The following is a 67,814-nucleotide window of genomic DNA, read 5'->3' as shown; positions in this document are numbered from 1 at the left end:
CTGACAACTGCTCGAAGCCGACTTGTCCGTGACTCACTCACTAACTTCAGTCTCTGCATCAGCGGTGAGTGTCTCTCCTGCTTGTGAAGAGTCCGGTCATGCACGGTGAGTGCACAGGCAGGGTGCACGCAGCAAATCATTTGATACAGTCAGAGCCAGTCTTGCGAGGTCCCACAGACACTGGCTCTTTTTCTTTGTTTCTTTTCAGACGCCTTTAATCATTGATGGCTATCGGGACGTGAAGAGCATTTCAACAAATAAGACCAAAAACGTTTCAGAAACAACGTACTGACCCTACCTTTAATTTTCTGTTTGTGTGCAGATGGTGGAGGAGAGTGAAGAGCGTTTGTCAGAGGAGCAGATTGAGGAGCTCATCCAGACGGTCGCGGACATTCTACCCGGTGACCCTGAACAGGAGAACGCTGCACCAGCAGAAGCAGAGATGGATGAACAGTCATGACGCTGTGAAAGGCCAGAAATGACCCACAGGTGAAGAATTGGACTGGTTGCTTTATTTTGCATCACTGCTTGAACTGAACAACGTCCTGACAGAGTGGATGCAGAGTGGCTGCCTGGCCATGGCTCACAGTACATGGTTATCACTAAAATGCCTCATTGAATGATTCAAATGAAGGTGAAAATACGCACAGTGTCGTCATTTACTCAGTGTCGTGTACATACAGCTGGACTCAGAACCAACGTGTGCACACTTTCATGAGTACAGGTTTTTGAACAGTGACTTGTTTTGCTCCTGACTCGTCTGATTTGTATTCCACAGCAGATAATATTTTGGCAGAGACAGTCTGCTATTAAAGGGCCCATATTGTTTAAAATAAATTTTCTGGGCTTTTACTATCCGTAATGACTTGAAGGGGTCAGTAGGTGGCCTCACAGTATGAAAACAGTCCCTTTGCAGAGGGACCTATTTCACTCAATCCATTCGAAGAAATAGGTTATCTAAACGTCTCATTTCGTACTTCCTCCGCCGTATAATGATGTCATTCGGGATCGCACTCGTCTCTCAGACCCACCCAGCCGGTACCAGTCCAGCCTCCGACCCATCACCCCCGCTCCCCGTATGCACCACCCCCCCTCCACACCGAACGCCACACCAAGCAGACATGTTGCTGAGCTAGCAGCTTGTTAGCTACTACAGGCTAACCACAACAAACAACATTGAAGAAACACTGCAGCGTGGAGGGATGCAAGGAAGAGAATGTGTCCGTGCACGTTCCTCTTAAGAACGTTACTGTTCGAGACCAGCGGTTACGCTTTATTTCTTCTGACGTGCCGTGTCGCTGTGCTCACTATGGAGTAACGTCTATGTTACTCCGTATTGAAACTCCATTGTGAATCTCGGTACTATAACTCGGGATGTTACTCCTACATTGGCCAACTGTCCTGCTAAAACTTAGCAAAACTTGAACAAACCTGAGGACGGTGTAACTTACCGTTCAGAATCATCCTGTTGTAACCGACTGTAAATATGTGGCTGGTTTTCTAAAGCTGCAAACATAACAATGTGACTTTCAGCTGTGTTTACAGCCAGACATCGTAAATGCACCACAATGAGACCGGTGATAGGCCTGGTCACGTGTCACTCAAAGTGCAGTCAGCCAATCAGAGGAGGGGCTCAAGAGGCAGGCGAAAACCGCCTGTTCTGTCTGCAGCTCCAGAGAGAGGACATGGAAATACACATTGCAGTTTTTTCGACTTTAAACCACTGATATATCATCTTAGGGGAACCAATACCTAAAATTAAATCCCAGAAAGGTGTCAAATATGGGCCCTTTAAGTTGTTTTTATTCTTTGTTGCTTTATGATTTCCAAAGCTGTAATATATCCTAATATGTCAGTCATGCAATTAAACCTGCATTAGTCAGACAGTCTTATTACAGTGGCTATGTAATAACAAGTAAACAGTTGGGGCCGAGAGGTGATGGGTTGAAACGTTGTCCTCTTTTTAAAAAAACTTGCCGACCTTTTCCCTCTGTAACAAAATGAAACCTAACAGCTGTGAATGAAAGAAAGCGCATTTACACCAATTTCTGCAGACGTTTTGTGAATGTTGATGTGCTAAAGACAAAATGAAAAAGGTACTTCTGGTTCTCATGTGGTGCAGCTTAACAGACTGAAGAACTGCTGCTACTGGTGTCACCTTCAGCTACTGAAAACTTTGCAGTGTATCTTCTCTCTTTGCGATACAGTAAGTCAGTGACTGTGGCACTAAGGTAGAAAGCACCAGTGGGATACTATATAGACAACATGTTGGTCATTCTATTTGCTGTTTATGAGTGGTAGTCACACTATTGTAGTCATTTACTTCATACGCATTATTACTGTAGCCACTCAGAGATTACGCAGTATATAATATAGACTGATACACAAACCCACAATCTCTTCGTCAGCTGACTTTGAATCAGCTTGTGTTTTCTCTGCTGGGATATTGTGAAGTAGCAGAAGAAGGATGTGTTGGTTAGACTTGTGTACCTGCTTTGTGTTTCCTGTTAACGCATTACATTCATTTCCTATTCTTGCCTAACACCTTGTAGGGGCAAGATAGATGAGGCAAAGTGAGAGTTGTGGACAATTTTGCACCATCACATCTAATACCCCATAGGGACCCTCCCCAGCCATCAGTTGAGCTTACATGCATAAACAAAACCATGTACTCATGCATAACACTGCTGAATCTGACATAAACATTATATATGCCACAATTAGCTTCCTGATACAGTCCTCAATCTAACTGGAGGATTTCTGTAGCTCTGGGAGGGTGACCATCCCAGCCGTACCTGAGAGCTAAGCTAGACAGGAGCCATTTTGAGTAAAAGACGCATGCCTGCCTGCTTGGAGTTTCTCAAATGGTATTTAAAGGTGAGACTGGTCAGAATGGAGGGAAGGATGAGCGCAGCCATAATTCAGAGAGGTCTTTGAAGAAAGTCTGCTCCAGACTGCACGTGACCGCGGACTGGGATCATGTCGGTTCACCTACAATGACCTGCAGGCAACACTGGTTAGAGACAAGTCTCTGCCCGTCCTTGAGTGGTTCAGGCAAAGCCCAGGTTTAAGCCCCATAGGACGTTTGTGCAGAGAACTGAATGTGAAATGATCTGAAATGTTTCTAACAATATGACAGAGATAGAAATAAAAAGTAGTATAAACAAGAAATACAGTAGCACAAGTATAGGCCTATTAACATCCAGAATATAATCAGTACAATCATAGCAGACCTGTATTCAAGGTTTTACAAAAGCATCAATGACAAAATATTCTTAAAGTACCCAAACTACCAAAAGTACTTTGTGCAGAATAGCACATTTCAGAAGAATTGCTTTATATGCCAGTATAAACTTAGTTGAGCGATTGTCACTGATTATTTGTGTATCTGTTTACGTATGAGGTTTTATTTCCTGCATCGAAACAAACTAATTTGCATCAATAATCGAGTTGAATTTGAATCCTCTCGCTTGCGGACACTTGGATGACACCACAGCAGCAAGTATGGAGGCATGTTGTGTTTTTCCTGCTGTTTTTACACGTTTGAAGAATCGGTCACCATTTACTTTAGTTGTATTGGATTTAGCTGCAACACTGTTCACCCCTGAAACTTCCAAAAAGTGTTTTGTGGACTCAAACACTTCACTTCCCCTCCATCGGCACAGTGCACATTTTTTTTGGGGGGGGGGGTGAACTCTCCCTTTAAATCCCACACTGCGATTGCATTTCCCCTGTGGGCTTTTAACCGTGAGTAAACGAATCGATGGGGCGAAGGAGGAACACACGCTTTACCACAGCGGCGGGCCCTGCCCCTTTCACGCCTCCGCCAATGGGAGCCCTGGTGGCGGAGGCGGACCAATCGGCGCTCGGGATCGTCCGCCTGTGGCCGCGCTCGTGCTCAGCCTCGGAGTGTTGACGCCTCCGCTTCTTCACAAGTTCAGAGGCTGCGCTGTGTTTCTGTGTGTTTGAGGAACCGGAGAAATGGCGGAGAGGTTCCCTCGGTGACCCCCAGGTTCTCCACACGGGAGCCGGACGCGGTTGTGTGTGAGGGCGGCGGAGGAGCTCTTCGTTTCCACCCCCCCCCCCCCCCTTCTTTTTTTTTTTGGGTGAATTCTTCTGGGATCAATCTTCACGTGTGTTTTTCTCTCTTGGTCACATTTCGGTGAGTGAACTCCATTTGTTATTTACCCCGCGTGTTTGATACCTGCGACTGGAAACCAGTGCGGGGACGAGGCTGTTCGGTGGCCCGCGTATAGTCGCGCTGACAGCGGGTCACTCACCTGGTGGCTGCCCGCCCTCGGGTGCATTTTTGCAGACGAGACGCATCATGGAGCCCGGCCAGATGTTCGCGGCTGGCTGGGCCTCCGCCTCGCAGCTGTACAATAATCCCGTCTACACACACACACACACACAGCACTGACCTGAACATCTGGTTCACCTCACAATTTGTCCTGCAGCTGCAGCTGGACATTCACCTTTAGGACACTGAATGGTTTATTCTACTCTAGTCTTTACTGCTTTTATGCAGAAGAACGACCAACATCTGACAAGTCTGAGGTAGATCTAGTAAGTGTTGTACCTCCTCCCTGTGCACAACACATAAGCAATATAGATAGATGTTTGCTATATTGCCGTTGATGAAAACTATACTGTGGTCATTATTGATATTGTTTTATTGCCCAGCCCTAATGGGGACTATTATTTAACAATAAACTTTAAAAAATGAAAATTCACTCTATTCTACTCCACCACTATGCTGATGAAGGGGAAGTGAAGTGTTTGAGTCCGAAAAACACACTCAGGGGTAAACAGCGTCGCAGCCAAATCCATTACAATTGAAGTAACTGGGGATCAATTCTTCAAACGTAAAGAAAGACAACAGAAAGAATAACATAACATGTCTCCATACTGCTCCTGTGGTGTCGCAGATAGCGCAAGAATTGCTCACACACGGATGCACATCCAATGGAGAGCCTTCAAGGAAACGATAAGCTCTTGCAGTCATGATGTTGGAGTTGCACAGTCCCTCTCAGTATCACTCCTTCAACAGGAAATCCGTGTCGATGCTCCCTCCTGAGAGGAACAAGGAGGCTTTCTTTTCAACCTTCTGGTCAAAGGTGTCACCACTGTCAACGGTTCAAGGCAGAGTTCAGAGGCAGTTGAACTTCATATGCAATCAATTTCCCATTTTATTTTTGCCACTGAGGGGAAACTAGTTCTGCAGCACAAAAGAAAACTAATGCGCTCATTAGAAATACACAAAATAAATCCTGGGAGGCCTTTAAGGGAATGGCTAGGAGGATGGAGGACTGTATTACTGTATATTAACATGTTAACCTGAGTTTTGGGGAAACTGCAGACGGGGTTATCCTTGTTAGAATTGCCCCTGGGCAGGAAGTCAGTCCGCTCATGATCGGATCACTCTGGATGGATGTGAATCTCAGGTCTGAACGGGGTCAGAGCTTCCTCCCCTGTGAGGAGATGAATGTGACCCGGGCTGTGAGTTTCCTGACGACCTGCTGTTCAGAGGTGTCAGTTTGCTGCTTTTCGGCCTCAGCTATAGTCCGGTGACGGACTGTTATTGCTGGTCGCTGTTTGATTCTAATCCTAGACGTGTTTGTTGGTTTGTTCCTGATCAGAGAACACAGTGGTCTTTTCAAGGTCAGGGTTTTTTTTTAGTTGTCAATCTGATAATACTTGTTTGGTGTCTTGCCAAGTAGATAGTTTTTGTTTGACTTTTCCAGTTTTTCCCGATACACCATTGCTCAACCTAATTTCAGTGTTTTGAGCAACACAAATAAACAGTTCATTGATTGTATTGTGTTGGAGCCACTCTGTAGACATATATCTCAAAAACTATCTGCATGGCTGCACAACATTGATATTTGTATTGTGTTTGTTAATTTTATTTGAAGACATTCAGTATATTACCATATGTGATGAACTAAAGATCAAATCCTCACATTTGAGAAGCTGGGACGAGGAAATTGATATTTTTCGCTTTGAAATGACTGAAACCATTAATTGATTATCAAAGTAGTTGCATATTATTTTTCTGTCCGTCTTTGAACTGACTAATCCATGCAGCTCTGTGTCCATGACAAATTTCAGCTCTTCATTATCGACCAAATGTGTAATTGAGAACGAAAGCAACAAATTTATCAAATTAATGAGATTGAAAATAAGTTTTAGTTGCATTCCTAAAGTGAGAATCATTTTTTGTGATTTGGGTAAATCCTTTAAATGTGTTGAGGAAAAAAAGCAGCAAGGCTCAACTAAAACCACTGGCCTAATTCTCCAAGTGGCTTAATCTTTGCATGGAAATGCATTAGATTTACATGCAAAGCCAGTGGATACCGCTGGACTTAGCATGGATTAAAGCAGCATCTTAGTTTCCCTGCCAGGTCGGGATGTCCTCATTTCCAGCTGTCTTTCCTCTTACGCTTTGATGGTCAGGCTGAATTTCATGCCCAGGCTTCTCCAGCACAGTAAGCACAGGGTTTCCCACGTGGCATCCAGATGTGAGGCTCACTAAACATCCAGTCTGAGAAAGAAAGAAACGAAAGTACCCCTGAGAAAGGGAGGCTTGTTCAAAATGTGCTTCTGCAAAATGTGAAGCTGCTGTTAGTTGATAGAGTCATGGTTTGTATGATTTTTAGAGCGGTACTGTATCTTTAGTAATGAAACATTCATCATTAGTTAGTTGTTGAAATCAGTGTTGTGCTGATTCAGTTCTTTTGGCAAGCTTGTACATTTTGTGGGCTAATAAGAGGAATTGTACTCTAAACTGTTCATGTGCACATGAGAAATGGGGAAGTTGCAGGATGGCACGGTCAGTAGTAATCTGATCGTAAACAAAGCGCTCTGCCTTGCGGCGTGGCAGAAACTGTCAGTGACAATGAAAACACTAGGAAGTTGTAATTAGTGGCTTCAGATACACGGCCTTGGAGAGTGTCTGCATTTCATTTCCGCAGTGAAGTTTGATATGGCTGAAGAGTCTGCGACTCCCCAGAGGAAAGATGCAGAACAGCTTCTCCCAGGACAGAAACTGGATTAATTTCAGATCCCATGAAATTGTGTGCAAGTGTTGTTGGCAAAATACCACAGCAGCCACCATCACACTCTGCTTGCTGATGCTGTAATAGCTCACTCATGCAGGGCAGTTACTCATTTACTGGACATTTAGAATAAGATGATTTATGTTTTTTGTTAGTCAGCAAGTTGTGAAATTATCCTGCAGTAGGATTCACAATCTCAGAGAAACAGAGGCATTGACTGGTTTTAAGGCAAAAACTGATTCCGGTGCAGCTCTAACATGTTCTTCTCATGTGTTTGGTGCTGTAGGACTGATGGATAAGAGACATGCATGGCTGTGGAGTGCAGCAGGCCCGGATCCCACTCTCCAACACAAAGACTGCAGACCGACAGGGGAGTGAGGGGGCCCGGCCTCCAACAGGCCTTCCACTGCGTCTCTGTCAAGCTACATCCAACTGACCTTTACTGCAATTGAAGACGTAAGCACGTGCCCTTGAATATTATTTTATGTCTTCCTGACTCCCAAACACACCCGGATACCATGAGGAACACCAGGTCAAACCTGCTGCTCGGCTGCGTGCTCCTCTGCTCCGCCTCGCTGCTCTACCTGGGCATGAGCGGGATAGAGTGCCCTCAAAAAAGCCACCGCTACCGATGGATGGAGCTCAACCTGGCCTCAGCCAATCAGAGTCAAACCCTCACCGAGCAATTCCCTGAGGACACGCCGCTGATCTTCATCGGAGGTTTTCCCAGGAGCGGCACCACACTGATGCGCGTCATGCTGGACGCCCACAACGCCGTACGGTGCGGGGAAGAGACCCGAGTGATCCCTCGCCTCCTGGCCATGCGGGCCACCTGGAGCCGCTCGGTCAAGGAGAAGATACGACTGGACGAGGCGGGCGTCACTGACCAGGTGTTGGATTCAGCCGTGCGAGCGTTCCTGTTAGAGGTGAGCTGAGCCCGAAACACGCTTTACACAACCAAGTTTTCAGATGAACAGATGCAGAAGGGAAGTTTGTTATGTTACTAAAGGCAATTGTGAATATACAAATAAAGTTTTAAAGCATAATCATTTGAGTATCATTATTGATTCATCTGATAATTGTCAGAACATACCTGTCACTTAAGAGCCCAAGATGTTGACTTTAAATTTCTTCAACAGTTTAAAAACTAAAGAAAAGCAGCAGCTCCCCACATTTCACATGACTTGTGTTTTTATCTAATTAATGTGTCTATTGTGTTATATTTACTTTTACAGCACAGTTAGTCTTATTTTTTGGGATTGAAGTCTCTAAGCATCTAGAAACATGTAAAGGGTTGTTAAATACAGAAGTACAAAAAATGTATATGACACATAAACTATAGAGGTGATTATTAAAGGAACATTTTTGGGAAATACATGTATTTGCTTTCTTATTGGGACTAAGATGAGAAGATGCCACCCATGTAATCATGCCAGTTGAATATGAAGCTACTCCTGCCAGGTACTTGGATTCGCATTATGACAGGGAACAGAGTGCACAAGCTAACCTGGATCTGTCCAAAGGAAATGAAATCTGCCCCGGAGCACATATAAAGTTTATTTTTAACATGTCAAATCTTGTTTGATTTGTACAAAAGCCTGATTGAAATGACCAGTTGTGGTTTTATCAAGCACGTGAGGTGGTTTATCATTTTCACACAAACAATTTTGGGAATCATCTTCAGTGGTTTTCAGGTTATTCAGATGTGTAAAATGTGAGAGCAGTTACAATATAGTTTAACAAAATCCTATCCCACAGATATCCCTACCATGTGACACAATTTAAATGATCGATAATCAATAATTGATTACATACAACAAATTCAAATGAGGTAAGGAAGGAGTAAAAGAAAAATCCTGGGTAATAATTAGTGGGTCTTGGGTAAAATATTTCTATTTAATAGAATAAGTGTCCATCTATCTTACAAATAAGACGAAATATTTACATTTGATGTCTCAATATGAACAATAAAAATGTATGGATTAAAAATAATGGATTGAAGGTAACAACTCGGCTGTTTGTTGTTTATGTGTTTCAGGTGATAGTCGGCCATGGAGAGCCTGCACCTCGCCTCTGTAACAAGGACCCGTTTGCCCTGAAGTCTCTCTCATACCTGGCGCGCATCTTCCCTAAAGCAAAGTTTGTGCTCATGCTACGAGACGGACGGGCCACCGTCCACTCCATGATATCACGCAAGGTACGCTGGTTCCCTTCATCATCGGGGCTGCAGGCAGTAACATTTCATCACAGGCTTCCTCTTTCCAAACATTCAAGCTACCAAATTATTTTTGCATTTCTGCATTTAGACCCTGTCATGACAGGTCTGTTGTGTTTTTATCATCTCTCCTTTCACAGGTGACCATCTCTGGCTTTGATCTGACGAGCTACAGGGACTGTTTGACCAAGTGGAGCAGTGCAGTGGAGACCATGTTCAATCAGTGCCAGGCAGCCGGGAAGGGCAGATGTCTCCCTGTTAGCTACGAGCAGCTGGTCATCCAACCACAGGAGGAAATGAGGAAGTTGCTTCACTTCCTAGACCTGCAATGGGATCCATCAGTGCTGCACCACGAAGAGCTGATTGGCAAGGCCGGTGGTGTGTCTCTGTCCAAGTGAGTATTTGGCATGTGCGCAGACACCAAGCTTGATTCTAACCCTGCAGATGGTTTCAGTTTCACATGCTGAGGTTTGCAGATATCTACCTCTGAATATTATCTTCCGGAAAAGTAAGGTGCTTCTAATCTTTCCAAATATGTGCTGAAGTCAAAGTTCATTTCCCAGGCCGCTCCCACTTTCAGATATTTCGAAACCTCAGCACAATAAACTGAAGCTCCCTGCGTTTTAGATGAAGGTGGCCAAGACGTCTTACACAAGTGCATTTAACTACAAAAGCCCCGACACGAATCCGTATGTGACGACTACAAAAGCCACACAATGGAAACACAACACAACCACAATGGACGTGAGCGACACCAGATGTTGACAATGAAATGAGAAGCGTAACTTACTGTGGTCAAGTAATGCGTCAAGTGTGAAAAAAGCATTTTCTTCATGACATGACTATGTGTGAGTGACAGGCAGGCGACAGAGGTAATTTAAAACTCTATTGATTGATCGATCCGCAGGTCAGAGTTCAGGGTGAGGGGAGTCAAACCTCAGCCACAGGAAACCGGCGCTATCTATGTTTTCTACCAATGACATTTCACAAGGACACAGAGAAATGCAGATCAGCGGGAAAATGTTTGATGGATGAAGTCCAGACCAAAGACTCAAATTTCAATTGTGGCTGTGTTAAAGACGACAGATCCCTGGGTCTATCTCTTCTAGATTGGCCGATAACAATTATCTGTATCGGAGCTTTTCCTTGTGGCATCACGGTCGAACACACTTAAACTGAGCTCATGTTTGCCTCGGTGCAGGGTTGAGCGTTCGACGGACCAGGTGATGAAGCCCGTGAACACAGACGCCCTCGCCAAGTGGGTGGGACACATTCCTTCTGACGTGTTGATTGACATGGCAGAAATCGCCCCCATGCTGGCTCGCCTTGGCTACGACCCTCACGCCAACCCCCCCAACTACACACGACCAGAGCCCATGGCCTCTCCATTCAACTACTCACAGGTGAGCTTAAAGGACACATATTGTGCTCATTTATCTCCTTTACAAATGTTTAGCCTATTTTTTGTAAAAGGGGAAAGAATATTAAAAAAATAGTTTTTACGACTGTGCAATTATGGATATTTTTTATATCCTTTGATTTGTGTTGTTGTTAAGCTGTGTTAAATAGGCTTGTTTCGTCTACCAGTTCAAACTCCAGTCTACAGTGACTCCAGTCACTGGAAAACAGCAAATCCTCGCTTTTGAGAAGCTGGAAAGAGTGGTTTTAGTTTTTCTTGATGAACGAAGATCTACCAAAAAACACCTAAAATTAAGGCACTTTGCGTAAGTGCAGTTCCTCCTATGTTAACAAAAGCCTAATCAAAGTAAAATGGAGACATGGCACTTTAATATAGTATCTGTCTGGACTGTCTCTGTATTTTTACAATTGTCCAGTTGAAACAAAACATGGCAGTCGCCGCAGCGTGATGCACGATGGTCTAGATTTTATGTTTCCACTGATCAGTGAACGTTGTTTCTTTTCCTTCCTCAGAGTTTTAAAACAGCACAATCTCCACACCCCAGTTAAACAACAGAAGAGAAAGCTGTTCGCTGTTCCACGACATGGATGCACCTTAAACACAGACCAGCTAAGCAGCAATTACACCTCATGAACATTTCTATAGTGTCTCATATGTATTTTTGAATTGTTCGTAAGACTTGAATGCAGCGGTTCTGTCTGTTCACAGTCTGTTTTAAAATACAGATTCATGGGGTGGTTCGGAGTTTTATATCTCAGCCCTTGTGCTGTATGTGGATAACCTGAGGCTCACGGCAGTTCAGACGTCATCACGCTATCACACCTCGTACCTGCAAGTATTTCAACGCGTCTGTCGGTCGTTATGGCTTCACCACTAATGTGAATGTGTCTTTACACAAATCTCCTTCTCACTGAGATTTCAGTCAGTGTCCATGAAGCATAATGACTGTATATTTTTCAAGATGTATGTTTATTTTCTTAATAAATTATTTTGCCGTTGACCAATCATTCAGGAAATTGAAAGTTGTTTATTCCAAACTGAGAATTTGTAATTGTTGTGTATTGTTCAACACGAAATAAAAACATGCCTAAATGTCACCTTATAATGTAGTTTACGTGTTTTGTCATCCATCCAATGTGTGCAGCTCACAGCTGAAACACAGTGCCCTCCAATGATGACTAAACAAAACAACCGGACAGAAAAAATCATTCTTCCATGTAGTCAAACTTGTTTTTTCTTGACTTTAATTTACTTAACATTACCCTGAGTGTAAAGTGGAGTGCTGTTAAATTGAATTACAGTTTCAAGTGTGAATCAAATCCATGAGGTTATATTGGGAACAAAATGAGCTACATCTCATGCACTAACACTGGACTGAAGTAACACAGTGCATTTCTACTCAGGACAATGAGGTAAACATGTCTAACTATTAATAACCTTCCATATGGAGGGTGGGGTTGGGGCAGGTGGGTGTGAATGCTGCAGGTATGTGTTTTGGTGAATTTAGTTCCTCTGTTGTCAGGTTGCGGGGCTGAGGCCACGCCCCCTCGCTGCTGGGCAGAGTGAGGTGGCCCGGGGTGGGCGGGGCTTCGGAGCTGCACCTGATCATGTTCTGGAAACATCTGGAGAACTGAGCGACACAAACACAGGAAGTGAAGAGCAGTGAAACACGTGATGAAGAGACGAGCACTTTCAGAGCAGCACTGGCATGTTAAAGCAACACTATGTAACTTTTACTGAGCAACAGCGCCCTCTGCAGCCACACAGGGTCATTAATCCTGTTGGGCTCTGTCTGAGCGATGACGAGGTTTTCATGTAGAGAAAACAACAAATTCCATCAATCTGTTGACCCGAGCTCTGGCTGTGTCGTCCCACTCACTGAGCTGAAACACAGCTGAACGACGGATATTACCCATGATCCCCGGCTTCCTGAACCAGAAGAGCTGCTGCTCTAACAAATCCACCAAACTCTGTTTAGAATTCTTCATATTTTAAAAGTTTCCTGCTGAATATTCAAGATAAACTCTGGCTTTGAATAACCACTCAGCAAAGTTACACCGAGCAAGAACAGACATTCAGGGTGAGGAGTGAGAATGAAAGAGGAAACATTCTCCATATTCCAAGTCAGTGAACCATCAAACCCATTTTGAAGCTGCTAATTTCATGTAAAAATGTTGCAGGGTGTTGCTTTAACTCTATACAAGAACATTTCCGCTTTCAGGAAAGAAATCTCTTTGATCACAGCAGATGTTATATGTGAATTGTGTAGTCTAAAGCAAAGGTAAATGTGAAGAGTTAGACTATATAAACCAGTGCTGGATTACATCAGAACTCTTTGTCTGTGGCAACAGTCTGGTTTTAGACTTCTGAATCGCGACTGCATCTTTAGTGAGTCATATACAGGTTTAAGCGGATGTTTGTTTTTAGTGGGAGAGGAAACAGAGATGCAACAAAATAAGAAAACACTTGATTTAGAGGAAACCGGTGATTTGGTGACATAAAAACTGTATAAAACATCCTTGAATACACAAGTGGATGTTAAGACAACCTCTCTCTCCTCACTAGATGCTCCTCACTTTTTAGTGGATGTTTGAAAGTTAAAGTTTAACGGGTTTTTTTTCTGCTCCATTAATTTGCTGGGGCCTCTCGTGTTCAGCAGCTAAAGTGTTATGAGTTATATTTTAGTTTTTTTTATCACAGTAAAATAATATTTCCAGTGTATGAGCCCAACTATTAACTGGTGGGGCCTATAAGGTTTCCTAGAAGGACACATGGAGTATTTACACTGAGCTGCTGTTACCTGCTTGTTGAGCAGCACGTAAATAAAAGGGTTGAGGACGGTGCTGGCCTTTGCTAGGAGGACGGGGATTAAACTGGCAGTTGGCGGCAACATGCCCGGCCGTCCAAAGGAGGAGAGCATCGCCACAACACCATATGGCATCCAGCACAAGAGGTAGCCCGTCACCATGGAGACCACCATCAGAAGGATACGGCCCTCCCTCTGCTCAGCTGACGACCGGTTGATGTCGGTGACCTGGAGACAGCAACACACACACACGGCACAGTGAGCATGGGGAAGTAGAGCTGGACGTCACACTGGGGTCAAAGGTCAAGCTCACCTGCCTCGCCACCACTCGTACGGCCAGTAGGATCCTCCCGTAGCAGAACAACATGAGCATCAGAGGCAGGAGCAGGCAGAAGACGAACAGGCAGCTGACGTAGGAGCGAGATGTGGCCGAGCGCTGATGCCACTGGACCGAGCAGGTGGTGCCGTGACCCTCAGGCCCGTAGCTGCTCCACAACACAGGACATGTTCTCCGATGTCACATGGTTTAACATTAGTATGTTCCTGTTCTGTGTTATATGTTTAACATTTCTCTGTTTTTCTCTCCCTGGAGTCATAATGATCACTTAGGTCCAAATCTTATCCGATTTATAAAAACTGAGTTGTAGTTGTATATGTAATAAAAGAGTCCAGTTGAAGGGGGCCCAGGTATTTTCAATTTGGGATTTTATCTTCAAGAGGAAAATATGAAATCCTGTTTAAAGTAATAACATGTTTAATTACTGTGTGTCTGTGTGTTTGATTCAGTCATTCCTGGCATTTTTTTGGGGTTGTTTGTGTTTTTGTAGTTATTGCAGGGGCGTTGCCAGAGGGTATTGGCCCCAGCTGAAATCTGATTGGCTCCAGAAGCACCCTTCTCCTGTCAGTAGTGTCTAAAAAAACTTACTAACGACAAATTGTCATTATTATGTTTTATTTTTTAAAGATTTTTAAACAACACAATGTGCTTGAACATGGAACAATTTAAAAAATATATTCAGCGATGTGTGGCTTTCCTCAAACCTACAAAGCCAACAGCAAACAAGGAATAATTTATATGTGCACCTTATTGAATCAGACATTGTGTAGGATGCTGGACATGTAATTGGCCTGTCTGTGTAAATTGTGGCCCCGATAAAGAAAACCCCTCCACTTAGTAATTGATTTATTGACTAGAGAGGTATATGACACAATTAAACAAATCACTTCTTTAAGGTTCTTCTTGTAAACACTTCATACTCACCTCCGTGGTTTACCCTCGTCAGATAAAATAAATGAATGATCTATTGAGTGAACTGTGGGGTTAAGTACAGACCTGCTCCAGCCCAGCAGCGGCGGCAGAGTCCACACCAGCGAGTAGAGCCAGGAGGCTGCCACGGCGAGCCTGGCCCTGCGCTGCTGAGAGGAGTCTGACTGGGCGCTGTGGAGCAACGCTGAGTATCGCTCAAAGGACAGCAGAGAGAGAGACACCAGGGATACGATACCTGACAGAGAGAGAGAGAGAGACTGTTTTGTCTATTTTGTTGATTTAGTTGTATTCCTTTGAGTGTGTGTTGTCTTATTTTTGGGGGCCTCTCTAATAAAGGATGACAATACAAGAAAGTCACCACATATTTGTGTTGTGACACTGATTCCCCTTTTCTATATTGCAGTTTTCCTCCCAGATAGATGTGGACCACTTCAGGCATCTTGTGGCCCGAACAAAAGGGATGTGAACCTAAAGTGGGCCATGTGGTAAATGGTGACTGTGGCTTTTAAATATCACAAAACAAATTTGGGTTACCTTTGGCACCTTTGGTTGAAATGTGGTATTGCTATTACTATCAGATCTGCCCAGATCTGCCAAACAGGAGCAAACCACCCAAGTGCCAACATTCTACGCAGTATGTGGGCCGAATGTGGGCCAAAACTATTTTGTTATGTGGGATATCGACCCAAGATTGAGATAGGAAGCCTGATCGATAACTGGAAGAAGGAACATAACATATCTGCAACAGGAAGCTCTGATTTTCTTGGAGACAGATAGAGACGATACAACAATGATTTGGTGTGATGCCATAGTTTAGATATATTTGTCAAATAGCTCCACATGAAGACGAACAGCTCAGATTTAGTGATGACAATAATTTTTGAATCACTCTTTTTTTGTCTATATTTGTATTTAAATTTGAATTATAAAAAGTGACCCAGAGATGCCCTGGTTCTCATTTTATTTTTGCTGCTTACATCACATAGTGTGACTAGTTGGGATAATGTGCCACATGTGCACACTCGCTAGTTTCAAGTCATTCCAGCCATATCTGTAAAACATACAGTGTGCACAAACAAAACGTTAAAAGACAACACAAAAAAAGCTGCAGTTTTAAAAGACAAGTGCAATTAAATGTCTGAGATACATGATTTAAATCAATAAAAAACAACGGTTGACATAAATACAAGATAATAGACTATGACTCTGTACTGAAATGAGTTATGAAAATTAAATTTAAGCACTTTTGTTCTTTCGTTTGGGATGCATTTAAAAAAACTAAAAACAATTTGAAGTATTGATCCCAAGATTATAAAGTGTGACAACATGCTCTGGTCTCCACCACTGATTAACACAGATTCATAATAAGCTGTGGAGCAACACGACCACTCACCGAAAAGCGCATTGGAGAAACCGTACCACCGGCAGCCGTAGGAGCCGGTCAGCCACCTGCCACGCACACTGGCTGCAAAGCTGAGCGGTGTCCCGAAGATGCAGACGAGCATGTCGCTGGCGCTGATGTTGATGAGCAGCAGGTTCACCGGAGTCCGCAGCCAGTGGAAGCGGGAGAACACCAGCAGCGCCAGGAAGTTACAGAGGAAGCCCAGCACCAGGATGACCCCGAGGAACACGGCCACCGTGGTGTGACCGGCCAGGCTCAGCCCGGGGTCCGACCCGGAGCTCTGCCCGGTGCTGATGCTGTTGCTATGCTGCGACGGGGTCACCATGGCAACCTGGTTATCAGCGTATAGAGACAAATCTGAGACAGGAGGAGGTGTCCCTTCAGAAACCAAGAAAGAAAAAGGAGCGAAGAGGCTGGGGAGTTTCCTCAGACACACACTGAGCATATCGAAATATGGCATGACCACAAGATGTTGAAGTAGCCCAGAGCTGTGGAAGGAAGTGGGTTAGTCCGCCCCAACTGTGCAGGAAGTATGTCTGCATCACTTTATTATGTAACTTAAACCAAACAGCCAACATTTGTGAAAATCACATCAGATTCAAAACAATTAAAATCGACGGAAATATTCTTACTTGTGTGAGACTGACGACACCCCCCCCAAAAGAAAGAAGCAATAAAACACAGATGCAGTCAGCGATTTTTACTTCAGATGACCATTATCACACACTTTCTTCTGTTCTGTTATTCTATAGACCAGATTGGAGACCTACATAACTGAGCCAGCTTATCAATAATACAAGAGGATTCAGGGGATGCTGAGGGCACATGAGACTGGTGATTATTACACTGTTTTTGTTCATTCACCTTTTCTTTCATTTCTTGATTAGAGAAATCCCAAAGTTGTAAATATCTGAAGGTGTAGAAAAGTCCCTGAAACAGAAACTCTAATATTAACTACGGGCAATTAAGTCTCCAATTAATCAATAAATCAAAATTCTACTTGTATAGCCCATATTCACAAATCACAATTTGCCTCATAGGGCTGACAAGAGTGAGGAATAAATACCTAAAAACACTAGAAACCTCAGAAAGAGCTGCAGGTTAAGGATTCCTCTCCCAGGACGGACAGAAGTGCACTAGATGTTGCATTTAACTGAGCTACAAAAGAACAGTAGGCATATATTTTAGCAATCCAGCTGCAATCATAGTCAACCAGGCCGGAGTACCCGAAGAAAACCAATCCAAACATGGTACTGTATGCATCAGCTCCACATTACTGTTCAACAGTTAACATGTACACACATCCACATGCAGCAGGACAAAATAACATGGTTTCAATCTTTCATATGTTCAAATGATACAATGAGGGGATAACGCAGTGTTTTCTAGTGTTGGAGTTTTATTCAAACACACACAAGTAGATTTTTATACACGAAGATTCGAGATCTTGAATCTTGAATCTTTGGTTTTCATCATTTAGATTGTAAACCAACAGTCATCTGGAATAAAAGTAGAAACTCTAAACATCCATATTTCCTCAAGCACATGAAGTCCAGCCACTCCAGTGACACACGTTGATGTCGTGCTGGACATGTACCACTGGAGGGAGCTAGTTCTCTGATGTGTGCCAGCTGCAGTAAAACCTGCACCTGCGCCAGTTTAATGGGAGAAATAAATAAAACCTTGTAGCTACGGAAGCTTATTGTGTGGAAACGTGTTTCTCGTGAAAACACAAAACGATCTCTTTAATTCAGAGAAACGAATTTTCTTTACGTAAAAGCAGTTTTCGCTTCCTTGTGTGACAGGTGTATTTAAATGATTTTATCAAAATGATTATTTTTCTTTTTGTTTAATTTCAATCTCACATGTTCGTGTTTATTTATTTTTTTCTTCCAATTTGCTTCGAGCGCTCGATTCAGTCTCGCGAGGGCACGCGCGGACGCTTCCGTGACGTCGACGGAGACCTACGTTTCCGTAGCAACTGGGGCCGGTTCGTTACCCGCAGCGGCCGTTCAACAACCGGAGCTCACCGGGCTGAGGAGCAGCGGCCAGCGGGGGGGGGTACTGTCGTCGGTAACCGGGTACCACCGCTGCCGTGCAGGGCGTAGAGACGCGCGGGGGGGGGCGACGCAGCACCGAGGCGGCGAGTCCGCGGTCCCGTGCGGAGATGCTGAATATGTGGAAAGTCAGGGAGCTGGTGGACAAAGCGTGAGTACCCGGAGCAGGTGGCGCTGCTCGCCCGCACTCACCCGCACTCGCCCGCTCGCAGGCTGCTAAGCTAACCGGTGTGCGCCGACCGGAGACCGGGCAACATCAGCATCTTCACCCGCCGAGCGGAGAGGGATGCGGGCCGTGACGTCACGGACCTAGCCCTCAGCTGTTAGCCCTGACTAGCCGGCTAGCTGCCAACCTTCAACCTTGGAGCATAAATAGAAATTTGTTATTGTTTTTTTTATTTTATTGTGGCATCTTCTCTCGTGTCCTTCCTTCACCCTGGGTCACTCGGCAGAATAACACTGCGATACGATAACCGGGGAATGAATATGTGTCCGACCCGGAGCGAGAGCGAACCCGGCTAGCTAATTCCGCTAAGCTAGCTAAGCCCAGCGCGGCTGTGTCATCAGTGAACTGGTCCCGTTAGCACTGATGCTGCAGCCGGATCACGCCCTGTCCCGCCCCGGCGATGCCCGCTATCTTCACCGAGCCTCCACCGACTTTACACCCAGACCAGGAGGCGCAACTATACTGGTTGCTACATTTTTTAAGTGGCTTGATAATTGCCCGTTCCCTGCTGATAAGCTGCCAAACACATCTCCCAGTTGGAGCCACACCGGTCCGACGAGGCCCCCATGGTCCCAGACACATAACAAAGCTCGTCTGGGACCAAACACATTGTTGTGTAGTCTCTAATCCTTCCTCCGTGGTTTGTCTCTGCAGAGATGCTCCTCCGGGTTGTAGATCTGTGTGATAACTATTGCTGCAGGTAGTTTACAATCTAATACAAAACACCTGAATCCTCAAAGTGCTCAGAGCAGTGTCCAGGTGTTATAGTAAGAGTTTTACTATTGTGTCCATTTTACCATCATTCACTCACAGGAAGTGACGACAACATTAAAAACACAGCAAACAGGACTGAAATGTTGAAATAATGAGTTTGACCAGAGTAAATGTCTGACAGAAGTGTATGGAGTTGCCTGGTATTTGTTGAGTGTAGTTTTTATGTGTGAATTCCACATTTGGAGGATTTGTAATTGTGTGTAGTTCTTCTGATGATATTGTTGTTCAGCGTGACTCCTGACTCCTCAGCTCAGACCAGGGGTGGGAGTCACATGGTAACTCACGATAGGATACACGATACATGGCCCACAATAACGATAATTATCAAGATACAGGGATTCTCTGATTGTCGATATATTGCAAGACAATCATATAACGATCCGTCAATATTTGTCCAATGGAATAAGATTACAAAATGCCCCTGAAGAGATAGAGATAGAGTGCAGGACAGAGTTTGACACGTCCGGTCAACGATATATTGTTACATCAATAACTAGAGACCCCCCCTCTAGCTCAGACGATCATGTGAGGATTTACATCATTTCTGGATTGTGTCAATAGAACAAAACAGCCGATCCGTATTTAAGAGATAAGGTAGGAAGCATTGAAGCTCCTTTCCTTATCAATTTGAAAATGCAAACAGCTCTTATTATGGCGGTCACTGAAATACTTCATTTCACTCAGTTAGGAACCTTTCTAAGCAAAATAGAGTATTTGAACACACTCGAGGTGTAGTTAATTAACTGGCACCTGAGTGTACATTGTTAACAAAGCCAAAGTTTTCCCCAAAGTCTTATTTGAAATGTCATCACATCATTTCTTTTCACATTTTCTGTATGAACAGAGGGATCGTCCTAACGTCAGTCAAAGCAAGAATGATCAGATGAAAATATTTTTTTCCCATTTGACCGTCAGCTCACAATTTGAGACGCTGCATTCTACGATTGGCTTGAAGTAAAGAGGGCAAAGATAGGAAATAAACAAGAAGAGAAAACATGAAGTAGCAGTAGAAGTAATAATATTAGAATTAGTAGTTGAGGGATTGTTAGAGGCCAGCTCCCATCAGCTGTTTGTTGTGCCTGGTCGGCCATGATGAAAATACTGTATTATTGATCTGCCGCCTCAGAGTTGGCAGTGGCAGCTTTGCTTTTTCATGCAGATTATGAGCTACACTATTATAGAGCCCTCGCTGTCTGTCTGTCTTATGTACTGACAATAACTGAGTCTAAGGCATCAGTTAACTACTTTTACCTAGGAGGGTGGCAGAACTCGGAGAAAGAGACAGAGGTAGGAAAAGAAAGCAGCTACTTGGGTGTTAAGACGAAACAATAAAAAGCGAGCAGCAGAAGATTGGAGAAGGAAATTTAAAAAGGAAAAGGACAATTAAAGAAGGAAGATGACGTATGTAGTAGTCACAAGAGAGGTTTGTTTAAAGTTGCAGTGCTTTGGCTGTACTTTTTGCAGGCAGTCTGTAGAACAAGCCATGCCCATATAGGGATGCAACACACACACACACACACCGGAAAACCAAACACAGGAGCAGGTGAGGCAACAAAAGCAACAAGGACAGGAAGCAGACACAGCATATGGCTCCTCTGCACACACTCATCTCATGAGGCGATAAACCGTCTCATCCTCCGTTGTGCCCTAACCAGCTGAACATATTACTCACACTGTATACTTGTGTGTCTGTGCTCTCAAGTGCACTGGTCAGTACACAGCCTTTAAGTAAACTGTCATTCATTATTCAGTGAGCTGAGATTCTCTTTTTCATCAGCGCAGCATTTATTTTCTCTATCTCGATTACTCAACCCTTGATTATAGCCATTTGTTCTGATTAGCCTGTGTTTGTATAGCATGTGTGTTTTGTATAAGCTATGGAATATTGATGGTACTTCTAATTAATGAAGAAAACACATGTTTGTGTCAACAGCACCAATGTGGTGATGAACTACTCAGAGATCGAGTCCAAGGTGAGAGAGGCCACCAATGACGACCCCTGGGGACCCTCTGGACAACTGATGGGAGAAATAGCCAAGTATGTGCAACACACACATTACAGTCACTGCGTGTGCACGTAAACGCATCCATGTTATCTCTAAGGCAGCCGGGAGACACACGTTCAACTAAAGGTGGTTCTCAACAGGCTGTTTCTCTTGGCCACATTCTGCTTTGGTTTACCTGCTTGGGTTTTACCTGCATAACATATATATTTGTTTGGTTGTGTGTGTAGGTCTACCTTCATGTATGAGCAATTCCCAGAGGTGATGAACATGCTGTGGACCAGGATGCTGAAGGACAACAAGAAGAACTGGAGACGAGTGTACAAGGTGTGGTTATATTCTGGTTGGCAGTTTTATTGTTCCTTCCACTTATATACCAAGATATGATACGTGAATTCTGTATTTGTGTAGTGCAAATATGAGAGCAGTGTTTCTCAACTACTTTCTCGTGTCCAACCTGCATAGCGACTTATAAATATAGAATTATGAGTGATACAAAAGCTGAGGAAGAGTGAGTTTGGATTTTTAGGAAGCAATTAGGCTGAGTTAAGGAGAGGAGACGTGACTTGAGGAAGGGAAACTGCTGGGAGAAGAAATAAATTCACTTAAACAGTTGAGTAAAGTAGAACTGACTTTAATTATATTGTTGGCGAACATTTTTTCTCGATGAGCAATGCTTAGTTCATCCCCTCGTCATTTCTGTACCTCTCTTATTATGTCCTCACTCCATCTCCTGCCGTCTCTCTGTATCTCTGTGTCTCTCTCCCAGGCCTTACTGCTGCTGGCCTATCTGATCAGGAACGGGTCTGAAAGAGTCGTCACCAGTGCCAGAGAACACATTTACGACCTGCGATCTCTAGAAAACTACAACTTGATTGGTGACTTTTTCCTCTTTCTCTTTCTCTTTATTTTCTATAAATTTGAGATATGTTTTTAGCTGTAAGTGCCAGGACCAACACAGAGATTTGTATATCTGGACGTGCGTCTCAAAAATAGAAATGGTTCATTGTCCAGTAAAATTCCATACTAGTCTGTCCATTTGATTTGAAGTAAAACCCTGATGGTGGTCTGACAGGAAAGGTCAGGACAAACCCAAAAATAACAACTGAATGTGTGCTTGTGTCTGTTTGCAGATGAGAATGGTAAGGATCAGGGCATCAATGTGCGTCAGAAGGTGAAGGAGATGGTGGAGTTCATCCAGGACGATGACAGATTGAGAGAGGAGAGGAAGAAAGCCAAGAAGAATAAAGATAAATACATTGGAGTCTCGTCTGACAGTATGGGAGGAGGAGGAGGAGGAGGAGGAGGAGGAGGAGGAGGAAGCTTAAAGAATTGTACGTAACTTACCTACTTATCTTCTATGACAGCTTCAGTCAAGTGTGGATTGATGTGATAATAATACTTCCCTTATGCAAAGCAATGGAAATTACAGTTCATTGGAGGAAGGAAACTGTGGGAATCAATCATGTGTCTTTCTGCTTAGGTTTAAAATGAATGGTTGAAATTGTCCAGTATTTTTTTAATCATCAAAACAGTAATTGATCAAAATGATAACAAATTGTTTATTGCCAACCCTGAGTAACATTGAAGTTTCTGGATCAATACAGAAATCTTCACATTTGCTTTATATATTGATAAGAAGATGAAAACATTCATGGATTCATCAATAAACAGAAAATTAATTGATTAAGTAATTCATCGAAATCAATGAATCTTGATCCAACTTCTACAATATCAGGATTTGCTGTTTTTTATATCACTGTCAATTGGATATCTTTTGTTTTTTCTCTGTTAATCAAACCAAACAACAAGATATTTTATTTTATTGACCAAACAATGAATCGAGAAAATATTACAATTATTATTTGCAGCAGAATATTTCGAGATAGTCAATAGTTACACAGATTCAGGAGGTTTATACCAGTAATATGATGGACTGCTCATGACCTTTGGTTGGATGCCTCTCACTGCACTTTCCTGTCTCCTTCAATCCAGCTAATGAGATGGATCGGAGTAAGTGGGACGAGGACTGGGACAAGAGCAGAGGAGCTTTCCCCTTCAGCGAGAAGCTCGGAGAGATCAGTGACAAGATAGGCAGCACCATCGACGACACAATCAACAAGTTCAGGAAGAAGGAACGAGACGACTCACCCGACAGAATCAGGTAAACGTACAGAATGGCAGTCATGTGTGGTAAAACCTCTGTCTTGGATTATCACAGAGATCACAAACACACAATAACCCAATATTCTGGTTGCCATAGTGACAACGAGGAGGACCGAGCATCTAGAAACGGCAGGCAGGAAACCCTAGAGTTCAAAGATGAGGAGGAGACCGTCACAACGAAGAGTATCCAGATCACACAAGCAACAGAAACCACAACCACCACCACACGGAAACGCAGCGGAGCGTCGGGCAGCAAGACTCTGGATCTCGGTGCCGCAGCTCACTACACTGGGGACAAGAGCCCAGAGGAAAAGGTGCTCAACACAAAAACGCTCACACTTCCCCAAAAGTGAGACACATTTTCAATCGCACATGAATAACTGCCTTGTCTCTGTACTTCTCTTGTTAGTCATCAGTCAGGCAGTCATCCAGTAGCGGCCTCGCTGACCTGTTGGTGATCGACCCTTCATCCAATCAGAGCAATACAACAGGTAGGGACAAACTGTCACAAAGTTGAGGAAGAAACAAAGTCCATGAAGATGATTTTAAGACCTGGATGTGTGTTGTGTGAGATGTCAATCTTTGTTGGACAAAATGGTTCTTAGACTTTTGCTTTTTGTATGAATCCAATTGTGTTCATCCATCCAGGTGGTAGCTCAGACCTCATCGCTGGTTTTGCTGACTTCTCCTCTCCAGCAGCCTCTGCCAGCCTCCCAACCGCCTCGGGTAAACTCCTTCTTCCCTCTGTGATCTTTGGCTGCTTTCACAATAAATGTTTCAGAAAAAAAAGAGGAGTAAACATGAAGTTAGTTGGACAAACGAGTAACGAATGAACGGGCCAGTTTTGGTGATTGTCATCCATACAAGTGTAGGAGTAGGATCCATACAAGAAAGGAAAACCCTATGCCCTCATACCAAACAGTTAAGGTGTGAACTATCTTAAATCCTGAAGTGTACTCTCTAAGAACAGGGTTAGATGTAGTCCACCATCACAAAAAGCTGCATTGTATATAGTTTTTTAGAGTGCATTATAGTTGTAGTCCAAATCCAATTAAACATGTCACAATTCTCTTGTGGCCAGCTGCTGTATCATCCAATGGAAACGGAGAATTTGGAGACTGGAGCACCTTCTCAGCCAAACCACCAGCGAGCTCTGCTTCCTCCCAGCCCGTCACCGACCTGTTTGGCAGCGTCCAGTCGCCCACTGCCCCAGCGGCTAATCCCGCCTCCGGCCCACCTTCTGCTGAGCTGTTTGACCTGATGGGCGGAGTTAACCATCAACTAAACAATCCACACACAACACTGAGCGCGTCTCAGAGCTTGACTTTCTCTCTGGGAGGAGCGACACCAGGAGCATCTGTTGCTATGGCCGCCATGCCCCTTTCTCGCTCTCAACAGGTTAGTGTGGTACACATCACATTATTACCATTATTTAACTATATGTATTTAGCAAAGGGTAAAATGTTTGTCATTTCTTTCAGAGCTTGGGAGGCATCACATCTCAGCAGCCCATAGGACTACAGCAGAAGGTTGGCGTCGGAGGTCAGGGATCATTAGGGTCGACATGGTCTGACCCCTCCGTCAATATCAGCCTGGACTTCCTATCCGCAGGCCTCAACCCCACCAAGACACCGCCCACACTCAACAACATCATCCAGCAACAAGGTATCACGTTTCCCTGGAATTCATTTACTGTGTGCAGATATACAAAAGAAAACAAACTCATTACACAACGTATCTGCAGACAAAAAGATCAAAAATATTTCTAAAGTCTTGAATTTCCGGCAATAACACGAGTTATAAAAATAATTTGAATGTGATTTTAGCAAAACTGTGGGAAATGTCTACTCCTTCCTCTGATCTTTTGTAAAATTCTCATGTGAAACTAATATTGCTGCTCACCCAGGTCCAGGTCATATTTAATGAATAATTCGTGATATTAGATATTATTACAACATTTTAACTCAGGGATTTGAATTAATTAATTCAGAGGGATTAAGTGGGTCATGACAAAAATGACCAAACTGTTCCACGGCTTCATAACCCAAGTGTCCAACTCATCCCTGTTCATGTCTGCAGGTGTGCCCCCCGTCAACCTGTTGGCCCAGAACTTTGGAGGACTGAACCTGAGCTCCCCGCCCCACGTGACACCCATCAGACCACCTGCCAATCCCATGATGGCAGGCGGTGCCATGACGATGGGCATGCCTGCATCAATGGCAACTGGCATGCCACCTTCAATGACCACGGGTACCATGGGGATGGGCGGAATTCCTGCAAACCAAGGCATGATGGGAATGAACATGAGCATGAATATGGGCATGACCACTCCGGTGATGATGGGTGGCGTGGGAGTGCCAGGAGTCGGTATGGGCCTCTCACACTCCGTCAGCCCAGCCGTGGTCCCACCCAAACAAGATGCCTTCGCTAACTTTGGCAATTTTGGCAAATGAAGGAGTGCGAATGTGTGTGAGTGTGAATGTGCATGTCTGACAGTGTGAGAGTGTGAACCACGGACAGGCCGCTGTACTTGAAGACAACCTTGCATGTTTCTCTCTCTGCTTCTGCTCTTTTCGGCGGGGTGAAACCAGTGATCGTTCGCTATCCCAGTCTGATGACGCAATCTTTGAAGCAGGGGAGAGCGCCCCCTGGTGACACTCGCCCCCTGGTACTTTTCCCTGAAGAGCAGGGAAGTTGTTGACCCCACAATCCTCACCCGTTTTATAATATGAACAGCAGTGTCATTACAAAACATCACGACAGAACGTTTCTCTCTGTAACTGCACTGAGAATTCAATCAGTATGGTCGACTCCGGTTAAAATGGCATCGCTGCCTTGATTCTGCATTGTAGCCCAAGACATCACTTTCAACATGATTTCAACCTAATTTAATCACAAATTTTACTTTCTCTCACTCCTTGTGTAAACAGCATAACAGTTACAGTGTCTGGAGTTCACAGAATCCATACTCTGGTGCTGCAGCAGAACGCGGGATGGGTGTATGCAGTGAGATAATGAATTACATCCCTTTTCTCTCTGTCTGTCTGTCTCCCCTCCCATCCTTTTTATCAGGCTCGTAGCAGTTCACAGTGGATGGATGTACAGTAGGAGGAGATTTGTTGATGTGTAAACGACACCGTGAGTGAAGCCTTGAATTGCTCAGAGATATAACAGGGTTACTGTTAAAAGTGAAGCTTGTCCTGTACTTTCCATTTTGGATGCCTCGGCCATATTAATGTCCAATGAAGCATCAGTCAGTATTTTAAGTACAATTAACTAATACTTCCACTCAACACTTTTGCATACAGACACTGTTTATGGACCGAGGTGCAGAAAAACGTCTTAAATAATGAGTATTTTCTGGCCTGCTGTGGGAAAGGAGGGTCATCATCTGCGAGAGTGAACATCATCGTGTAATTATTTAAACGTCTTTCATGTTGAAGGCAGTGGTACACAGCAGTTTTTGGGACACCTCAGCAATGTACCATTACTTAGTATTTTTTACCACTAAAGATTTTTCATCTTGCAGCTCATTTTTTTGGTCTCTTGCATATCTAGGCCTCACAAACGATGTACTAAACTCATTAGTTTTTAATAAATGGTTTCTACAGCTATAGCTGAGATCGATCTAAGGGGTTTTGGGATCCTGGGTGAAGCAAATGTGTGAGAAATGAGTGTGTGTGGGTGTGTGTGTGTGTGACTTTGTGTATGGATTTAGTTTTCTCTGTTTGATGTGCAAACACGACTAAGCGGAGCCTCTTGTCATTTTCTTAGGCACTGCACTCCGAATGACCAAATCTTTATTTTGTTACTCTCAGAAGGAATAATTGCATAGCTGTTAGTTTAATATTTTATTAGTTTACTTGTAAGGTTATGTTCATATTGGAGAACTAATAATAATATTATTTAGACATGTTTTTTTTTCTTCTTTTTTTGGTACAGCTCATTTCATTTGATTGTACTCTATATTTTCTGTACATCATTCAACATTAAATTAAATTATAAAAAATGAAGGTTCAGTTTCCTCCTTTCTCCAGTTTCTAGGTTAGTTTGTCTTCATGTTCGTACTGATTTTTACGTTGGGTCCTGAACTGGGTTGTAGTAGCTGTCATTGTAAAGAGGGAGATCACATCATCTGTATTTCTTCTGGGATTAACAACCTCAGCAGAGTTTATATAAATGTTTTTGTTTCATTTTAACCAATTAACTGTTATTTCATCACTACTGACACTGTATTTATACTTATTAATAATCATATGAAATCAGTATTCGATATTTGCTAATTGACCCATTATTTAATCATGGAGACTTCATACAAATAAAACGAACGTTTTAGAAAATGATTATATATATTTTTGCAGAATAACATCCATCTGAATAAATTGTTTTTTAAAGAAGGTACAATGTGGCAGATGTAGGATAAATCTCTCTGATTGGTTAAAAGACAACTTCCCTGAACATGATCCATAATTTGATCACATGAGAGTTTATCCTAAAAGTAACTTCTACACTTTACTGTAAGTGGGAAGAACCAGAAATCGGGGGAGTATAAAGTTGTCAGATAAATGTAGTGCTAGTATATTTCCCTTTGAAATGCTGAGGAGTTAAAGTGTGTATATATATATTATATTTAAGATACTGAGTCTTCAGACACACACACACACATGTTTGTACAGCTTCTTAGTGAGGACACTGATTGGTATCATGCCTTCCCTTGACCCTATTTCTAAACACACACACACACACACACACACACACACACACACACACACACACACACACACACACACACACACACACACACACACACACACACACACACCTGAACAAAGACATCGTGACAAAACGGAAACAAGCGGACAATCAACGTCCAATCAGATCACACACAGCTCGGACTGCGCCACGATCGACAGCGGCGTGTAGCCAATGGGAAACGGAGAGATCACTAAGGGGCGTTTCCAGGAAGAGAGTGGTAACATTTTCCTGTAATGGCGGACCAGGCAGAGAGCGAGACCATCGGATTCAGCGACAACAGGTCAGTTAAAACCACATGAAGGGTTTAAACCAGTGAAGACTCAGTGGGAAATTGAGCACAAACTGAGTTTCAATACCAAGTTGTTTTCTAGGTTGATAGCTTGTGATAACCGGTGTTTTCACTAGTGAATGGAGCCACGCTAGCTAACTAGCATGCGGCTAACTAGCCTGTGTTTCCAATCGGCTCGCCGCTGCTGTACACTCGTGGCACGCGGTAAATACCGACACCGCGGTCAAACACCGACTCACACGTCCCTGCTGCACCGGGATGCTTCCCTCACAGAGCCCCGGTGCTCCTGTCCAACACGGCCCCCTCCCCTAGTGTGCATTCTGGGCTTATTTGCAAGTGCACAATAGCATGCTAGCTAAGCTATGCTACAGTCATTAGTAAGCAGAGGCGCACAACTGTGTTTTGAATGGACCGTCTGTCTGGTAGCCTCGTTAGTGACACATTCACCCACTGAGCGTTTGTTTGTTTTTAGCTTTGGATCATAATAAACGTTGCACGCACGAGCAACAGGAATCCACCCTGAAGGATTCGGCGTTTAAACGGGTCGACTGATGCACATCACGACGCTAAGTGATGTCCGGCCCGGCTGGTTGCATCTTCCAGCACGTATTTCTGCAGCTCGCATCCAGCCACTGTGCTCAAGTTTCAGGCATGTTAGCTCAGATGTGAGTGTCCGTTCAAATCCCCCCCCCCCAAGTTCAGTCTGCAGCATGTGGAGTCAACGACCCCGGACTCACAAAGACCTGTCTTCATTCACAAGGAAAACAAGGAGTGTTGACGCAGGTGTTGTGGCCTCAACATCCAACAGCATCAAGCGAGAGAAGACACTGAGATAAACTGTCAAGTTCTCCAAGAGGCTTGAACTGACCCGCCTGCAGGTTACATTCAAAACTGAGCTCTGAGACAGTTTCGAGTTTGTTTTTACATTGCTGCACATTGTAATAATTATCTTCTAATAGTGCACACAGTACTGCTATTAAATATCATCACAAAACACTATACTAATTGGTTTTGCACGGACAATGGTGATTTAACTGTCCTTAATTGGTTTAAATTGAGTGTGACCTCCAGAAACATGTTTTCGTGAAGGAGGAGATTTGTTTTGCTTTGTGATTAAGTAATTCCCAAGATGGATATCCTCCAGACATACCTTTCAAGTTCTTGAGAATGGCAGCTGGCAGTGAAGCCTCCTGTGTGATTTCATTTTTGTGCACTCTGATGTTTCGACCAACAAAGTGACAATTTGAATTAACCATAAACAAAGTGATATTCAGGAAACAATCATGTTGTTTATACAATACCTGTATTTCCCTTTGAATGTTGCCCCTGCTTACCTGTAGTAAACATTAGAATCACATATAATCCGGTGGGACGTTTCAATAGCTTGTTGGGATTTACCAAAGTGGCGATATCTGAGGGTTTTTGTTAGTTCTACTCATTTAACTCATTGTGGCCTTGTTGTGATAGAATGTCGCAGCAGGCGGTGCGGTTCCGCGGCCCTGCCCCAGCACCTGCGCCTGTCCAGACCCCAGTGTTACGGGGCCCACCACCACTCCTTAGGCCACCACCTCCTCCTTTTGGCATGATGAGGGGACCGCCGCCACGACCCCCGTACGCACGTCCACCCTTTGACCCCAACATGCCACCCATCCCACCACCAGGAAGCATGCCGCCACCTATCGGACCTCCTCACTTACAGGTGACTGTTTCCCACTCTTATACAAACATGTTTTATTTCATGATAGTGAGGAAAAAGAATCATATAAGACAAGTCAGTTCAACCCACTATAATATTATGTCTGTATCATAATTCATTTTAGAGTTTTGGTCAGTTGATGGTTGGGTTCTGAGTTGTTGAGTTATGAATCCCCAGTGTTTGCTGGGCAGAGTGTAGACCACAAAGCAAGCTCATAATTCTTGCATGAATATCAGCCGTGTTTGATCTTAGAATAATACACACAGAATCAAGGAGGGCCATGTCTAACACTGTTTTTATAATCTCCTTGACCTCTACCATCTTCCTTATTGATTTTAGTTGCAGTGTGTTTCCTTCTTGAATGATATACTAGTGATTGAGCAGATTTAAATAAACACAGGCTGCTGGGTAAATTAGCAATGACTCATCTTACTGGCCCTTTTTCTTGTACCCAGTATCATCACATTTTGTTGGTGAAGGGAGGATTCTTATGTGATTATATGGATTGAAAACTAAATGCTGGGTCTCTATCTTTTTTTCTGCAGAGACCTCCATTCCTTCCCCCTCCCATTGGTAACCTACCGCCTCCCCCTGGGATGCTGTTCCCTCCCGGGATGCCTCCCGTTCCTACACCTGGAACCCCTGCGCTCAACCCTACAGAGGAGATCTGGGTAGAGAACAAGACGTCAGAGGGGAAGGTAAGCCGGGAGTCGCATGTAAACACACAGCAGGGTTGCTATGCTGGTTAATGCATTCTGGAAAAAGATGGAGAAATAATTAATGGTCTCCCAACAGTATGTTTAAAATAAAAAAAAGCCTGGGAGTCCTGTTGTAGAGAGGTTTAGTTTTACAAGAGGTTTTCTGATGCAGAATCTTTAGTCCAATGTTGGAATACACATGCTCACATACACAATACAGTTTGTCACCCAGTTAAAAAGGCCTTTCTGTCTGTTGTCCTTTGCACAGGCGTATTACTATAATGCCAGGACCAGAGAGTCATCATGGAGTAAACCTGATGGTGTGAAAATCATCCAGCAGTCTGAACTCAACCCTCTTCTTGCGGGGACAGGAGCAAGTGGGGGGGGGACTGCAGCTGCCAGCTCAAGCACCGTCAACACTACAGCCAGCACGGCCGCAGCAGCATCCTCTACTCAGGCCCTGTCCACAACTTCCTCCCGCACACTCGCCTCCAGTCCAGACTCCCCCTCCCCCTCTGTGACACTTGCAGGTAATTACTTGGTATATTATCATACTCGCATCCACTCGTACACGAAAGCAAAAATTGTAATCCTCTTGTTTTTTTTCTTTTTGTTTCCATAAGCCACTGTTGTAGCAGACCTCACCCCTGTTGCCACGGTGACCTCAACCGTTGGTGTGTCTCCAGTCACTGTGGTGACTGTTTCCACGGTGCCGTCACCTGTTACGGCGGTGCAGACTGTGTCACTTCTGTCTCACAGTGTGGCCCAGTCCAACACTGCCATGCCTGCCTTCCCCCCTGTCATGGTGCCACCTTTCAGGGTGCCTTTGCCGGGCATGCACATTCCTCTACCAGGTAATAACTGCTGACTCGGCAAGAGCAAGAAACTCACAGACAGTATACAAACCATTCAGGTAACATCACTGTCACTTCCTCCAATTACAAATGTTAGTTATATAATGTTGGTGATAAGTTAACCAGTTAAGATTTAATTCCTCGACTATTATTCCTCGATTACTCTGATGTTAGTCGGCCACTTATCTGTGCAAATATTTTGAGACAACTGGCATTTAGTTTTCAAACCCTGTGGAAACCCTGATTCAGCATTACAGGCATATTTATGATGACAACAATAAATGAGGATAGCTAGTGGATGTCAGTTCTCACTGTTATTGGAACACCACAGGATTATTTTGGTGGCAACAGGAACTCGCTTATACATGTAAATAACATGAATGTCCCTCAAAGTAATTCATACTAGACACAGACAGGTTGTGAGATCAGTAGGTTACATACAGATGTAAGTTAATGTAAATGCTCCTGTTGGTCCTACGTGTTGTCCTCTTCTCCGTAAAATGTCTTATTACTTTTTTCTCTCTGTCCTTCATTTTAAGGGAAAAGCTCATTTGGGGAGATCATTTTTATCAGTTTATTGTGTCTCTGTGGATTAAGTGTGTGTGAAGTGGCATAATTAAAGTTAGACAGGGGTAGGTCTAAATTAGGGATTTTGTTAAATCTTATAAATATCAGATTGAGAACTTCTGGATTGACTTTGAGATGTGTGTTGTACCAACCAAATGATTCCCTCTTTTAAATATGCTTTTTTAAAAATCAAAATGTAGATATAACGGTCTCCAAATAGACATTACTCTTTTATTGTAAACACAATGTACTCTGGGCTTTCAAAGTTAAAAAACGTCCAGAGTCTATCTAATATCTGGGTGTGTTTTTCTGCGTTTGTCTGCGTAGGAACCAAAACTTTAACACACCATGGTAGCTGATGTCTAGTGTCCTGCTGTGTTCAACCAGATCCTTGCTTGTCCATTGTTCTTTCAGGTGTAGCAATGATGCAGATAGTAGGTGCACCCTGTGTAAAGGCAGGCCCCGGCGCCAACGGTAAACACCCCACCGCTCGCCTCTCAGACCCACAGTAGATGGCATGGTAGTGAATGATGTCTACATGAGTCATATGCTATATTTTGGACTGTGGTGAATGCTGTGAACATGATCCATTCAGTGTACAGTGGTGAAACCTCTCCTATTTATTAGCTTGATACTGACTCTACTCACAGACTTCACATCTCTGGATTAAATGTGTCATGCAAACCATTTCATCATCAGCATATTTTAGGGTGTAGCACTGGACAATGTGCTAAAGTCTTGTTTCCAGCGTTTCCTTTTTTAGATTAACCCATCAAGAACATTTTAATGTTTTTTTTTTTTAAGACCAGGTGCGTCTTTTGCGTGCTTCTACCTTTTTAGATCCACACGTCACATTCATGATGTCATTGTTCTCAAGACATCACTGATGAAATACCTCAGGATTAGCTGAAATACTTATTGGAAAGTATTATGGGAAATGTAGTTTATTTGTTTCTTTGCCTGCCAAAAGGTTTTAAGTAGTGTTTCAGACAATGACTTTGATGTTCTTAGCGACAGGAGCGATGTTGAAACAGATTATAGAAGAGTTTTGTTTAGCTGACCAACGCTCTGTCGTTAAGAGACACGTTTGAGGAGGAAGAACACGGTGATCTCTGCTTGTTTGCGTTGTTAGTTTTTAGCAATGATTTACAATGAAAGACACATATTCAAGCTATCAAATGTTCTTATTTCATGTCTCTAACTACATCAGCGAATGAGACAAGGAAGTTTTATTTAAACATTGGTAATTCTGTCAGCTCTCCAGAGAACCCTCAGATTTTACCTGGTTGTTTTCAAACAACACTTTGCTTTTAGTCTGTGTTTTTATAAATGAAGCCTTTGGTCTTAATGGGATAAACTGAAAATGCATGTTGTCCTCGGGAACTGGTCGGCTCTTGTTTTGCTTTGTTTACTCCGACTGGTAAATGAGAGTTCACTTGAAAATCAGCGGCTAAATCGTTAGGTTGGGCCAAGTCAGGATAGAACAGTCCCATTAATGCGAGCTGTTGTCGTACAGGAGTGAACCAGTTAGGACTACAAGTCGTGGTCATGTTGTCCTCTTTTGTGGCATGGTTGTGTGTCTGCTGTCAGTGAGTTACGTTTAGACTTCAGCAGTTTCTTCTTTCACTCACTCATCTAATCTACTTCTCCACACAATGAGGCAGATACTTTTAAAGTGGCAGTTAATCAGTATCATGCTGCCTGTGGAGCTCACTCTCTTACCTCTGGTTGTCCTACTTCATGTAGATTACAAATGTCCAACCAGGAATATGACACGTCACAAAATTACACATAAACAAATGACTAGAGTTTAGTCCACCACAGTTACTATTGTTGTCCAGACAGAAAAGACGCCAGTTGGTTTATCATGGTCTGTCTCTCTCCTCTCTGACTGATTACAGGCATGCTTCCTGGTATGGGTCCGCCTTTAGTTTCCATGATGCACCCCCAGCTGGCTCTCTCGGCTGCCCCTGCTTCCATGGTCGGATCGTTGCACCTCCCAGAGTGGTCAGAGTACAAAACAGCTGATGGGAAAACGTACTACTATAACAACCGAACACTGGAGTCAACCTGGGAGAAACCACAGTCCCTGGTGGAGAAAGGTTGGCATTGCTGACTAGTGCACACACCCACAGATTACAGGCTTTATTTGTTGAGCTACATTATAAGTACTCTTTGTTTGTTTGTGTCTGTTTTGTGTATCAAGACAAGGGCAGTGGGGTTCACCTTTAACCCTTTCTCTGTACTGTTTTCAGAAAGAGAAGCAGAAAAGATCAAGGAGCGTTTGGCCCAGGTGGAAGCTGAGGCAATGGAGATGGAGGACGAAGAGAACAAAAATGAAAACACTAACAATGAGAAGGAGGTATGTGAAGAGTAAAAAAACAACTTGCTTTGATGCGATGAGCATAATTAAATCATTATTATCAATATTTCCACATTATTTATTTCCTTTATAACACGTGATTTATTTTTTTAATAGCACCACATATTTTTATATTCAGCGTGTTTTATACTTTCCAGGGACATTGGTCAGATTTCTTGAATTTCAATAAATCGACTTAGAAATCACGAGAGAATTATCACGTTTTCAGTGTAAAAGGAGTTCTGGTAAATTTGTATGATGCCGGCACTGTTATGTTCTATAGTTGGACTAAATTTCTCTTTTTCAATCAAGGAGCCTAAAGAAGAAGAGATGACAGAAGAGGAAAAAGCCGCCCAGAAAGCCAGGCCTGTAGCCACCAACCCTATCCCTGGCACACCATGGTATGCACAGCACAACGCAGAACATGTTATCTCTACTCTCTACCGCATTCTTATTTTGTCTTCTAATCTCCCTGGCTCCTCTTGATGACTGTGTGTGTCGGATCACTTCATCTCAGGTGTGTGGTATGGACGGGTGATGATCGCGTGTTTTTCTACAACCCCACAACACGGCTGTCCATGTGGGACCGACCCGAGGAGCTGGTGGGTCGAGCTGACGTCGACAAGCACATCCAGGAGCCGCCACACAAGAGAGGCCTGGAGGACAGCAAGAAGACAGGTGTGGACAAAGACACACTCACATGCCGTCAGTGATTATGTCATTGTATAAAGCACTTGATTTTTATAATTTCTGTTCTTGGTAAACAAAAAAACATTCTAAACACTGTACTGTCCTAATTATTTTATGTCTGTGTGTTCGTACACAGGAATCAATAAGGAAGAGCCAGAGTTAGCGATGGCTACTGAAGAAAATCTGGATGAGGAGCCGACCAAAGCCAAAAAGAGGAAGTAAGTTTCCCAGTACTTTGAGTACAGTAAAAAATGGGTACATTAGAAATTGTAAAATACTCACACTCTACTATCCCACGTACTATTCTCTAAACTCCTCTCGTGTCTTTGTCTTTACAGGAAGGAGGACGCGAAGGAGGCGGACTCAGAGAAGGAAGCAGCAATGGAGGCAGAACTCAGAGCTGCCAGAGAAAGAGCCATAGTGCCCCTGGAGGCCAGGATGACCCAGTTCAAAGAAATGCTGCTGGAAAGAGGGGTAACACAACTCTTATGCTGATTGATATTTTAAGGTAAAGTTTATCTGTCTTTGTCTGGAGACACACCATCACAAGACTGGGCTTTGAGACAAATGTTTCTTAATGTACCTTGTTATTTCTTGAATTGTTCTAATTTTTTATTGTCAAGGATAAATCTTACATAATAATGTTCCTAGTTTTGTTTGTGGTCGTAGACAGTTCGTATCAGACAGTAGTGGTATATGGTCACAGCTCATGGTCTAATACCACTGTTCTTCTTCACGTGCAGGTGTCTGCATTCTCAACTTGGGACAAAGAGCTTCATAAGATTGTGTTTGACCCACGTTACCTTCTGCTCAATCCAAAAGAAAGAAAACAGGTCCAGTCTCTTTTCCCGTCTCGTGTTTCTCTCTCTTCCCTCGTTATCACTCATTCTCATTTTCTTTTAGTATTGTCATTACCAATACGGGCCCTGCTTAAAAATACTTCATTAATAGGTTTGTGGTTCATGTCCATTTTAGGTGTTTGACCAGTATGTGAAGACGCGAGCGGAGGAGGAGAGGAAGGAGAAGAAGAACAAGCTGATGCAGGCCAAAGACGAGTTCAGGAGGATGATGGAGGAGGCCAAGTTCACACCCAGGTAAACAGCCAGGCCAGAGCTTTAAGATATTTACATCTTTGGTATAAATCCTCTGATATTCCATACTGCCTGCTGATATTTAATCAGAGGTAAATAAAGCTGTTTTCTGACAGAAACTTAAAGGTGCTAAAGAGATCATATTCCTGAGATGTTTGTATCTTCTGTTCGTTGTAAAAAGTGTTTTTTTTTTATTTGCAGAACAACATTTAGTGAATTTGCGATGAAGAATGGACGAGACCCGCGATTTAAGACCATAGAGAAGATGAAGGACAGGGAGGCCATCTTTGTGGAATTCATCACCGCTATGAGGAAGAGGGAGAAAGAGGACTCCAAGTCCAGAGGAGAGAAGGTATAACTCACTGGCACATTAATATCTCAAGTTGAAGGTAAAATTAACTTTTGGGCCGATTTCTGATTCGTTTAAATATTTGTATGTCTGGTTTCAGGTGAAGTTAGACTTCTTCGATCTCCTGAATGAGCAGCACATAGAGGGAGGCCAGCGATGGAGCAAAATTAAAGAGAGGCTGGAGACGGACCCACGATACAAGTCTGTGGACAGCTCTGCACTCAGAGAAGAATTTTTCAAACAGTACATGGAGAAACAAGCCAAGGTGTGTTTGAAACATGAATTAGGTTTGAGGGACATTGAAATGGAGTGAGGATATAAAACTGCAATTTGCATGAGGTGGATAGAATCCTAGCTATTGTCAACATCCCCTCACAGACCATGTGTGTCACACCCCACAGAGCGTGGACGTCGACAAGGAGCGAGAGTTGGAGCGGCAGGCTCGTATCGAGGCCAGTCTCAGAGAGAGGGAGCGTGAGGTTCAGAAGGCCCGATCAGAACAGACCAAAGAGATCGACCGGGAAAGGGAGCAGCACAAGAGGGAGGAGGCCATCCAGCATTTCAAAGCTCTCATGTCGGATATGGTGAGATGCTCTGCAGATTTTTATTTTTGAATGAAATGTGCTGTATTTAAAATTTCATGAAGTCTTGATATGTCACCAGTTTGTCATTTTTCACAAGATATGAGAAAAATGGAGAATAAACAGCTGATTCTAAACTTTCAGACAAAAGTCTAGTTTATCTGCATTCAGTCCCAAAGAAAACGAGTCAGATGCATTTTGACTGCAGCAAGTAAATTTGCAGGAGCACAATTTTAACTCGTGCCTTTCAACTAGAACCACTATAATTTGGTCATTCATTCCCCAGGTTCGTTCTTCAGATGCAACGTGGTCAGACACGCGTCGTAACCTGAGGAAGGACCATCGCTGGGAGTCGGCTTCGCTGCTGGAGAGAGAGGAGAAGGAGAAGCTGTTTAATGAACATGTAGAAGCTCTGGCCAAGAAGAAGAAGGAACATTTCAGGCAGCTTCTGGATGAGACCAGCATGGTGAGGAGTAAAAACATGAAGCGAGAAAGGTGCCAAAAAACTGTCAACAGACCAATAGTGACCAATAATCTGTAATAAGCATTTCTTTTTTTAATAATCCGATTGCTTTTTTTGTTAATGATAATTTGGTTTGGGTTATAACCAGAGTGCAATTTTTATTGGGAGATTAATGTCCATCTAAAGTGTCAATTTATATGCTTTATCCATTATTTTTAACAACCTGGGTCAAGTTGATCACTGGTTTATTTGAGTTTATTGATGGGTCTTTGTGTTGTAGATCACCTTGACAACAAGTTGGAAGGAGGTGAAGAAGGTCATCAAAGAGGATCCTCGCTGTATTAAGTTCTCCTCCAGTGACAGGGTAAGTCTTTTAATGAGAAACCTCAGTTATTTCGTTTGTGTGTAATAATATAGACTGGTGTTCTGTACATCTTAAATCATTAAATTCATTTCATGTTACAGTAAATTAGAAGTTTGACTCATAAGGGGCAAGTGTCACTTATAGGAAAAGCTTAGGGAATTATTGTTTTATACAAATGGTGTAGTGGTGTGGGTTTAGTTACTTTACTTTACACTGCACTGTATCTGAGTTTTGATGTGTGATGTTCATGAGTGATGTGAATTGTTCGTCTGTCTGTGTAGAAGAGACAGCGTGAGTTTGAAGACTACATCAAGGACAAGTACATCACGGCCAAAGCTGATTTCAGGACGCTGCTAAAGGAGACAAAGTTCATCACGTACAGGTCTGTACGCTCACTGAGGCATTAACAAAACATGTTAATAGCATTTTTTTTTCTTAAATCTTCTCTGAATCCTGCACTGAGACGATATTATTCATAGTTTGACCATCCTGCCTTCTTCCCGTCTCCCTCCCTCCAGGTCAAGGAAGCTAATCCAGGAGTCAGAGCAGCATCTGAAGGACGTGGAGAAGATCCTTCAGAACGACAAGCGTTACCTTGTTCTGGAGTGTGTCCCCGAGGAGCGCAGGAAGCTCATCATGTTCTACATTGAAGACCTAGATCGCCGCGGGCCACCACCTCCCCCCACGGCCTCCGAGCCCACCAGACGCTCTACCAAGTGACGAGTAGCTCCACCTTCTCGGCCAGTGTCCTTCTCGTCCTTACCTTCCACTCGGCCAGAGCATGACCTCCCCCCAACATCCCCCTCATCCCCGCCCTCCTGGCCCATGACTGGCCTTGCAGTGTTATTGCTGGGGGTTATGTTGCTTAGAGATGTAACAGAGAGATGAATTGTAAAGGTCTCTGTTATGTCGCCTCTTAGCCGTGAATTAGCCCTGCATTCGAAGCAACAGCAGGGAACAGAGGTTACCTGATCTCAAGGTGACCCTTGACCCCTCACCTCTGACTGACCACATTAGAGGGAGAGAGAGATAGTGACGAGGCTGCTGCCCAGGCAGCCAAAGAGGTGTAAGATAACAGATGTAAATGAAGATGAGCGTGCGTGGGAGTGTGTCTGTGAGTGTGTGTGTATGCATGTGTCTGAGGCGTCCTTAAGCCTTACTTCTCCACTGTGCCACTTATCAATTCAGCGGCTCAGTGTGAATGTTAGTTTCTGCTCAGTGGTTTACTCCTATATTGATGAAATAAAGGCAACTTCCACTGTTTTTCAATTTGTCGTCCTGTGGATTTCATGATTCTGTGTAAGTCTGGAACTCATCATCTGGAGAAATTAGTCAGAAACTAAACCTCTTTTCATTTAGGAGCAGATTAACCTCCAGATACCTGTTGTCACAGCAGTTAAATTATTTCACCTGACTATGAGACCGACCAATCATCTAGAGATGAAATAAGTACGTTTATAGGTCGATTTGAAGTTGGTACAAAATTATTTAACGTTTTGTTTACGGATTAATCACTGATTTCAAAAGTATTTTTTTACCATGTACTGGAAGCCGCTTCTCAAGTGTTAATATTTCTTAGTTTTCTGTGATGGTAAATACAAGTTTGACTGCTGATTAGACAAAAAACAGTTTTATGAGTTATCTGAATATGTAAAAATGTCACTAATTTTGACACATACACTTGTAACAGTCAATTATTAAAGAAAACATGTGATCGTGACCCAGGAATTAGACCAAAACCAGATTATATTTTATCATCCCCTCCACCAGATATTTAAATGATAGATTGAAATAGACGAGTGTATATATAGATTACTATACTTACAGATATTTTTATTTTATTTGACATAGTCATGAGTATATATAGTTTATATACAATCAACATATTGTATTCGGATTATATTTCGTGGTGTCTGACGTCACTCTCGCAGTATCGCGGAACCGTGCACAAAGCGCGTCCACGCGTGGATGACGCAGAGCAGCTCAGACGGTTGTGATTGGCTGAGACGAGGCTGCGGTTGTGGTGACGTCATGTTGCCGGATGTAAACGGTGCATCAGGGAAGTCGCCACCGTCACGTCCATGTGATTCTACACACGACTCCTCAGCTCTTTTTAAAAATAACACGGACGGTTGAACTGAGTAAACACAGCGTGGAGCTTTAACTGGAGCTGAACCCGCCGCGGCTCCTCTCCTCCCCGGCTCCTCCCGGCGCTGCTGCCGCTATGGACGGCTCTCTGCTGCCGCTGCTCGCCGCGCTGCTCGCCGCCTGCTCGGTTGTCGGAGACCCGGAGGGACACGCTCCCGTCGACGCAGCTCCGCCTTCGAAAATAGGCAAGCCGGGGTCAAAACACCACAGCCGGCCGCTGGATGTAGCTAGCGTTAGCATCCAGCTACAGGCTAATGTTAATAAGCTAATAAACAGACATTTAACTGTAAACACCCTCATTTTACACCTTATATTTATCTCTGTGTGCTACTGCAGCTTCATTTATATGTAGCTAATGTGTTGTAAGCTTATTTTGAAGGGATGTTTAAGGTAATGTTGTGTTTATTAGATTTTACTGAGGATCCATGTTGCCCCATTCATCCAAATATGATATCCAATAATTAGAGATCATCCAAATCTGGTTAATTGTCCAAAAAGGTTTCTACTGATTATAACAAAATGGAAATAATTCTGGAAATAATGTCAGACGTGTCCTTTTCTAAAAATGACACAACTCCAAAATAAGTAAATGACAGGTGCAGGGGAATTAAAGTAAACTCAAATGTGTTAAAACACAACAAATAATGGAACTAGCAATGTAAGAAATGTTTTTATTACTTTTGCTCAACCAGCTGTCCAAACCCCAAAGATATTTCATGCACAGTAATATGTGCTATTTATAATAACATGTACTCTGCACCTTCCTGACACCACGTTGCACTATATATATCTTATTCCTGATACATAGCTGCTGTAACACATACATTCTATCTATCTATCTATCTGTCTATCTGTCTGTCTATCTATACATCTATCTGTCTATCTATCTGTCTATCTGTCTATCTATCCATCTATCTATCTATCTATCTATCTATATATGTATAGATAGATGGATAGATGGATATCTATCCATCTATCCATTTATAGAAAGAGAGAGAAATCCTTGTGATGATCAAACTCTCACATTCTGATTTCACTCTTCTTCTGTGCTCCAGCGGTGATCGGGGCAGGGATAGGAGGCAGCGCCACGGCCCACTTCCTGCGGCAGCACTTTGGTCCCGAGGTGCAGGTGGACGTGTTTGAAAAGGGCGAGGTCGGGGGTCGTCTCGCCACCGTGACCGTGAATCACAATGACTACGAGTCTGGAGGTTCCATCATTCACTCCCTGAACCTCCACATGCAGGAGTTTGTCAAACAGCTTGGTGGGTGCACGCACGCACGCACGCACGCACGCACGCACGCACGCACACACACACACACACGTGTCATGGTTTGTGTAATATAATGAGAAATATAGATATTTTTTATTAGAAGTTATCTGTCCTTTTTCTTTCCCACTGTAAAGTTTTCATCTCCATAGTAATAGTGAAAAGAAAGAAACTCAATAGTAACCCCCCCCCCCCCCCCCCCCCCGTGTCTGTGTGTTTTGCCCTTTGTGTTGTTTTGTGTTGGCCCCTGAAGGTATGAAGTACCGCCGCAGCGTGGCGGGAAAGACGGCGGTGTTTAACGGCAAGGAGATGATTCTGGAGGAGACTGACTGGTACCTGCTGGACCTGTTCCGACTGTGGTGGCGCTACGGCATCAGCTTCATACGCCTGCAGATGTGGGTGGAGGAAATAATGGAGAAATTTATGAGGTAAGCCAGAAATATGAATTGGGGTTTAGTCTCATGAACATGCACACACCGTTGTTGTCCAGCATGTCTCAGAAGGAGCGTGGCCTCGGCGGAGGTATTCGCTCCGACTTTATCACTGTCGTCTGTGTAAATCAGCTGCAGTGAGCCTATATAGCCTTCTATGTTTATCGGTGATGCACAGACTTTTCCTTTGACTCATGTAGTATATGTCCATCTGTGTTCACATGCATATTAAAGGATTTACAAGTACCAGGCCCACGGCTACGCCTTCAGCTCGGTGGAGGAGCTGCTGGACTCTCTGGGAGGGAGTGGTTTCATCAACATGACACGTAGGCCGCTCTCTGATTCGCTGCTGGAGCTGGGCGTGTCACAGCGCTTCATCGACGACGTGATCGCACCCGTCATGAGGGTCAACTACGGGCAGAACGTCAGCATCCCAGCATTCATAGGTCAGATGAAATGAGCGATGGAGTCAATGTCTGGCTACAGGAGGAGAGTGAAGAGAGGAAGGTTAAACTGTTGCAATTAGGGTCCGAACATCATAGGGAGGAAAGAAAGAGGAAACAGAGGAGACACAGGAGACGAGGGTGGGAGGAGCAGGATGATGAGAATAGCAGAGAGGAAAGCAAGGTGAGAGGAGGGGGGGGGGGGGGGGGGGGGGGGGCGCTGTGGGATCATGGGAACAGGAAAACCTGTGGGCAGCTTATAATTAGCTTATAGCACTTGACACTGTCTGTTGTGAGTGACTGTGTGTGTGTGTGTGTGTGTGTGTGTGTTTCAGGTGCTGTGTCTTTAGCTGGTGCCCAGAACAACCAGTGGGCGGTGGAAGGAGGAAACAAGCTGGTGTGTTCTGGCCTGCTGAAGATAGCTAACGCTAACCTGCTGCAGGCAGAAGTCAACACCATCTCCCCCGTCCAGACAGGTACTTGACCCTGATATTGTCTGAATGTGACCACACTGAGCAACCGATTTATTTTTATACAGATTTAAATGGATTTTCAGCTTATGGGGTGGCAGCAACCAAACAGTCCAGAGGTTTGTCCCAACGCAGCGTATATAATAACCCTTGTACATGGCAGGAACATAATTCAACAAACTGGACGGATGCAGATTCTGCCTCTGCACCAGCGACACCCAGTGGCCAGAGGCATTATTTTGGGGGGTTTTCTGTCCCATCCTTGTGAACATGACATCTCAAGAGGGAATATCTTGGGTACAAATGTTTACTTGTACCTCATTAACACCTAAATTAGTGAAACTGCAGCGGATGGCGGAGACGTACAACCACAGGGGTAATTCTAGTTTTGAATATAGTGTTGACACTGACTTTATGCGTTTTTCCTGTAGGGGAGTCGCTCCAGTACCAGCTGAGCTTTACCACAGCAGCAGGAACAGGATCGGAGCTGTATGACATCGTCGTGTTGGCGACGCCGCTCCCTGCGAGTGTCGAGTCTGGATTCCAGTTCCAGGGTTTCACGCCTCCCTTTGACCAGCTCCCCGGCAACTACCACAGCACTGTAGCGACCATCGTCCACGGTTACCTCAACACCTCCTTTTTCGGCTTCCCCGACCCCCGCTTGTTCCCCTTCGCCAGCATCTTGACATCTGAGACACCCGATGTGTTCTTCAACAGCGTGGCGAGCGTTTGCCCCGTCAACATCTCGTCAGGGTTCCGGCGTAAGCAGCCGCAAGAGGCTGGAGTCTATAAAGTGTTCTCGCCACAGCATCTGGAGAAGTCTCAGCTCAAAACACTCTTCAGGTCAGCCGCTTCCTTCCTGGATAAGTCTTCATGGTTACAAATAAATATTGTTTTCCATTTGCTTCAGAAAGTAGTGAAAAGGAACATCATATTTTTAACTATATTTTATTGTATAAGCTGATATTGTCTGAGCACCTGTCCGAACCCCAAAGATATTCAGTGTCTCTCATATAAAACCAGCAAACATTCAAATTCAAGAATCAGTCTGCTTATGTGTTGTTCTTCTCATGTTTAGGTCGTACTATTCGGTGCAGGAGACAGAGTGGCAGCCCTACTCTCACTACAGCAGCAGCCAGGGTCTGCCGCCTGTGGAGCTCCACCCCAACCTCTACTACCTCAACGGCATCGAGTGGGCCGGCAGCGCCATGGAGATGAGCTCAGTGGCTGCCAAGAACATCGCCCTGCTGGCCTACCACCGCTGGAACAGACAGGTGGACATGGTGGACCAGAAGGATCTGATGCACAGAATCAAGACGGAATTATGACCTGAATGTCACGACACGCTTCAGTGAGGATACACATCACATCAGTGTTTGTGGAAGAAAGGGGGAGAGATGGTTTCAGGGTAATTGCGATTTCAAAAATAAAAGGTCTTCAGAGGTGCAATCGGCTCCGAGGAGCTGAGATCCAACCCAGGACCCTGTGCCAGAGTGGATTTGAATGGACCAGGGCATGTGGGGGTATCAGCTATATACAGAACCAGTAACATGTTGTTGATACAAACAGAGAAACAACTCAGTAAAAGCATTTTATTTTTTTTGCTAATTGCATCTTTGTCTGTGCCTGGGACACATCAAATATATGAGGCATGTTGGCGTATTGATAAGTGATTGGCTGGTGATACTCGTGGTTGAATTGTCGCTGCAGGCAGCTTTTCTCCGGGAATTAGGAAACCAAGCAACAGTGGAAACCAGCAGCTGATATTTATCTCAGTAGTAAGTGAATGCACTGAAGGGAGATTGTTTTCTTTAAGAGTTGCTGGTGCTCTGTGTAAATTAATATTCCTGTTTGCACGTCAAGACCTTTTGACACTCGTGGGCTGAAGACTCAAAAGATGAGTGACACACTTGAACGGCTGCTTTTTGTCTGTGCTGCAGCAGCTAGCGATTTAACGTGAGGCACATAAACCAGCACTGACGTCTCATCAGACACAACTGCAGCAACGCCGTCACCATCGCACTGTTAATAGACTTGCTGTTGGTACACAGGCGATGTCCTTAATCGTATTTCAGTAGCATTTTTGTAAATTAATAATAATAATTATTCATTATGACTCACGGTAGTGGCCACTGGTGCTCTGCTCTGTTTGAGTATTTCATCATCTCCCCTCTCCGCCTGCTTTAGTTGCACAGTCCTCTGGAAAAAACCTGTCTTTCTTCGGTGGGGATTGGAGCCATCAAGCTCACTGCTGGTGGTCATCATGACACTTTCCGCCTTTTGTCTCAAGCCCTAAAGCCTGGTGGAGATCCATCCATCCATCCATCGTTTATCTATACTGCTTTTCCTTTGAGGGCCGCAGGGGGGCTGGAGCCAATCCCAGTTGACATTGGGCGAGAGGCGGGGCACACCCTGGAGGGACAACATATACAGAGTATTCACATTCACACCTACGGGCAATTTTGACTCTCCAATTTACCTAACCCCCAATCTGCATGTTTATGGACTTTGGGAAGACTCCAGATTATCCCACGCAAACAGAAAGACCCCGGCCCAACCAGCATTGGAACCGGGAACGTTCTTGCTGTTAGGCCACCTTGCTAATAACCACCGTGCCGCCCTTGGCGAAAATCTTGCTTTTCTTTTTAATAAGGTTGGACAAACACATGAAGATAGAATTAGATATATGACTTCCAGCAATGGATAGTGTTGAAAAAGATGTGGTGGCTTCATAAGAAACCACCAACTGTTGTTTATCTTCAAAACACTTAGAGAGAAATGCCTTCTTTTATTAATGTGTCGATTTACTGTGGATTTTGACTGAAGTGGATTACTGGACTGTTCACATTAAAAAGGGCTTCGGTTGATGGGTGTGATTGTGGCTTGTGATAAGAAAACTCTTTGAAATGAAAATAAAAGCTGTTTATTCTTTTGTTCTGCACAGCTGACGTTTCGAGGCTTTACTGTATGTACAAATGTAGAAATAGTATCCACTAGATTGATGTAAGGAAACGCAAATAAACACAATGACGTTTTTTCACAGTCTTCATCTTCAGGGACTTTGCTCTGTTGTCATGATGACGGATCTGTTAACATCATTTCTAGCTCAGCAAATTTTTAGGACTCCTCATCTGTGTTGGAATAAAGTTAATCACGATGAAAACCATGTGATGAAGCTGAAAGCTCTTACACAACCTAGTGGGACGCCTTTGCAAAAGGAAGAGGTACAGTCTGTGTATTTTTCAGGATTTTGGGGTCGTGTTGAATGACGTAAATCAGATCCTTTACTTGAAAGTTCAGATAAAACAATGTTAAAGTTCTCGGTTACAAGTAAATGACCTTCATTTTAAATAGAAATTAAGAGAAACAAACGGGGAAAGGAATCAACTTCCTGGCTACATTTCTTAAAGAAATAAGCAAACAACATGTCAGGTATGAGTATGATGTTCCTAATAAAGTGAGTGAACTCCCAGTGTTTTGATGACAGCCGGTGATCAAAGGAGTTATGTTCTGGTTTGTCCGCATGTCCCTTTGTTGAGATGCCTGATATTTGAACAACGTCTTGAGGACATTTCTTCAAGAAAAAAAAGCAAGAAATAGCTGAATAAGTCACCGTATTTCAACAAAAGTCAAATAAGAATAATAATAATCCACTGAAAATAAAGAATCCTGACATCAACAAATAAAACCACTTGTCAGAGATAAATAACAGAACCAAAAAACCAACTGTTCGAATCCTTCAGCGTCTCGGGTTTGTGTGGAAGAGTGAATCATCTTTTCATCAAGGACAAAGTGGGACTATCGCATATGAGCCTCCCTCCTTCCCGGCCACCGTAATGCGGAAACCAGACCCACGTGGTTTACCAAAACATCATGGCGGCCGGTTTCAAGTGAGTTTCCTCGGACCTCAGCTGTTTCACCACATATGTCGCTTTAAAGCAAGTTTTACTCTCACGTCGTGTTTAACACACATCGGACGGAGGAACAGTTCGTAACTAGGCGATAGAAACAGAAACTAGGTGGCGCTGTGACCGCGACTGTTCGTACCGGATGGCGAACCGCAGACGTGATGCGGATCTGATGGATTCGTTTCTGTGTTGACTTCAGTCCACAGGTTTAAATACCGTCAGACAATCGATTACAGTTTCTACTTAACGTTTACCAATTATCTTATCTTATATTATTTTATGTCATATTATTCCACGTTTAAACCTCTTATTGTGAAGCTCACCCATATTTATACACTATATATACACCCACATACCTTTTTCTATTCATATTATAATGTACACTGTTATATTTTTTAGACCTGTATATTAATATACATCTTTTTTATTGTTGTACTAGCATTGTATACTCATGTACAGTCTATATATGCTCATATATGGATTTGTCCATTTCAACATCTCCTTAGACATAATGCACAAATACAGTTTACACCCTCTATTTCTATACAACAATATTTATATTAGTTACAGGTGTATATTATGTACATATTCTGTGTTTTTATTTATTTATTTAAATTCTATTGCCTTTTTTAAACTCGTCATTCTGACTGTCTGCTGCTGTGTGAGTTTCCTCTAGGTGGGATCAATAAAGATAGAAATTAGACTTAGAAATTAAAAAGCCGTTATTGTCATCGACAACAGAATAAAAGACAATGCACTCGATCCGGTGCACAAACACAACACACACATACATATTGCTTATGATCACTAAAAAGTCTCAAAAGTTCAGTAACAGTGTCAAATCAGAGTAAAATCATGAGAGTTGTACTGTTTGTTTTGTTTGTTGGTTTAGAGTTTGAATGGGGAAGAAACTTTGTGAATCTGTCGGTTCGATGATGACCTTCTGTAGAGCGGTTTTATTTTATTTACTTTGCTGTTATTAGGGAAGTTTTGTATAAATAAATGTAGATATTTCAAAACCCAATTTAAGTCATGGTAATGAGTTAAAACTCTTACATACACTAAAGAGCTCGTAAGCTGCTTTCATTACTAGATAAGATATTCTGATAGATTCCCTAATTCTGTTTGTACTTGTTGTTTTGTTTTCCTTTTTGTGTTTTCATGATATTTGTACATTATGTTTCTTCTTTGTTTCCACTCAAACTGAGACTGAATTGTTGGTTAACAAAAGCAGAAATGATCCCTGTTTGTATTTGTAATACAATTTGATAAAAACTTTAAAAAACTTTGACGTGGCAGCCATTAAGCTCGGTGTCCTCCTTTGTTCACACAGGACTGCTGAGCCTCTGGAGTACCACAGGAGCTTCCTGGTCAGTGATTGAAAACTCACACATTCTGTCTTCTGACTCGAGGGCTACACATTAGTATTTATTTTTAATACAACAATATAACATCCAAACGTTCCCCCTTCAGAAAGAGAACTGCAGACCTGATGGACGAGAGTTGTCCGAATTCAGAACCACGACACTGAACATAGGTGAGACTCAGCGCTGATGGAATTAAGCTCCATATTCATATAAACAGCTTGTTGTACTTAATATACAAAATAACATCATTCTGAGTGGTTATAAGAGTTAAAGTTAAAAACAACCTATAAATTTAAATAGATCAAATTTTTCACCAAAATTAGTTTGTGATGTCGTCAAGACCAGAAGAAAGTTTGGTCTTTGAACCATTGTATAGATTATTTATTTTACTATTATTTGTCTGAATTCTTAACAATGTTGAACAGCCGTTAGTGATCAGTGCACATTTACACACATGCAAAATACTATTGCACTACTTTGTTTATGGCTCTCAGGTCACTGAGTGTTCAAAGAAATACAGGCTGAGTGGAATCCTAATTTAAATGTTAAATGTTAAATGTTTCTTCAATTTATTGTAAAACTATGTGTGTATGTTGAGGTGGCAAAAAATCTGTAAGTGGCAGTGGTCAGTCTTCATTTCTGCTCCTTCAGGGTCTTTGATGAATGCCTGTGGAAGATCTGTGACACAATAGTGTGTGTGTGTGTGTGTGTGTGTGTGTAATATTTCCTCTCTGCTCAGGGTCCATATCCACGGCAGACGGCTCGGCTCTGGTGAAGTTCGGAAACACGACAGTGATCTGTGGGATTAAAGCGGTAAATGATCACGAAGCTCGTTTCACTGATTCTGGATCAGATAAACAGATGTTTACTCTCATGTTTTCATCCTGTGCAGGAGTTGGCGAATCCTCCAGTGGAGGCACCTGGTAAAGGCTACATTGGTAAGTACAGTATGAAGGTGTCAGGAGTAAGGTGCTCTGTGTGAATATAGACCGGACCCAAAACTCCCCTAAAATACTAATTAAACTAATATTCCTAAACATTCCTATTTTCTTTCATGAGGATCCATGAATTATTTAAAATGTTGAAAAACGTCTTGCACATCTCGCATTGTTTATGAAAGTGTGGAAAAGACTCCTGGATCCGCCCCTGATGCAGATACATCACATCCTTACACTAAGATTCATGGAAATCTGTCCGGTAGTTTTTGCTTAATCTTACTAACAAACAAACGTTAGAAGTTTGACTCTCTGGACAGATTACTAAAGAAAAAAAAGTAATCAAGTCATAAAAAATGACTGAAAATGTGTTGTAGTCTAATTGTGTTTCTAATGTGACTGTAAATGTGTCTCGTGTATCGAACATTCTGATCCTAATAAACAACCCAACACTGACTGCAGCTCTCTGTCCGTCCTCGTTAGTGCCCAACGTGGACCTGCCGCCTCTGTGCTCGTCCCGCTTCCGACCGGGTCCGCCAGGAGAACAGGCCCAGGCCGCCAGCCAGTTCATCGCAGATGTAATCGAAAGGTGCAGCAGATTTTAACAGACATTTCTTAGCTTTCATCAGTGAGTCGCTGCTTTCAGACGTGCACTGAACTCTGGGTAATCTCCAGACATCCAGAGTTTCTCCTGCAAACCCTGCGAGTAAAAACTCCAGATAATGTCAGTGAGCCCATGTGGGAGCACAGCAGGAGATCCTCCTCCGCGAGCGAAGGGGTGTGTTGAAGACGTTTCTAACACGCAGGACGCAAAAGCAGAAAAAACACCTGCAAAGGAATATAAATATCTCTCTAAAGCGGTGTCTTCCGTGTAGAAGATACCGATCAAGATGTCGATGTGGAAAAACACGTGATCTCCACAGTTGAATTTCTACGTTACATCCTGCCTCTGCCTGCTGCTCCACCCTCACCTGACCACTCCAGATACTTCTGTGTTGTGAACGCGTCTGAGCGGAGAATCTCTTGCTGCGTCGCTCACATGTGAAAAGTCAAACTCAGAAGAGAGTCAGGACATCCTCGGGAGTTCATGTCTGAAAGCAGCTGGCGTTAACCCTCTTCACGCCCGTCGATGCTTTTACTAACCTCCATGTTTTCATCTGGGTTTGGCAGCTCTGAGGTGATCCAAACGGAGGACTTGTGCATCGAAAGAGGAAAGGTAAGTAGTGCACGTACACTGCTGCTGCTGTAAAGATTGGGACGGTTGGTTCTGACTGTGCTGGTTGTGGTTGCAGCTCTGCTGGGTGCTCTACTGTGACTTGATGTGTCTCGACTACGATGGGAACTTGTTGGACGCTTGTATCGTTGCCCTGCTGGCTGCTCTGAAGAACAGTACGTGCTATAAAAAGTGATCACTCTCTTTTTATGAGTTGCTTTTCATCTGTAAATTGACTTCACTGCTTCCTTTTCCCCCACAGCGCAACTCCCAGAGGTGACTATCAGCACAGAGACGTCTGCACCAGAGGTCAATTCAGAGAAGAGACGTGGGCTGCACATCCACAAACATCCAGTCTCCACCTCTTTCTGTATCTTTGATGAGTAAGTGACAGATTTTTTTCAGTTTTTCCAGACGAGGTGAAAACGTCATTCTGTGTTTGTGTGTCTGACTCTGGTCCGATCTGCGTGCAGCTCCATACTGATCGTGGACCCCACGGCCGAGGAGGAGAGCCTGGCGACCGCTCAGCTCGCTGTGGTGACGGATGAAGAAGGTCGACTCTGCTCTTTACACAAACCAGGTCAGAGACTGGCTTCTCCCTGGTGTTTGTCCTCATGAGGAACTCCCGGAGCTGTGAAAGATGTTCAACCAGCCAGTTTGTTTTACGAGCACGAATCTTGCATTGAAACTAGTTCATCCCTGGATAAATCAAACAATATGAAAACAAGAATATATCAGAGGTTATGTTGCAGATGATGCAGGATTAGAGTGTTGGAGCTTTAAGTGGAAATGATTCTTCACTTCAGTCAAAGCTGTGCAACTTTTATTGATCAACAGCGCCCCCTGAAGCCACATGTGGGGATTGATTCTGTTCGGCTCCATGTCGGAGCAATTTTTGATTTGAACCGTCTACATTACCCATAATCCTCAGCTTCCTGAACCAGAAGTTCTGCAGCTGTAACAAATCCTGTTTAGAATTCTTCATATTTTAAAAGTTTCCTGCTGAATATTCAAGATAAACTCTGGTTTTTAATAACTTTTAAGTCTTTGTAACTGATCTACAGTTCAGCTTTACTCTTCAACTCGCTGCACCTGATTTACATAGAGCAGGAACAGGGAGGAGAGGGAACATTCTATTCCAAGTCAGTGAACCAGCAAACTCATTTTAATTAAGCTTTTTTAATGTAAAAAGCTGCTTTGAATAATCAATCTGAATTATATCCCACTTCTCTCTCTGTTGCTGGATTCTATAGAAAGTATATGAAGTAAAAGGCAGTTTAAATTCCCAGAGTTTTGGAAGCAGCCGCATGATCTTCTCATTTTTCATCTTTTAGTTTTTCAGTAAAATATCAGCATATTTGTAATGACGTTTTTGTTGTTTGTGCCGCTTTCATACACTTTTGCATAAACCCATTTTTGTGAATTGTATGTGGAGTTAAATCCAGCAAATTCTAATTTATCAGACTTTTTAAGGGCTAAAATTTCAATTATTGAATTTTAGATTGTTTTAAAGACCCTGCAGAAACCCTGTATGAAGTTGAAGGAGGAAAGAACCTCCCTGTTAAACGTCTTTCCCTCTGGCTCAGGTGGGACGTCCCTGTCAGGAGAGAAGCTGCAGGAGTGCATCAGCCGAGCAACAGTGCGACAGAGAGAGATCCAGAAACTCATCAACAAAGTCCTACACAGTGTGAAGACAGAACAATAAAGAGCCTCAGACGATGCTTTTTTTTATCTAAAAGCTGTATTTTCCACTGTCAATATATATTCTTTTTAATAACAATAAAACTGCTGACAAAGACTGCTTAAAAAATTATTTCATAGTGTCCGGAAACATCTCACACACACACATACACACACACACACACTCAATTGATGTCTTGTAAGAATACGCTCATTGCTCCTGATCTAATTTTAAAAAGAAAAGCCTTTTCAAAATGTGCTGTTCCAAAGCAGGTTCATCATCTTGCATGTTGATCTTGAGACCTTGGTTGAGCCCTGTGTCGGGGTCGCCTACAGAAGGAGGACTTCCAACAGACTGAGAGGTAGAGAGCTGCCCCCAGGCACTGCTCCAAGATCAGATTTGCATTTTCACATGTAATGGCTGTGTGGAGGATTTGGTGTTGATGAGCTCAGTTGGGATCCGTGCTTACAGGGCAGTTTCTACCGGGGGGGGGGTCAACCAATCAGAGGTGGGAGGATCAGGAAGGCTCCAGAGGAATCCTCAGTGCATTCATGATCCTCTCAGGCCACAGGGCCGCCACAAAAAGAATTAGTCTTCCTGAAGGGACAATGTTTTACTGCGGAAGCCCAATTCCTACCAGAACCATTTTTCTTCTCAAAAAATATCACTACGGTTCTTTAAGCGTAAGGCTCCCTGTTCTAAAAAGCCCATAATTCATAGTGGACACAGTTTGGGTTTTCCAAAACCTCTGACAACCATTACATAGGAATTTGTCAGCTAGAAAAAGACAAACAAATGGCAAAAAAAAGTCTTTTTTTTGTCTGCAGCCTCCACAGTGAGACAGACAAAGAGCACAGTATGGATCATTCATGTTCTTGTGTTTCGTTAGTGTGATTTTGAGTCTGTCATGACTTAGGGAGGGGCTGTGGCGTGCTCCTCTTCCTCTTACTTCTTGGCTGGCTGGCGGTATGTTGCCGTGGCACTCCCCCCTGAGGAGCCGCTGCTCCCATAGCCATTTGCTGCTGCTGCATTTGGTGCTGCAAGAATTGCAACTGTCCCATGCAGAGAGAAAGATGGAAAAACAAAAGACGTCAGTGGCAGTTTCAGTGCGTTACTACAAACAACATAGTGCACGTTTTGGTCTGTGGGTCTAAGGTACGTGTGAGCCTCTGCAGCACCGTTAGAGAAACACCAGTGTTGAGCAGACTCCCTCAACGAGGCACATCCATATCACTACATTGTCGTATGAAAAAAACGTTTCACACTAAATCAATCTGTGCCCACACAAGAGTTTTGGCTCCAAATCAGTTTAATATCTCTTCATACTAACAACTAAAAACGCATATAACATGACCACTCAGAGATTGCTTGAATATTAGCTTGTCTCTTTGGCATGTAAAGAGTAAAACTCAGAATTTAGTTAGTTTAGACAACAGGAGTCAGCAAAGCTCGTAACTGATTATCCATGTTGCGTTCTACACTGGTAGCCGAGGGTCATGTGATAGGAGCCTGACGAATCAGCGAAGGCTACGTTGTGACCGGAAATCTCCAATCAGTGAGCGGATGCGAGTGTCTACGTCAACAAACATCTCAGTTTCTGCTCCGCTTCTTTCTCTTCAAACTCAAATGGAGCGAGTAGCGTTTCCAAACGTCTTCATTTTAGCAGCTCTACAACTCGGGAGTGGCGCGGATGTTTCTGTTGAAGAGTTTATGCGTTTTTAAAGGAAAATGTAGTAATGTGGATGTAGCCTGAAACTGGAACAGATTACCAGCACAATGCTCGGTGTCATAGACATATATGTATATATATATATATAATGAGTAGCATGGGTTAGTGAAGCTGAACTGAAGCCTGGTATGACAGACAGGAGTAGAAAAACATAGAAGAAGTGGTTAATGGGTTGTTGCAGATGGAGGTGAGGAGAAGGAAGAGATACAGGTCGGGGGGTGGGGGGGGGAGGCAGGATACAGTCAAGCAGCACCAGTGGCGTTCTCTTCTGGAGACACAGATTATTGGCCGGGATCCTCGCAACAACACACATGCAGCTCAGCAACTGTGCTTCCTGCTCAGAGTAAGTCAGCAACTTCAACTGGGCAAAAAAAAAAAAGAATCTTTCAACACTTTATGCTTCATGCTTTCAGTGAAACAGTCTAACATCTGTAATCTGTCTTAATGCAGTCAGCAACATTTCAACAGTATGAACCCGATAACGCTATTTCACGTGTTGCTAAGTGCTTTGTAAGAACATGCCTCCCACTTCCACACGCTGTTAGTCGCTGCCACCGGGAAGTGCCACAAGCTCTGGTGTATGTGTGTGTGTTTGTGTGTGTGTGAGAGAGAGAGTTGGCTGCTGGGAGCACTGGGACGGCTGTGATCTTTGTCAAACAACATATCAAACAAACATACAACACAAGATGGAGTGAATGTGATGGATCTACATCAAAGAAATTAAAAACAATAATTCAACAAAGAAAGTGGTGATGGAGGATTTGGATGAAAATCAGACCCGGGGTGAAACTAGAAGTAAACTTAAATGATTGAGGGATATATTCTGAGTTAAGGCCTTTGCACATCATCAACGACGCAGATAAACAGCACGAAATAGGGAATAATTCGCATTTCAAAGCAAATGACTACTCACATTAAGCGCGTAGCAAATAAATAATAAAAAAAAATAAGGTATAAGGAAACAGATCCTTTCACAATATAAAAAGAAAAAAAAATAAATCAAGAAAAATCAACCTGGGTCCGAAAAAATTGTAATAATATAGCTCAGTGAAATTCAATCTCTTGGGTTCGAAAAATATTAAGAACGCACAAATTTAAAAAAAGCATCTATTGTGCAAAGGCCTTTATTATTATGAATTTTGATGCGTTTTCATTTGTTTTAGATGGATAATTGATTATCTCATATATGATCAATCGTTTCGAACATTGAATCATTTTTCAAATGTTCTGAAAATTCAGCCTCAAATGTATTTTTATTCTGTAAAACACAGAACTGCATTGTTTGCAACATGTGTTTAAAAACATATTTAAATATTACCAAAGGTTTGAGGAAAATATGAAGCTCTTGTCAAGTAATCCTCGATTTAGACTTTAATAAATTGATTTGCCCTTACATCAGGGAACTAGTTCAGCCGGCTACACGAGGGCCTGGACAGTTGGCTGATAATGTAGTCTCAGTGTTTGTCTCCTTCAGAAAAATGTATATATGTGTATACAGATGTTAAAGTTGCTGTATTACTTGGATCTGTGGCTGGTGCTGCTGCTGAAACCTTGGAGAAGGCAGCGGGGGCCGAGACCCGTCCAGCCCACAGCCCAACTGGGACAGCACTAAGGGGGAGGAGGAGGAGGAGGAGGAGGGGGAGGGAGCCCCAGAGGGAAGGACGTGACAGATGCAAAAGGAATGGAACCAAGTATGAAGAGAGAAAATGCACATAGAGGCAAAAAGAGGGGAGGGGGGGGGGGGGTGGGGCATTGACGAAGATAAGAGGGAGGCAAGTGTGTTTTCAGTGATGCGTTACCACACACACAAGGAAAGAGGAGAAATGGAAGACAGAGAGGACAGAAGGAGGGAGGGAGGCCAAAAGCACAGGTAATTGACCATGGAGGTTTTTAAATAGCATGAATTGGTTAAGCCCGGAAAGGTGAGAGTGAGCAAGGAAGGTGGAGAAGGAGAACAGGAACAGTGCAAAAAGGGAAAGACATAAGGGTGGGGGGGGGCAAAAAAAAAAACAACAACAGAGAAACAAAAGAGGAAATGTAGCAGAGAAGAAGGGGAAGTTGAGTCTCTCCTGTCAGTTGTTACATGCTCCGCAAAGAGGAACAATTCATCATGTTGACTCGTAATGTACAGTGATTACAATAATGAATACATTAGTAGTAGTATAGTAGTACCAGTTAGTGGCATGATGTCAACTTGTTTTGGTTAAAGGACTGAACAGAGACAAAAGTGTGTGTGTGTGTGTGTGTGCGTGTGTCTGTGTGTGTGTGGACTGGGGGGTGGTGGTTCATACCTGCTGCCTGTGGAGACATAAAGCCTCCGACTCCCAGGTTGATGACGGCCGTTTGCTGGTTTCCTAAACTTTGATCTGACCCCTGGTCGCCCTGCGGAGAGAGAAACCGAGGCAGCACAACTCAGTGAAGTTTTAAAAGGCAAAAGATGATATTTATTTTACTAGCTCTCGTCCGTGAGTCCAGAACCGTGAGGATTCAGTCATTATGTGGTTACAGCTTCTCCTACAGTGCCTGATGGAATATGTCAGTATTAGCTTGGCACTGTTGAGATTCTGGGCTTTTCTCCCTTTATTCTTTGAGGCAGATTTATTTAAACCTGCTCTTGTATGAGCTTCTCTCCACATGTGTCATGAAGTCAGTGAGTCCATAGACTTTCCACTGTGACTCAACGCTGGGTCGCCCCCAGGAAGTTTCAAACTCCTTTTCTAAAGCCATATTTGTTAATAAGCTTTGGTCGTTATCATGTTGGACCAAAGATCGCTGCCCCACCTTTTCTTCGGAGGAGTTTTCCTTTTGAGTTCCGGCTTCAGTATGACAAGCCAGCCCAACACAGCCCAGAGAGGTTACTGGCTCATTCCTCACTTCCCTGTTAACTGCATATTCCTGTAAGCAAACGTGACCGTGCGTCTTACCGTCTCGCCCTGCTGTTGAGGACTGGAGGTCGCCGACTGACTCTGCTGTGGGGAGAACTGAGAGAGCTGCTGCTGCTGCAGAGAGTTGAAGATGAGAGGACCAGTGGGGATCTGGGAACGTTAAAAAAAAAACACACGCAAACGCACACAGAAACAAACAAAAAGTAGGGGAATGACAGGACAATGACGATAAAGGAAGGGTTGGACATGGAGAGAGGGCAAGGAATGATGCACATGTGAGCAAAAGGGGAAAAGAGCAGGGGGGGAAAGGGGAGAGTTAAAAAACCAATCAAACAACACAGGGTAACTACACAATCACTGCTACCACAATATCAAAGCTATAAAGGATATAAAAGGGGATATTTCAAGGCAAAGCTCTTGAAGCAAACTGTGTCTTCAGATTATCTCTATTCTTCTCCTGCTTAGTTCCTCTTTGGCCAAGAGACTCTGCATCTCAGGAGGTGGAGGGTAACTCTAAATCTTGGTTCATGTCCCCCAGCCCCGTCCTTGCATATGGTGGAAAGCACCAGAAATGACATCGTTGTGGCTGGCTGTTCGTGAGCCTCCCAACTCCAACTTGGCATCTCTACAGACGTCTCTGTCACCACTCCTTAATGGGTGCGCACAAATATTCCCAAATGTCCCCTAATGGGAAAAACGAGGGATTCTGCAGAAATCGAATTTGGGAATTCTCCACGCCAGCTGAAACTGTTGTGTAGTGGAGTGGTTGTATTTTTTATAAGCGGCGACAACCTTCTTTTAGAAGAAGACTGCACAGAGTCACCGCGCCTCAAGCCTGAGTAAGAAAGGGAAAGGTCTCATGTTGACGTCCCCGTTGGCGTGTGCAATCAATCCGTCAGGCATATCCGCGCCTTAATGCTGTCAGGGTGAGTGGTTCTATTTCATTCAGGGCACCGTACACTAAAAGAAACACACCCTTGTGGCTTTGGAATAACTACATTAAACAGTTTTCACTACACTGTGAGCTGCAGGGAAAAGACAAGTGAGGAAATTAAGCCGTGCAGCTGATTCACACGCAGCTCGACACTATTCAAGGTGTCAGACATATGCTCAGGCAGAAGAGAGTGTCACAGAGCAACTGGTACAGAGTCATACCTGCAGGAGGTTCAGTGGTCTCAACCCGGTGCTGCTGTTCAGGCCAAAGTGACTCCCTGCAAAACCGATCACAAACAAACTCTTAATCTCTTCATTACTCTCTGCAGGTCACAGGGACACAGATTCCTCACATATGATTTTAGTACACATTATGGAATGTGACATTGAAATCTTTTACCACTCTGTGCTGCGGACTGCATGGTGGGCATCAGGCCTCCAGGTGGCAGGATTCCACTCAGGTTAAGGCCTGGACCCAGCATGGGGTTGGAGCCGCTCATCAGGTTCTGAGGACTGCTACAGAGAAAGTAGTGGAGGGTCATGAAAAGTGACTAACAAGTGACAATATGGCATCAGAGATTTTTATTCTCTTACCAGACAGAGCTGACCACGTTGATGAAATTCAGCCCTGTGGGGTTGGCCATGACCTGCGACGGGGTGGTTCCTGTAGTGATGGACGTACCCATGGTGGGCAGGGGAATGGTCATGACGGGCAGCGGCTGGCTTAGAGCCAGCTGCTGCTGCGTGAAAGGGGCGAGCAGGGCCGGCTGCGACTGGCTCTGAACCAGGGGAGGGTCTGAGGGGGTGGGCGTCACCGAGAGAGGAGCAGTGAGGGAGTCGGTGGGATGCGGGGTGGAGCATGGCGTGTTGGTGGGCGTGGGGGTGGATGGCTTTGGGGTTCCCGATCCTTACAGAGGAGAAAGTGCATCAAAACAGACAAGAATCAAGAAGACAGAGAGGGGTACGTTAGCAGGTGAAAGCTACAGTTCAAGAGCTATGAAAAAACAGTTCAGTACTTCATTCATCTACAGAAACTTGGAGAAACTTCCTGAACAACAGCTGAAGAGTTCAGTTTAAATGATCAGACTCTACACATGTCAAAACCTCACTCTTTTTTTCTGACAATCTGATGCCAGCTGGCTTTAGCCACAATACATAATATCATAAAATACAGAGAAAAGTGTTTGTGGTGATGTAATTTTTTCTGTGTTTGTAAAGTTCCAGTTTCGTCCCAGTAGTTTTATGCTTCCACATTTATTAAGACCAGGATCTTTACCGAGAACACTTTTATAAGTTCTTAAAAAACAAATTTCCAGGAAAACTTGGGAGCTAATGGGAGATATTGCAACTCAGAACTGTAGTTGTGCCCGTTGACCGAAAGCAGCCAAACAGTTTGTCAGACTCGGCTTTACTCACTCTGTGTGGAGCCCATGGGCGAGAGGGAAGCAGGCGACAGCAGGCTCAGCTCCATAGAGTGCTTCCTGTTCAGAGACTGGCTTTTGGCTGGAGGGGGAGTAGGACACTTGAGCAGACCACTGGTGGTTTGTGAACTGTATGGATTACCTGAGGGGAAAAAGAAGAGCTGACATAAATACACCATTCTCATGGACAGAAAGTATAAAAACAGATCTTGTCTACTTTGCTTTCTCGTGTTCTACAATTTCCAGATCACCTTTCAACGCCATGACAAAGGATGCAAATCTTTCAATCTCAAAATATTTGTAAAAAGATCCCCTTGCCCTTTGGTCTGTATCTGTTTTCTACCAGAGGAATAATGTAGGATCATAAAATATTTGAGTTTCATCGAGATGTACCTGAGGAGCTGCTGCCTGATCCTGAAGGCAGTTTGATGGGAGGGGGTCTGTGCTTTACCCCTTTTCCCAAAACAGACGTCTGGACTAGTGGAGAAATACCATCACCCTGCAGATGACATTCAAACAAAACGTTTCTTAACCCCAGTGCATCACGGAAAGCATAGCTGCTTCCAGACATGCACTGAACTCCTCCAGATAAATTATCCAGAGGGAATGTATGTGAGAACACAAATGTCCTGAAACCAGCTCATCACATAAATCATTTTCTCACAAGTGCCGACTGCAGCATGGTTAATCTTGCAACACAGCTGAGATGTCGGTTGTTTTCAACATTTACAAAATACTTTGAGTTAGTTTCATAAACTTGGAGCCACCTCAAACTTTTCCTATATCCAAGCAAAGATGCTCTTACCTCATCTTTGCTGGGGGAGGGAGGCCCCTGTCCCACGCTGCCTGAGTTATGGGACATCTTGACCTGACACTTCACATCTTTCTCATACACTCCTTTGTACTGAGTAAGAAACCTATCAAGCAGATATAACACAGAATTTAAGCCAAGCTCTCAAATAGCATATCCGTGAAAATGATGTATTTGACAGGATTAGCTTCTCAACAAAAGAAAACACGGTGACTCACCGGTCTGCATCGATCTTCGAGCCTATGAGGAATCTGTGAACGAGACAAAAGAGATGAAGAATCAGAGTGGCATTTCAAATTCAGTCACGTACACTGAATTAGTCTAAGAGACGGTCCTTACGGGGGATGTATGAGCTTCAGGTCTGTGCTGTCCTCCTCGGCTTTTGGTTCTTTAGCACAGTAGATTTTCCCGTAAACTAGTGGATCTCCCATCGCCTGGAAGATTGACACCTTGGTCCTCTGTGCTTGGCCCCCCACCTCACACTCGAAAGTGTAGTCATCTATAACTTCCTGTGTAAACACAGAGCACAAAGAAAACTGAGTCAAAGACAAATATGAAGAAAAATGGTTTTAAAACGAGGCGAGAAATGGCAGAAAAAAGGAAAAAAGACAATTCCAAAAAATACTGAACTGCTTTACAGTAAACTTGGTAGAGGGATGGGACATGGGCCAAGAAAGAACCCATTAAATTGTATGGTCCAGACGAGGGAGTAGAAATTTCACTTTCTTTAACGTTGCGGGAAAGAGCGTCAGGCATGTTTATGGGACTAACATCTATGAGTGTGTGCAGTTTGGTTCGGCCTGAAAGAATTTAAGGGGACTGTTGGGCCTTGGCGGAGGTTTGTGTTCTACTAAGTGCCATTCTAGTTTCCTATGGAGCATTACACTTTACACACCACCCACCGCTTATTTCTGACAGCAACAAACATTGATCTATACCCTCAGAGCCTGTTAATGCTGCTGCCACACTTACCTCAGCAGGCCAGATCACAGTAGTGGGCTGAGAATCCTCCAGCTGCAGGGATTTCTCAACCACAGCGTACTTTTCCACCTAAAGCAACACACAAACAAATCCATCTGGTTTGGTACAGCCTGCATTACTCAGGACAGTGAGATCAGTGGGTTTTAAGTGGTGTGTGCTCAAATGTTTACACGTGTTACAGAGGAAACGCTGAGCTACTCACATCAATTTCCTTCGGTACAGTTAGTTGGCAGTTGCTCTGCTTCCACATGTCGACACACTGCAAGGGATGACAGTAAAGATGGTAGAAGAGCAGCAGAGCAAAAACAAGTCAGAGAGCACAATGGAACACGGCTGAAGCTCAAGTTTCATTTATATCTGTTAGTGTTGAGACAGACAAACAGGTGGATACAATGTTTATCATGTGAGAGAAGGTCTATCAAAAAGGAAAATGCCTCTGTGAACTTCATCATATCTGAGTATGTACACAGTGTAGCTATGGTTGTCCTATTGGATGTATTTTGACTTCCTACATTTCCGATCTTTGAGATCTTCAGGTCTATGACTGGAGCCGGTTTCCTCTCCTTCCTCCTCTGTAGGTAGTCGTAGAGTCGTAGCTGTGGTGGTATGGGCAGGTGGGACAGCTCCTGCTGCCTGTTCAGAGCAGCTCGAGAGTGTCTCTTGAAACACCTACAATGCAGACAAACACAAGAAGTAATACTTTTTCATTTTCACAAGAAAAATATCGGTAAATGTGCATTTCTTCCCCCCTGGCGTTCTAAGTGGACTGACTCTAACCCCGGTGAGTGTCCTCTGTACCGTTTCATGGAGCGAGTGTTCATTTTCTGTTTGTTGTATAGCAGGCGGTTGGCTGTGCAGGTGACAGAAATGGAAGGGTCCAGACACAGAGGCTCAGCTGTGGCCAAAATCAACTGACTCTCCAGCTGCAATTTGTCGTCCTGCAACGAAGAAAAACAGACGCTACAGAAAACCCCTGTGCCATGTGCTAATGCTAAAGACACACAAGAAAGAACTGCCTACGATTATGATCAAGTAAACAAACTGTAGATGTAGAATTTGGCTGGAAAACAAATTTAACACTTTCAACAATCAATATATGCTGAAAATTGCAGTATCTTTGTTAAATGTATATGAATAAAAACAACAAAATATTTGGGGCGGTGTTGACTGAGATTGTGGGTGTAGACAGAGAGGAGGCGAATCAAGATAATGAAGTGTCAGATGAGGCAGAAGTTAGTGGTTTGTGTGTCTCTCTGAGATAGAAACCATGATGATTTACCTGTGTCCACTTGTGGTGGTCACTAGTCATGGCATGGACATCACAGGTCAGAGTCTGTAGGGCAAAAACACAGATATAACGAGTGTCTTAGTTTATTTGTTTTACAGTTTGAGAGAGTTTTTTTTCTTTTACGTATTCTGATAGATTACCTGCATGGTTGGCCGCAGCAGGATGTGTCTGCTCTGGTAAGTCGGCATTTTGGTATTTCCAGACTGCCTGTAGTCTCTCACCTCTACTATTACACAGCCACAGTGGAAGAAGTTGACCTGAAATACAAAGCAAATGATGGAGGTCAACCACCAGATAAAAAGCTATCCCAGATATCAAAAACTTAAACCCTGCACAGCCTTGCTCTCCATTTAGTAATATATACTTTAGAGTACTTCATTATATCTAAATTAAAATAATTTATCTACAACATGATGGATGCATATACACACATGCATACAAACCTGGGATTTCTCCAATAGGTCCACCAGAATAGGAGGCAACTCCTCAGCATCTAAGTACTCCAGCAGTTCTCCCTCTTCATATGGCAGACGGATTGTTTCAGAATCTATAAAAGAAGACAGAAGTGAAAAAAATGCAGATGATGCCATTGTCATAAACATTCAAAAAACAACTGGATGGACTTGGGTAATTGCTGAAGCGGTTTCTCTTACCAGATCCATTTTTGCCCCTGAGCATTAAAGAATAGCCGTCATTCCCAGGGTACAGGTTGACCACCAGACACGACACAGACTCCTGGGACACCAGCTTCTCCAGTAGATTGACATTTCTCCTCAAATTCTTCAGAAAGACAACAAATAAAACAAAATGCACATAAGGGACAAAATCTCAGTTCATGTGAACTTGTGTTGTTGCTTTCCATTCACATGTGTTTTGAATTGAAGCTCTTCAACACAGATTTACTATTCTTTTCTAAAAGAAAACGTAACAGTGAAGCGCTGCCACTTTTTATAAAGTTAAAGATATGACAGGTATTTGTTACTTTACACACACATATATAAATATACATACATATATTCTTGCTGCTGATGTAAAGAATCAACAAATTATTATTTGGACGAAATGTTGGTTGATTACATCCACAATGTATCAATCAATCTGACGACATATAGGTCATTTTAGTTGCATATTATGATTCATTAAAACTAAACAAAACAAGGGTTTGACTTAAAACTTTGAAACTTCACTTTAAATTGGGAAAGGACATACTTTTAAAAATGCAGTTTCACAACTAATTACAACCCCAATATGAAACACATTGCTTCTCTTGCATTAGTAGTAATTCATGCACAGCTTAATGTCTCTAAAAGTAATAATGTCCACTCATTCCCTGCAGATTGGAATAAACTGGTTTTATCTGGTAATAACTGAGTGTGAAGTAATACAAACCTTTAACTCTGGCTCTTTCTCACATTCCTCTATGTACAGCTCATAGAGCTTCTGATACAAACTCTTCCTCCCGCCGGATGAAAGTCTTCTTTTGGCTGGCCGCTGTCGAGCACTTTCAACAATGTACTAAATAATGGACAACACACTGCGTTAATGGATGATGGGACAGAGAGAGTGTGAGCAACATTGTCAGTGCATTCAGATGGTGCACAGAGGCCCCGTTCAGACCTGGTATTAACTGCCGTCCTGAGAGATTTGATCACAACTGGAGCGCGCTGAGTACGTGTGTTCCGACCTGACAGTAGTGTCCGTGACCACTTGTGATCGGATCTCAACCCCCCCCCCCCCTAGCTATATGCAAATAAAAAAGTGTGTAATTTTCTGTCTGTAAAGTAAACATTTTGTTGTTTTTACCCAATCTGTATTTGAATAGTGGTCATCTAGTCTTGATGCCCATTTAAAAAGGGATTTACGGTACAGTTTTGCCATTCACACATTCATAAAGTGCATCTATGTGCAGCACTTTCTCTACCACACATCACTCACACACTGCCTGCACAGCCATCAGGGGCAATTTGGGGCTCAGTATCTCGGCCGAGGACACTTTCACACATGGAATGGCAGAGACTGGGATCTTACCACCGACCTCCTGGCCACAGCCGTCCCCGCTGTGGTGTGAGTGATCGGATCTCAAGACACATTCAGACCTGCACTAAGTACTGACCCCTTGTGATCAGATCACTCAGAAAGGATGTTAATACCAGAGTACAAGCGGTTTCCTCTTCCTGCAAAGAAGAACATGAAATAATGGCTTTTACCTCGGCTCGATCCAATGCATATTCCAAAACTTGTTGCTAAGGGGGAGGAAAGAAACAGCTTTTTTCACAATGTGAACTCTCGAACAAGGTAGATGCAAACTTATACCAGCGGTGGAATATATTCCATCCGCTACACAACATCCCTGAGGAGGGATGTGTGGAGGACCAGAGGGAGATGAAGCTCACCATTGTGGTCCACCGCCAGCTGCAAGGCGAGGGACGGTAGACGATGCTGTCCTTTCTGCCCCACGCTGTCACCTTCCTATAGTGACCATTCACACCCTGCACACACACAGACACAGAGATGACAGATCAGTACAGACACAGATCCCTCGGGTTGACTGGCAGGTTGTGAACTCAGCTCTGATGCCAAATTGAGGCTCCGCTGCCACTCGACTGGAAGATGCCACACGCGAGCAGCTGCAGCTAAAACTGGCGAGCGGAACTATTTCATCCTCTCGGAAGACTTTGGGGGGGGGAAACAAACACCGGCGCGATGCGTGTCCGGGCGGATGAACCCGGGCGGCGACGCTTCAGCGAGGGGACCGAGAGCGCAGCCGTGCGGGAGGCTGAGCGGCCGTTGAGGCTAGCGCGGCTAACGCTAGCACGCTAGCCCCGTTCCCAGTGGGTGAGCTGCGAGTTACCCGCTACGCTAGCGGTGTTTCCGCCCGTCGGAGGCGCGGGCCCACGCGGGTGTCGGCGATCGGGGTGCACTTGCCTTCGAGGTTGCATAGCGGCGGGCTGTAGCTCCGGTGCGAGGAAACCAAATGAAATTGAAATATCGGCGTCTTCATTGAAAAAAAGTCGGAGCGGCAGCCATTTTCTTCCAGTGTGACAACAACAGCTAAACTTCCGGTTTGAGCGGCGGTGGGCGGGGCCACCTCACAACGGGGTCTCGATGGAGACAAGTTTCCTCACGAGACAGAAGTTTAATGTTAAAGAACGAGCAAATCCACAAAAGACATTTTAATCTGAATATATATATGAATTATATTAAAGGGATAGTTCACTGAGAAATGAAACTTCACTCATTATCTACTCACCACTGTGGTGGGTGAAGTGTTTGAGTCCACAGAACACTTTGGGAGTTTCAGGCAAATCCAATACAATTGAAGTAAATGGTGACCAATACTTCAAACATATAAAAATAAACGTAATTTTTTTTTTAAATGCCTCGATACTGCTCCTGTTGTGTCACCCAAGACATTCAGATTAGCTACATCATCATCTACACCATGTTTTCTGATATCCTCGAATTTGAACGAGTTGAATATATATGAACTGTACTTATACTTGTATGGTATACAGTATTTAAAAATGTAGCTGTTGGAAAAATATTGATGGAAAAGAGTAAGTCAATTTAAATACTAAAGACGATTAGAGTCTTAAAGGTTCAGTGTGTACGATTTAGGTGAAAGGCATCTATTGACAGAAATCTTATATAAAATAATCCTCGTGATGTTTTCACGAGTTTGTTTCATCTAAATTATACCAATTGTTGGTTTATTTATCCTAGAATGGGCCGTTTATATTGAAATACTTTATATCTATATCAGGAGTGGGTCCTCTCTATGGAGGCCGCCATGTTTCTTGTAGTAGCCCAAACTGGACAAAGTAAACACCCTTTGAGTTTTCATGTTTGGAAGGGGAGGATGAGGTGAGGGGTATTCAGCTGCAACATACAACTATGTCACTAAATTCTACACACTGCAACTTTAAAGGATAAGCAGAATAGAGTCAAAAATATTTCACAATATGCAACTCTATTGTGGATGACTTATAATTTGACCAGAGAAAACACTGTACAACAATCATTTTACAACTTGAATCTCACAAATTCAAGTTTAAAATGTTGCAGCTGTTCTTTGTGTTCAAACAAACAATTAAGTAAAAATATAAAAGCATTTAACACTTGAGAATCAGTTGTAGTAATGGGCTCTGCATCAGAAGGCCGGATTGTGAAGAGAGTTTTGGAAGCTCTCTTTGTTCAGTGTATTTTCAACTCACTGCTAAACAGACTGTCAAAAGTGATTCATTGAAAATCATAACTTGGCAGTCAGAGTATGAATCATGATTAATATAATAATAATAAGAGGCTAACTGAACGGCTGACTCCGAATCAAAGAAATCTGATCAAATGCAAAACAAATCAACTGGATTGCAACAACTTTGGCAAAAATAAGATGATGATTGAATAAAGTTCAAATTCTGCATCTCAATTCACCCTGAAGTGTAAAAATAACAACAGTAACCTCTGCAAGTTGTACTGATCAATACTGTACATAGACAGGCTGTCAGGTTTAACAGGATCCTATGGAACACAATGTTACACTTCATAGTTGATCTGAAGGAGAGTAATGAATGAAATAAATGATGCATAAACAAAATAAACAAAGCAATAGGTAGTAAAACAATAGAGAAGGAGCCTGTAGTGACTGATGGTTGTTGTTGATACTTAAGTGTCCATTTGTGTTTATTGCTCAAGGTCAAAAGGAAATTATTATTATCATTAAACTTTGAAGATACATTTTAAAAGAAGATGAAAACAACTGGTTACAATTTTGAACGTCAGCCCATAGCAGAGGCCGTATAATGTGTATATGTCAGTAGGCTGAAATCCCATAAATGTACAGTAGGGGGAGGAGCAGGATAGCAGATTCATTAGGCTGACTGCCACAGGTGAACAGTCCAACAACAGCTACATAGAACCATACAGTATATATGTATTTATATATATTCTAATTTCCACTAGAGGTGAGAACAGTTTGTGTCTGTATGTATAGAACAGACGTTTACAGCGGTTTTACAGGAAATTATCTCCACATGTTTCAATAAATGTGAGTAGTGAATGTCTGGGGAGCAGACATATAAACATAACAGACGTATTAAAGTAATAATGCATGTTTAACGGCCTTTTGCTTCCTACCTGTTACTCAGAAACTGTCACTCTCTGACTTCAGGGCAACAAATATGAAAATGTTGGCATTCAGTAAGTTGTCAGTGAAAACCTGCATGATGCTATGTAAGCATGTGGATTTCACTGAGAGGTTATATAAATCTATTGTAGCCATTATTGGTTTAAGCGTGAGTGAGCAGTTTTGTTTATTCTTCAGGCAGTCGGGCTTGAAAAGTCTTCTTTCAACATCAACGTCTCAGCAGAATGAGTGGTTCCTTTATGAGGACGGAAAGGTTCTGGGTGGGGCTCACACACACACACACACACACACACACACACACACACACACACACACACACACACACACATATCCTTTCTTTCAGGGCCACATGATAGGGCTTGCTTGGGGTCAGTTACATTTCAAACAAAAAGGTTTTTTTACGTCTTTCTTCTCGACACAAAGGGCGTGATTTCACGTGGTCAGAGGTTTAAGTGGGATTTAGCAGGTGGAGCAACACTAAGATCCAGTGACATCACATCAGGTCAGGGGGCCCGTAAAAACATTATGAATGTTTTAACTGCCTCTTGATGCGGTGACCCACCAAAATGTGTCTGTGTCTTTGTGTTTGATTTCATCATTACCTCT

At 43.4% G+C, this 67,814-nt stretch overlaps 8 protein-coding genes and 1 long non-coding RNA gene across 14 annotated transcripts in view; 6 read left to right on the top strand and 3 right to left on the bottom strand.

The window, feature by feature from the left end:
* crcp (calcitonin gene-related peptide-receptor component protein) overlaps positions 1-829 on the top strand; it is a 3,389-nt gene extending 2,560 nt beyond the window's left edge. The window contains exon 6 of the mRNA XM_034606870.1: positions 323-829. Coding sequence (XP_034462761.1) covers positions 323-460 — 138 coding nt within the window. The 3' untranslated portion in view covers positions 461-829. The remainder of the gene's footprint in view (positions 1-322) is intronic.
* A 3,070-nt stretch (positions 830-3,899) lies between these two features.
* Positions 3,900-11,795, top strand: tpst1l (tyrosylprotein sulfotransferase 1, like). Its single transcript, XM_034606869.1, has 6 exons — positions 3,900-4,162; positions 7,345-7,984; positions 9,097-9,255; positions 9,414-9,667; positions 10,475-10,676; positions 11,206-11,795. Exons 2-6 carry the CDS (start codon positions 7,577-7,579, stop codon positions 11,239-11,241), a joined length of 1,059 nt encoding a protein of 352 aa, XP_034462760.1. The 5' UTR covers positions 3,900-4,162; positions 7,345-7,576; the 3' UTR covers positions 11,242-11,795.
* On the bottom strand, positions 11,410-16,794 carry LOC117774439 (pinopsin-like). The gene is made up of 5 exons (XM_034606868.1): positions 16,160-16,794; positions 14,833-15,001; positions 13,813-13,984; positions 13,494-13,727; positions 11,410-12,323 (listed from the first exon to the last, which is right to left on the bottom strand). Exons 1-5 carry the CDS (start codon positions 16,626-16,628, stop codon positions 12,123-12,125), a joined length of 1,245 nt encoding a protein of 414 aa, XP_034462759.1. The 5' UTR covers positions 16,629-16,794; the 3' UTR covers positions 11,410-12,122.
* Positions 16,795-18,118: 1,324 nt separating this feature from the next.
* LOC117774490 (clathrin interactor 1-like) lies at positions 18,119-27,407 on the top strand. The gene is made up of 12 exons (XM_034606958.1): positions 18,119-18,376; positions 21,159-21,263; positions 21,459-21,555; positions 21,998-22,106; positions 22,362-22,562; positions 23,224-23,392; positions 23,492-23,708; positions 23,804-23,885; positions 24,043-24,120; positions 24,476-24,792; positions 24,876-25,059; positions 25,474-27,407. Exons 1-12 carry the CDS (start codon positions 18,336-18,338, stop codon positions 25,845-25,847), a joined length of 1,974 nt encoding a protein of 657 aa, XP_034462849.1. The 5' UTR covers positions 18,119-18,335; the 3' UTR covers positions 25,848-27,407.
* Positions 27,408-28,262: 855 nt separating this feature from the next.
* On the top strand, positions 28,263-39,422 carry tcerg1b (transcription elongation regulator 1b (CA150)). Of its 2 annotated transcripts, XM_034606917.1 has the most exons (21): positions 28,263-28,429; positions 29,906-30,137; positions 30,680-30,832; positions 31,101-31,362; positions 31,456-31,686; positions 32,668-32,727; positions 34,155-34,355; positions 34,509-34,615; positions 34,928-35,016; positions 35,133-35,293; positions 35,442-35,523; positions 35,644-35,779; positions 36,049-36,138; positions 36,281-36,399; positions 36,598-36,748; positions 36,846-37,010; positions 37,147-37,329; positions 37,613-37,792; positions 38,070-38,153; positions 38,435-38,535; positions 38,672-39,422. In XM_034606917.1, the coding sequence occupies exons 1-21, from the start codon at positions 28,383-28,385 to the stop codon at positions 38,871-38,873; spliced, it is 3,036 nt and encodes a 1,011-aa protein (XP_034462808.1). In that variant the 5' UTR covers positions 28,263-28,382; the 3' UTR covers positions 38,874-39,422. The 2 variants fall into 2 exon arrangements, with proteins under 2 accessions (XP_034462808.1, XP_034462809.1); XM_034606918.1 differs by lacking the exon at positions 32,668-32,727 and having other exon boundaries at positions 28,344-28,429; positions 38,672-39,416.
* Positions 39,423-40,114: 692 nt separating this feature from the next.
* Positions 40,115-44,483, top strand: LOC117774242 (prenylcysteine oxidase-like). Of its 2 annotated transcripts, XR_004616043.1 has the most exons (8): positions 40,115-40,486; positions 41,357-41,563; positions 41,823-41,997; positions 42,235-42,446; positions 42,779-42,919; positions 43,345-43,756; positions 43,992-44,328; positions 44,364-44,483. XR_004616043.1 is itself a non-coding variant. In XM_034606495.1 (7 exons), exons 1-7 carry the CDS (start codon positions 40,378-40,380, stop codon positions 44,239-44,241), a joined length of 1,506 nt encoding a protein of 501 aa, XP_034462386.1. In that variant the 5' UTR covers positions 40,115-40,377; the 3' UTR covers positions 44,242-44,483. The 2 variants fall into 2 exon arrangements, 1 of the variants encoding a protein (XP_034462386.1); XM_034606495.1 differs by having other exon boundaries at positions 43,992-44,483.
* Positions 44,484-44,533: 50 nt separating this feature from the next.
* Positions 44,534-45,297, bottom strand: LOC117774244. The gene is made up of 2 exons (XR_004616044.1): positions 45,182-45,297; positions 44,534-45,123 (listed from the first exon to the last, which is right to left on the bottom strand). It is a non-coding gene; the product is annotated as an uncharacterized LOC117774244 (long non-coding RNA).
* Positions 45,298-46,705: 1,408 nt separating this feature from the next.
* exosc8 (exosome component 8) lies at positions 46,706-52,134 on the top strand. The gene is made up of 11 exons (XM_034606496.1): positions 46,706-46,803; positions 48,155-48,191; positions 48,295-48,358; positions 48,928-49,001; positions 49,081-49,126; positions 49,607-49,712; positions 50,294-50,339; positions 50,416-50,512; positions 50,599-50,719; positions 50,810-50,916; positions 51,923-52,134. Exons 1-11 carry the CDS (start codon positions 46,787-46,789, stop codon positions 52,039-52,041), a joined length of 834 nt encoding a protein of 277 aa, XP_034462387.1. The 5' UTR covers positions 46,706-46,786; the 3' UTR covers positions 52,042-52,134.
* On the bottom strand, positions 52,063-65,133 carry supt20 (SPT20 homolog, SAGA complex component). Of its 4 annotated transcripts, none has more exons than XM_034606492.1 (24): positions 64,991-65,125; positions 64,459-64,554; positions 64,273-64,308; positions 63,455-63,580; positions 62,719-62,845; positions 62,509-62,612; positions 62,206-62,322; positions 62,057-62,110; positions 61,576-61,715; positions 61,290-61,446; positions 60,980-61,036; positions 60,769-60,846; positions 60,136-60,305; positions 60,015-60,047; positions 59,791-59,902; positions 59,379-59,484; positions 58,981-59,127; positions 58,159-58,471; positions 57,965-58,077; positions 57,787-57,842; positions 56,671-56,781; positions 56,038-56,128; positions 55,266-55,354; positions 52,063-53,069 (listed from the first exon to the last, which is right to left on the bottom strand). In XM_034606492.1, exons 2-24 carry the CDS (start codon positions 64,459-64,461, stop codon positions 52,923-52,925), a joined length of 2,487 nt encoding a protein of 828 aa, XP_034462383.1. In that variant the 5' UTR covers positions 64,462-64,554; positions 64,991-65,125; the 3' UTR covers positions 52,063-52,922. The 4 variants fall into 4 exon arrangements, 3 of the variants coding, with proteins under 3 accessions (XP_034462383.1, XP_034462382.1, XP_034462384.1); XM_034606491.1 differs by having other exon boundaries at positions 57,965-58,080; positions 64,991-65,124; XR_004616042.1 differs by lacking the exon at positions 52,063-53,069 and adding an exon at positions 54,781-55,102 and having other exon boundaries at positions 55,161-55,354; positions 57,965-58,080.
* Positions 65,134-67,814: the final 2,681 nt, after the last annotated feature.

The sequence above is a fragment of the Hippoglossus hippoglossus genome, chromosome 14, assembly GCF_009819705.1.
Source record: "Hippoglossus hippoglossus isolate fHipHip1 chromosome 14, fHipHip1.pri, whole genome shotgun sequence".
In the NCBI taxonomy this organism is placed as follows: Eukaryota; Metazoa; Chordata; class Actinopteri; order Pleuronectiformes; family Pleuronectidae; genus Hippoglossus; species Hippoglossus hippoglossus.
Note: the sequence above shows the minus strand (reverse complement) of the source record. Positions and strands in the feature narration are given on the sequence as shown.

Excerpts from the sequence above, each read along its gene's own strand:
- tpst1l (XM_034606869.1), top strand. The coding sequence starts at position 7,577 with ATGAGGAACACCAGGTCAAACCTGCTGCTCGGCTGCGTGCTCCTCTGC. Across the intron at positions 7,985-9,096 it reads TGCGAGCGTTCCTGTTAGAG|GTGATAGTCGGCCATGGAGA; the intron begins GTGAGCTGAGCC and ends TATGTGTTTCAG. Across the intron at positions 9,256-9,413 it reads ACTCCATGATATCACGCAAG|GTGACCATCTCTGGCTTTGA; the intron begins GTACGCTGGTTC and ends CTCCTTTCACAG.
- LOC117774439 (XM_034606868.1), bottom strand. The coding sequence starts at position 16,628 with ATGCCATATTTCGATATGCTCAGTGTGTGTCTGAGGAAACTCCCCAGC. Across the intron at positions 13,985-14,832 it reads CCGCTGCTGGGCTGGAGCAG|CTACGGGCCTGAGGGTCACG; the intron begins GTCTGTACTTAA and ends GTTGTGGAGCAG. Across the intron at positions 12,324-13,493 it reads ACGTGCTGCTCAACAAGCAG|TTCTCCAGATGTTTCCAGAA; the intron begins GTAACAGCAGCT and ends TGTGTCGCTCAG.
- LOC117774490 (XM_034606958.1), top strand. The coding sequence starts at position 18,336 with ATGCTGAATATGTGGAAAGTCAGGGAGCTGGTGGACAAAGC. Across the intron at positions 21,264-21,458 it reads CTGATGGGAGAAATAGCCAA|GTCTACCTTCATGTATGAGC; the intron begins GTATGTGCAACA and ends TTGTGTGTGTAG. Across the intron at positions 24,793-24,875 it reads CCCTTTCTCGCTCTCAACAG|AGCTTGGGAGGCATCACATC; the intron begins GTTAGTGTGGTA and ends CATTTCTTTCAG.
- tcerg1b (XM_034606917.1), top strand. The coding sequence starts at position 28,383 with ATGGCGGACCAGGCAGAGAGCGAGACCATCGGATTCAGCGACAACAG. Across the intron at positions 31,363-31,455 it reads CCCCTCTGTGACACTTGCAG|CCACTGTTGTAGCAGACCTC; the intron begins GTAATTACTTGG and ends TGTTTCCATAAG. Across the intron at positions 34,616-34,927 it reads ACACTAACAATGAGAAGGAG|GAGCCTAAAGAAGAAGAGAT; the intron begins GTATGTGAAGAG and ends TTTTCAATCAAG.
- LOC117774242 (XM_034606495.1), top strand. The coding sequence starts at position 40,378 with ATGGACGGCTCTCTGCTGCCGCTGCTCGCCGCGCTGCTCGCCGCCTGC. Across the intron at positions 40,487-41,356 it reads AGCTCCGCCTTCGAAAATAG|CGGTGATCGGGGCAGGGATA; the intron begins GCAAGCCGGGGT and ends TCTGTGCTCCAG. Across the intron at positions 43,757-43,991 it reads CAGCTCAAAACACTCTTCAG|GTCGTACTATTCGGTGCAGG; the intron begins GTCAGCCGCTTC and ends TCTCATGTTTAG.
- exosc8 (XM_034606496.1), top strand. Across the intron at positions 50,720-50,809 it reads TCTTTCTGTATCTTTGATGA|CTCCATACTGATCGTGGACC; the intron begins GTAAGTGACAGA and ends ATCTGCGTGCAG. Across the intron at positions 50,917-51,922 it reads CTGCTCTTTACACAAACCAG|GTGGGACGTCCCTGTCAGGA; the intron begins GTCAGAGACTGG and ends CCTCTGGCTCAG.
- supt20 (XM_034606491.1), bottom strand. Across the intron at positions 62,111-62,205 it reads TGCTGCGGCCAACCATGCAG|ACTCTGACCTGTGATGTCCA; the intron begins GTAATCTATCAG and ends TTTGCCCTACAG. Across the intron at positions 57,843-57,964 it reads GCAGTCCGCAGCACAGAGTG|GGAGTCACTTTGGCCTGAAC; the intron begins GTAAAAGATTTC and ends TCGGTTTTGCAG.